Consider the following 69,720-nt stretch of genomic DNA (forward strand, 5'->3'; position numbering starts at 1 on the left):
GCAGCAGCAGCAGCAGCAATGAATATTTGTCAAACAACATAGATCCAAGACACCCCGTCCTCCTCCTCCCCCCCCCCCCCCCAGAAGCGAAGCAAAGCAAAGCAAAGCAAAGCCAAACCAAACCCTCCCCCCCATCCAACAAGCACCCAGAGCAGCCAAGCTTCGCCGTAAGGTACTTCTTCTTGGTTTTAAAAGAAAGAAGCAATCACTTTGAACACCGCTCAGCTCTGTCATTTCAGCTGCCGGAGAGACAGGGGGACACCATATTTCTGGGGTGGCTTTCTACATCTCCCCTACCTGCTGGCACTCTCTTTTTCTGACCTCCACTGACACCTGCTGCTGCTGCTGCTGCTGCATAAAAAGGGAGAGGTGCCCTGTCCTGCTGGCAAACGTGACACTTTGGCCCTTACCAGCATGGCTGCTTACCTGGCATTTGCATAAATATAGAAGCAAGCTAACACTGTCTGCTGCTCCATGGATAGAGATAGATAGATAGATAGATAGATAGATAGATAGATAGATAGATAGATAGATAGAGATTGTTTTTTGCACAGCTCAGCAGATAGTCTGCAATCTGTTGCTTTTAAATGCTGCTTTTTGTTACTTTGGAGCCTAGAAACTCTAGAACGTACTGTACACTCCCTTTGTGATATCATCACAGGGGGTTGTCTGGCTACAGAGACCCAGACATACCATGTAGAACTAGGGTGGGGAGGGGGTGAAATAAAAACCCCATATCATATCCTGCAAGCAAGGACCGTCCATTTTTTCAAATCCAGATTTGATTGTAAATGTGCTGTTTTTTTCATAAATATATATATACAGTACACCGTATTTGTTTCCCTATTTCCCAATCCACCTGTGAACTTATTCCTAAACGTCTGTGCAGGTACATCATTGTCATTTGTCCCTGTTTGAGATGTTGCTAGCTGGCTATTTATTGTACATGGTGCTCCTTTTTGCCAGCAGTTATTGACCATGCCCAAAGCCCAAGCAGTGGGAATAGCAGCAGCTTGTCTGAACAAACACCTGTTTCTGTTTTTTGTAACCATCCAAAAACAGGGGAGAGCGCGCACGCAGTCCCCCACTACCAGAAATTGTGCAGTCGAGTTTCCCGCATGTGGGGAAATCGCAGAGGTCAGCTAGCTCCAAGTGCAATGAGCTAGCCTCGCCCTGGGAGAGCCACCTGCTGGAGCATGGCTTAAAACTCCCCTGCCAGGTAAGTATGAGTTGCAATGGCGCGCTGGGGGCAACTAGCCCTGTCCCAGGACAACTGTCACCCTTGTGGAGAGAGCAGCTTGGTCATTGGTGCAGCAAGCAACACAGTACCTGAGGCCTAGTATCTGAGCCGCTGCAGCCAGCACCTGCAGCAAGGAGCAGCCTAGGCCATTCCATGCAAACATTTGTGCTGCAGCAGCAGCAGCAGCAGCAGCAGCAGCAGCAGCAGCAGCAGCAGCAATGAATATTTGTCAAACAACATAGATCCAAGACACCCCGTCCTCCTCCTCCCCCCCCCCCCCCAGAAGCGAAGCAAAGCAAAGCAAAGCAAAGCCAAACCAAACCCTCCCCCCCATCCAACAAGCACCCAGAGCAGCCAAGCTTCGCCGTAAGGTACTTCTTCTTGGTTTTAAAAGAAAGAAGCAATCACTTTGAACACCGCTCAGCTCTGTCATTTCAGCTGCCGGAGAGACAGGGGGACACCATATTTCTGGGGTGGCTTTCTACATCTCCCCTACCTGCTGGCACTCTCTTTTTCTGACCTCCACTGACACCTGCTGCTGCTGCTGCTGCTGCATAAAAAGGGAGAGGTGCCCTGTCCTGCTGGCAAACGTGACACTTTGGCCCTTACCAGCATGGCTGCTTACCTGGCATTTGCATAAATATAGAAGCAAGCTAACACTGTCTGCTGCTCCATGGATAGATAGATAGATAGATAGATAGATAGATAGATAGATAGATAGATAGATAGATAGAGATTGTTTTTTGCACAGCTCAGCAGATAGTCTGCAATCTGTTGCTTTTAAATGCTGCTTTTTGTTACTTTGGAGCCTAGAAACTCTAGAACGTACTGTACACTCCCTTTGTGATATCATCACAGGGGGTTGTCTGGCTACAGAGACCCAGACATACCATGTAGAACTAGGGTGGGGAGGGGGTGAAATAAAAACCCCATATCATATCCTGCAAGCAAGGACCGTCCATTTTTTCAAATCCAGATTTGATTGTAAATGTGCTGTTTTTTTCATAAATATATATATACAGTACACCGTATTTGTTTCCCTATTTCCCAATCCACCTGTGAACTTATTCCTAAACGTCTGTGCAGGTACATCATTGTCATTTGTCCCTGTTTGAGATGTTGCTAGCTGGCTATTTATTGTACATGGTGCTCCTTTTTGCCAGCAGTTATTGACCATGCCCAAAGCCCAAGCAGTGGGAATAGCAGCAGCTTGTCTGAACAAACACCTGTTTCTGTTTTTTGTAACCATCCAAAAACAGGGGAGAGCGCGCACGCAGTCCCCCACTACCAGAAATTGTGCAGTCGAGTTTCCCGCATGTGGGGAAATCGCAGAGGTCAGCTAGCTCCAAGTGCAATGAGCTAGCCTCGCCCTGGGAGAGCCACCTGCTGGAGCATGGCTTAAAACTCCCCTGCCAGGTAAGTATGAGTTGCAATGGCGCGCTGGGGGCAACTAGCCCTGTCCCAGGACAACTGTCACCCTTGTGGAGAGAGCAGCTTGGTCATTGGTGCAGCAAGCAACACAGTACCTGAGGCCTAGTATCTGAGCCGCTGCAGCCAGCACCTGCAGCAAGGAGCAGCCTAGGCCATTCCATGCAAACATTTGTGCTGCAGCAGCAGCAGCAGCAGCAGCAGCAGCAGCAGCAGCAGCAGCAGCAATGAATATTTGTCAAACAACATAGATCCAAGACACCCCGTCCTCCTCCTCCCCCCCCCCCCCCAGAAGCGAAGCAAAGCAAAGCAAAGCAAAGCCAAACCAAACCCTCCCCCCCATCCAACAAGCACCCAGAGCAGCCAAGCTTCGCCGTAAGGTACTTCTTCTTGGTTTTAAAAGAAAGAAGCAATCACTTTGAACACCGCTCAGCTCTGTCATTTCAGCTGCCGGAGAGACAGGGGGACACCATATTTCTGGGGTGGCTTTCTACATCTCCCCTACCTGCTGGCACTCTCTTTTTCTGACCTCCACTGACACCTGCTGCTGCTGCTGCTGCTGCATAAAAAGGGAGAGGTGCCCTGTCCTGCTGGCAAACGTGACACTTTGGCCCTTACCAGCATGGCTGCTTACCTGGCATTTGCATAAATATAGAAGCAAGCTAACACTGTCTGCTGCTCCATGGATAGAGATAGATAGATAGATAGATAGATAGATAGATAGATAGATAGATAGATAGATAGATAGATTGTTTTTTGCACAGCTCAGCAGATAGTCTGCAATCTGTTGCTTTTAAATGCTGCTTTTTGTTACTTTGGAGCCTAGAAACTCTAGAACGTACTGTACACTCCCTTTGTGATATCATCACAGGGGGTTGTCTGGCTACAGAGACCCAGACATACCATGTAGAACTAGGGTGGGGAGGGGGTGAAATAAAAACCCCATATCATATCCTGCAAGCAAGGACCGTCCATTTTTTCAAATCCAGATTTGATTGTAAATGTGCTGTTTTTTTCATAAATATATATATACAGTACACCGTATTTGTTTCCCTATTTCCCAATCCACCTGTGAACTTATTCCTAAACGTCTGTGCAGGTACATCATTGTCATTTGTCCCTGTTTGAGATGTTGCTAGCTGGCTATTTATTGTACATGGTGCTCCTTTTTGCCAGCAGTTATTGACCATGCCCAAAGCCCAAGCAGTGGGAATAGCAGCAGCTTGTCTGAACAAACACCTGTTTCTGTTTTTTGTAACCATCCAAAAACAGGGGAGAGCGCGCACGCAGTCCCCCACTACCAGAAATTGTGCAGTCGAGTTTCCCGCATGTGGGGAAATCGCAGAGGTCAGCTAGCTCCAAGTGCAATGAGCTAGCCTCGCCCTGGGAGAGCCACCTGCTGGAGCATGGCTTAAAACTCCCCTGCCAGGTAAGTATGAGTTGCAATGGCGCGCTGGGGGCAACTAGCCCTGTCCCAGGACAACTGTCACCCTTGTGGAGAGAGCAGCTTGGTCATTGGTGCAGCAAGCAACACAGTACCTGAGGCCTAGTATCTGAGCCGCTGCAGCCAGCACCTGCAGCAAGGAGCAGCCTAGGCCATTCCATGCAAACATTTGTGCTGCAGCAGCAGCAGCAGCAGCAGCAGCAGCAGCAGCAGCAGCAGCAGCAATGAATATTTGTCAAACAACATAGATCCAAGACACCCCGTCCTCCTCCTCCCCCCCCCCCCCCCAGAAGCGAAGCAAAGCAAAGCAAAGCAAAGCCAAACCAAACCCTCCCCCCCATCCAACAAGCACCCAGAGCAGCCAAGCTTCGCCGTAAGGTACTTCTTCTTGGTTTTAAAAGAAAGAAGCAATCACTTTGAACACCGCTCAGCTCTGTCATTTCAGCTGCCGGAGAGACAGGGGGACACCATATTTCTGGGGTGGCTTTCTACATCTCCCCTACCTGCTGGCACTCTCTTTTTCTGACCTCCACTGACACCTGCTGCTGCTGCTGCTGCTGCATAAAAAGGGAGAGGTGCCCTGTCCTGCTGGCAAACGTGACACTTTGGCCCTTACCAGCATGGCTGCTTACCTGGCATTTGCATAAATATAGAAGCAAGCTAACACTGTCTGCTGCTCCATGGATAGAGATAGATAGATAGATAGATAGATAGATAGATAGATAGATAGATAGATAGATAGAGATTGTTTTTTGCACAGCTCAGCAGATAGTCTGCAATCTGTTGCTTTTAAATGCTGCTTTTTGTTACTTTGGAGCCTAGAAACTCTAGAACGTACTGTACACTCCCTTTGTGATATCATCACAGGGGGTTGTCTGGCTACAGAGACCCAGACATACCATGTAGAACTAGGGTGGGGAGGGGGTGAAATAAAAACCCCATATCATATCCTGCAAGCAAGGACCGTCCATTTTTTCAAATCCAGATTTGATTGTAAATGTGCTGTTTTTTTCATAAATATATATATACAGTACACCGTATTTGTTTCCCTATTTCCCAATCCACCTGTGAACTTATTCCTAAACGTCTGTGCAGGTACATCATTGTCATTTGTCCCTGTTTGAGATGTTGCTAGCTGGCTATTTATTGTACATGGTGCTCCTTTTTGCCAGCAGTTATTGACCATGCCCAAAGCCCAAGCAGTGGGAATAGCAGCAGCTTGTCTGAACAAACACCTGTTTCTGTTTTTTGTAACCATCCAAAAACAGGGGAGAGCGCGCACGCAGTCCCCCACTACCAGAAATTGTGCAGTCGAGTTTCCCGCATGTGGGGAAATCGCAGAGGTCAGCTAGCTCCAAGTGCAATGAGCTAGCCTCGCCCTGGGAGAGCCACCTGCTGGAGCATGGCTTAAAACTCCCCTGCCAGGTAAGTATGAGTTGCAATGGCGCGCTGGGGGCAACTAGCCCTGTCCCAGGACAACTGTCACCCTTGTGGAGAGAGCAGCTTGGTCATTGGTGCAGCAAGCAACACAGTACCTGAGGCCTAGTATCTGAGCCGCTGCAGCCAGCACCTGCAGCAAGGAGCAGCCTAGGCCATTCCATGCAAACATTTGTGCTGCAGCAGCAGCAGCAGCAGCAGCAGCAGCAGCAGCAGCAGCAGCAGCAATGAATATTTGTCAAACAACATAGATCCAAGACACCCCGTCCTCCTCCTCCCCCCCCCCCCCCAGAAGCGAAGCAAAGCAAAGCAAAGCAAAGCCAAACCAAACCCTCCCCCCCATCCAACAAGCACCCAGAGCAGCCAAGCTTCGCCGTAAGGTACTTCTTCTTGGTTTTAAAAGAAAGAAGCAATCACTTTGAACACCGCTCAGCTCTGTCATTTCAGCTGCCGGAGAGACAGGGGGACACCATATTTCTGGGGTGGCTTTCTACATCTCCCCTACCTGCTGGCACTCTCTTTTTCTGACCTCCACTGACACCTGCTGCTGCTGCTGCTGCTGCATAAAAAGGGAGAGGTGCCCTGTCCTGCTGGCAAACGTGACACTTTGGCCCTTACCAGCATGGCTGCTTACCTGGCATTTGCATAAATATAGAAGCAAGCTAACACTGTCTGCTGCTCCATGGATAGAGATAGATAGATAGATAGATAGATAGATAGATAGATAGATAGATAGATAGATAGAGATAGATGATTTTTTGCACAGCTCAGCAGATAGTCTGCAATCTGTTGCTTTTAAATGCTGCTTTTTGTTACTTTGGAGCCTAGAAACTCTAGAACGTACTGTACACTCCCTTTGTGATATCATCACAGGGGGTTGTCTGGCTACAGAGACCCAGACATACCATGTAGAACTAGGGTGGGGAGGGGGTGAAATAAAAACCCCATATCATATCCTGCAAGCAAGGACCGTCCATTTTTTCAAATCCAGATTTGATTGTAAATGTGCTGTTTTTTTCATAAATATATATATACAGTACACCGTATTTGTTTCCCTATTTCCCAATCCACCTGTGAACTTATTCCTAAACGTCTGTGCAGGTACATCATTGTCATTTGTCCCTGTTTGAGATGTTGCTAGCTGGCTATTTATTGTACATGGTGCTCCTTTTTGCCAGCAGTTATTGACCATGCCCAAAGCCCAAGCAGTGGGAATAGCAGCAGCTTGTCTGAACAAACACCTGTTTCTGTTTTTTGTAACCATCCAAAAACAGGGGAGAGCGCGCACGCAGTCCCCCACTACCAGAAATTGTGCAGTCGAGTTTCCCGCATGTGGGGAAATCGCAGAGGTCAGCTAGCTCCAAGTGCAATGAGCTAGCCTCGCCCTGGGAGAGCCACCTGCTGGAGCATGGCTTAAAACTCCCCTGCCAGGTAAGTATGAGTTGCAATGGCGCGCTGGGGGCAACTAGCCCTGTCCCAGGACAACTGTCACCCTTGTGGAGAGAGCAGCTTGGTCATTGGTGCAGCAAGCAACACAGTACCTGAGGCCTAGTATCTGAGCCGCTGCAGCCAGCACCTGCAGCAAGGAGCAGCCTAGGCCATTCCATGCAAACATTTGTGCTGCAGCAGCAGCAGCAGCAGCAGCAGCAGCAGCAGCAGCAGCAATGAATATTTGTCAAACAACATAGATCCAAGACACCCCGTCCTCCTCCTCCCCCCCCCCCCCCAGAAGCGAAGCAAAGCAAAGCAAAGCAAAGCCAAACCAAACCCTCCCCCCCATCCAACAAGCACCCAGAGCAGCCAAGCTTCGCCGTAAGGTACTTCTTCTTGGTTTTAAAAGAAAGAAGCAATCACTTTGAACACCGCTCAGCTCTGTCATTTCAGCTGCCGGAGAGACAGGGGGACACCATATTTCTGGGGTGGCTTTCTACATCTCCCCTACCTGCTGGCACTCTCTTTTTCTGACCTCCACTGACACCTGCTGCTGCTGCTGCTGCTGCATAAAAAGGGAGAGGTGCCCTGTCCTGCTGGCAAACGTGACACTTTGGCCCTTACCAGCATGGCTGCTTACCTGGCATTTGCATAAATATAGAAGCAAGCTAACACTGTCTGCTGCTCCATGGATAGATAGATAGATAGATAGATAGATAGATAGATAGATAGATAGATAGATAGATAGAGATTGTTTTTTGCACAGCTCAGCAGATAGTCTGCAATCTGTTGCTTTTAAATGCTGCTTTTTGTTACTTTGGAGCCTAGAAACTCTAGAACGTACTGTACACTCCCTTTGTGATATCATCACAGGGGGTTGTCTGGCTACAGAGACCCAGACATACCATGTAGAACTAGGGTGGGGAGGGGGTGAAATAAAAACCCCATATCATATCCTGCAAGCAAGGACCGTCCATTTTTTCAAATCCAGATTTGATTGTAAATGTGCTGTTTTTTTCATAAATATATATATACAGTACACCGTATTTGTTTCCCTATTTCCCAATCCACCTGTGAACTTATTCCTAAACGTCTGTGCAGGTACATCATTGTCATTTGTCCCTGTTTGAGATGTTGCTAGCTGGCTATTTATTGTACATGGTGCTCCTTTTTGCCAGCAGTTATTGACCATGCCCAAAGCCCAAGCAGTGGGAATAGCAGCAGCTTGTCTGAACAAACACCTGTTTCTGTTTTTTGTAACCATCCAAAAACAGGGGAGAGCGCGCACGCAGTCCCCCACTACCAGAAATTGTGCAGTCGAGTTTCCCGCATGTGGGGAAATCGCAGAGGTCAGCTAGCTCCAAGTGCAATGAGCTAGCCTCGCCCTGGGAGAGCCACCTGCTGGAGCATGGCTTAAAACTCCCCTGCCAGGTAAGTATGAGTTGCAATGGCGCGCTGGGGGCAACTAGCCCTGTCCCAGGACAACTGTCACCCTTGTGGAGAGAGCAGCTTGGTCATTGGTGCAGCAAGCAACACAGTACCTGAGGCCTAGTATCTGAGCCGCTGCAGCCAGCACCTGCAGCAAGGAGCAGCCTAGGCCATTCCATGCAAACATTTGTGCTGCAGCAGCAGCAGCAGCAGCAGCAGCAGCAGCAGCAGCAGCAGCAGCAATGAATATTTGTCAAACAACATAGATCCAAGACACCCCGTCCTCCTCCTCCCCCCCCCCCCCCAGAAGCGAAGCAAAGCAAAGCAAAGCAAAGCCAAACCAAACCCTCCCCCCCATCCAACAAGCACCCAGAGCAGCCAAGCTTCGCCGTAAGGTACTTCTTCTTGGTTTTAAAAGAAAGAAGCAATCACTTTGAACACCGCTCAGCTCTGTCATTTCAGCTGCCGGAGAGACAGGGGGACACCATATTTCTGGGGTGGCTTTCTACATCTCCCCTACCTGCTGGCACTCTCTTTTTCTGACCTCCACTGACACCTGCTGCTGCTGCTGCTGCTGCATAAAAAGGGAGAGGTGCCCTGTCCTGCTGGCAAACGTGACACTTTGGCCCTTACCAGCATGGCTGCTTACCTGGCATTTGCATAAATATAGAAGCAAGCTAACACTGTCTGCTGCTCCATGGATAGATAGATAGATAGATAGATAGATAGATAGATAGATAGATAGATAGATAGATAGATAGATAGATGATTGTTTTTTGCACAGCTCAGCAGATAGTCTGCAATCTGTTGCTTTTAAATGCTGCTTTTTGTTACTTTGGAGCCTAGAAACTCTAGAACGTACTGTACACTCCCTTTGTGATATCATCACAGGGGGTTGTCTGGCTACAGAGACCCAGACATACCATGTAGAACTAGGGTGGGGAGGGGGTGAAATAAAAACCCCATATCATATCCTGCAAGCAAGGACCGTCCATTTTTTCAAATCCAGATTTGATTGTAAATGTGCTGTTTTTTTCATAAATATATATATACAGTACACCGTATTTGTTTCCCTATTTCCCAATCCACCTGTGAACTTATTCCTAAACGTCTGTGCAGGTACATCATTGTCATTTGTCCCTGTTTGAGATGTTGCTAGCTGGCTATTTATTGTACATGGTGCTCCTTTTTGCCAGCAGTTATTGACCATGCCCAAAGCCCAAGCAGTGGGAATAGCAGCAGCTTGTCTGAACAAACACCTGTTTCTGTTTTTTGTAACCATCCAAAAACAGGGGAGAGCGCGCACGCAGTCCCCCACTACCAGAAATTGTGCAGTCGAGTTTCCCGCATGTGGGGAAATCGCAGAGGTCAGCTAGCTCCAAGTGCAATGAGCTAGCCTCGCCCTGGGAGAGCCACCTGCTGGAGCATGGCTTAAAACTCCCCTGCCAGGTAAGTATGAGTTGCAATGGCGCGCTGGGGGCAACTAGCCCTGTCCCAGGACAACTGTCACCCTTGTGGAGAGAGCAGCTTGGTCATTGGTGCAGCAAGCAACACAGTACCTGAGGCCTAGTATCTGAGCCGCTGCAGCCAGCACCTGCAGCAAGGAGCAGCCTAGGCCATTCCATGCAAACATTTGTGCTGCAGCAGCAGCAGCAGCAGCAGCAGCAGCAGCAGCAGCAGCAGCAGCAATGAATATTTGTCAAACAACATAGATCCAAGACACCCCGTCCTCCTCCTCCCCCCCCCCCCCCAGAAGCGAAGCAAAGCAAAGCAAAGCAAAGCCAAACCAAACCCTCCCCCCCATCCAACAAGCACCCAGAGCAGCCAAGCTTCGCCGTAAGGTACTTCTTCTTGGTTTTAAAAGAAAGAAGCAATCACTTTGAACACCGCTCAGCTCTGTCATTTCAGCTGCCGGAGAGACAGGGGGACACCATATTTCTGGGGTGGCTTTCTACATCTCCCCTACCTGCTGGCACTCTCTTTTTCTGACCTCCACTGACACCTGCTGCTGCTGCTGCTGCTGCATAAAAAGGGAGAGGTGCCCTGTCCTGCTGGCAAACGTGACACTTTGGCCCTTACCAGCATGGCTGCTTACCTGGCATTTGCATAAATATAGAAGCAAGCTAACACTGTCTGCTGCTCCATGGATAGAGATAGATAGATAGATAGATAGATAGATAGATAGATAGATAGATAGATAGATAGATGATTGTTTTTTGCACAGCTCAGCAGATAGTCTGCAATCTGTTGCTTTTAAATGCTGCTTTTTGTTACTTTGGAGCCTAGAAACTCTAGAACGTACTGTACACTCCCTTTGTGATATCATCACAGGGGGTTGTCTGGCTACAGAGACCCAGACATACCATGTAGAACTAGGGTGGGGAGGGGGTGAAATAAAAACCCCATATCATATCCTGCAAGCAAGGACCGTCCATTTTTTCAAATCCAGATTTGATTGTAAATGTGCTGTTTTTTTCATAAATATATATATACAGTACACCGTATTTGTTTCCCTATTTCCCAATCCACCTGTGAACTTATTCCTAAACGTCTGTGCAGGTACATCATTGTCATTTGTCCCTGTTTGAGATGTTGCTAGCTGGCTATTTATTGTACATGGTGCTCCTTTTTGCCAGCAGTTATTGACCATGCCCAAAGCCCAAGCAGTGGGAATAGCAGCAGCTTGTCTGAACAAACACCTGTTTCTGTTTTTTGTAACCATCCAAAAACAGGGGAGAGCGCGCACGCAGTCCCCCACTACCAGAAATTGTGCAGTCGAGTTTCCCGCATGTGGGGAAATCGCAGAGGTCAGCTAGCTCCAAGTGCAATGAGCTAGCCTCGCCCTGGGAGAGCCACCTGCTGGAGCATGGCTTAAAACTCCCCTGCCAGGTAAGTATGAGTTGCAATGGCGCGCTGGGGGCAACTAGCCCTGTCCCAGGACAACTGTCACCCTTGTGGAGAGAGCAGCTTGGTCATTGGTGCAGCAAGCAACACAGTACCTGAGGCCTAGTATCTGAGCCGCTGCAGCCAGCACCTGCAGCAAGGAGCAGCCTAGGCCATTCCATGCAAACATTTGTGCTGCAGCAGCAGCAGCAGCAGCAGCAGCAGCAGCAGCAGCAGCAGCAGCAATGAATATTTGTCAAACAACATAGATCCAAGACACCCCGTCCTCCTCCTCCCCCCCCCCCCCCAGAAGCGAAGCAAAGCAAAGCAAAGCAAAGCCAAACCAAACCCTCCCCCCCATCCAACAAGCACCCAGAGCAGCCAAGCTTCGCCGTAAGGTACTTCTTCTTGGTTTTAAAAGAAAGAAGCAATCACTTTGAACACCGCTCAGCTCTGTCATTTCAGCTGCCGGAGAGACAGGGGGACACCATATTTCTGGGGTGGCTTTCTACATCTCCCCTACCTGCTGGCACTCTCTTTTTCTGACCTCCACTGACACCTGCTGCTGCTGCTGCTGCTGCATAAAAAGGGAGAGGTGCCCTGTCCTGCTGGCAAACGTGACACTTTGGCCCTTACCAGCATGGCTGCTTACCTGGCATTTGCATAAATATAGAAGCAAGCTAACACTGTCTGCTGCTCCATGGATAGAGATAGATAGATAGATAGATAGATAGATAGATAGATAGATAGATAGATAGATAGATGATTGTTTTTTGCACAGCTCAGCAGATAGTCTGCAATCTGTTGCTTTTAAATGCTGCTTTTTGTTACTTTGGAGCCTAGAAACTCTAGAACGTACTGTACACTCCCTTTGTGATATCATCACAGGGGGTTGTCTGGCTACAGAGACCCAGACATACCATGTAGAACTAGGGTGGGGAGGGGGTGAAATAAAAACCCCATATCATATCCTGCAAGCAAGGACCGTCCATTTTTTCAAATCCAGATTTGATTGTAAATGTGCTGTTTTTTTCATAAATATATATATACAGTACACCGTATTTGTTTCCCTATTTCCCAATCCACCTGTGAACTTATTCCTAAACGTCTGTGCAGGTACATCATTGTCATTTGTCCCTGTTTGAGATGTTGCTAGCTGGCTATTTATTGTACATGGTGCTCCTTTTTGCCAGCAGTTATTGACCATGCCCAAAGCCCAAGCAGTGGGAATAGCAGCAGCTTGTCTGAACAAACACCTGTTTCTGTTTTTTGTAACCATCCAAAAACAGGGGAGAGCGCGCACGCAGTCCCCCACTACCAGAAATTGTGCAGTCGAGTTTCCCGCATGTGGGGAAATCGCAGAGGTCAGCTAGCTCCAAGTGCAATGAGCTAGCCTCGCCCTGGGAGAGCCACCTGCTGGAGCATGGCTTAAAACTCCCCTGCCAGGTAAGTATGAGTTGCAATGGCGCGCTGGGGGCAACTAGCCCTGTCCCAGGACAACTGTCACCCTTGTGGAGAGAGCAGCTTGGTCATTGGTGCAGCAAGCAACACAGTACCTGAGGCCTAGTATCTGAGCCGCTGCAGCCAGCACCTGCAGCAAGGAGCAGCCTAGGCCATTCCATGCAAACATTTGTGCTGCAGCAGCAGCAGCAGCAGCAGCAGCAGCAGCAGCAGCAGCAGCAGCAATGAATATTTGTCAAACAACATAGATCCAAGACACCCCGTCCTCCTCCTCCCCCCCCCCCCCCAGAAGCGAAGCAAAGCAAAGCAAAGCAAAGCCAAACCAAACCCTCCCCCCCATCCAACAAGCACCCAGAGCAGCCAAGCTTCGCCGTAAGGTACTTCTTCTTGGTTTTAAAAGAAAGAAGCAATCACTTTGAACACCGCTCAGCTCTGTCATTTCAGCTGCCGGAGAGACAGGGGGACACCATATTTCTGGGGTGGCTTTCTACATCTCCCCTACCTGCTGGCACTCTCTTTTTCTGACCTCCACTGACACCTGCTGCTGCTGCTGCTGCTGCATAAAAAGGGAGAGGTGCCCTGTCCTGCTGGCAAACGTGACACTTTGGCCCTTACCAGCATGGCTGCTTACCTGGCATTTGCATAAATATAGAAGCAAGCTAACACTGTCTGCTGCTCCATGGATAGAGATAGATAGATAGATAGATAGATAGATAGATAGATAGATAGATAGATAGATAGATAGAATTGTTTTTTGCACAGCTCAGCAGATAGTCTGCAATCTGTTGCTTTTAAATGCTGCTTTTTGTTACTTTGGAGCCTAGAAACTCTAGAACGTACTGTACACTCCCTTTGTGATATCATCACAGGGGGTTGTCTGGCTACAGAGACCCAGACATACCATGTAGAACTAGGGTGGGGAGGGGGTGAAATAAAAACCCCATATCATATCCTGCAAGCAAGGACCGTCCATTTTTTCAAATCCAGATTTGATTGTAAATGTGCTGTTTTTTTCATAAATATATATATACAGTACACCGTATTTGTTTCCCTATTTCCCAATCCAAAACGTCTGTGCAGGTACATCATTGTCATTTGTCCCTGTTTGAGATGTTGCTAGCTGGCTATTTATTGTACATGGTGCTCCTTTTTGCCAGCAGTTATTGACCATGCCCAAAGCCCAAGCAGTGGGAATAGCAGCAGCTTGTCTGAACAAACACCTGTTTCTGTTTTTTGTAACCATCCAAAAACAGGGGAGAGCGCGCACGCAGTCCCCCACTACCAGAAATTGTGCAGTCGAGTTTCCCGCATGTGGGGAAATCGCAGAGGTCAGCTAGCTCCAAGTGCAATGAGCTAGCCTCGCCCTGGGAGAGCCACCTGCTGGAGCATGGCTTAAAACTCCCCTGCCAGGTAAGTATGAGTTGCAATGGCGCGCTGGGGGCAACTAGCCCTGTCCCAGGACAACTGTCACCCTTGTGGAGAGAGCAGCTTGGTCATTGGTGCAGCAAGCAACACAGTACCTGAGGCCTAGTATCTGAGCCGCTGCAGCCAGCACCTGCAGCAAGGAGCAGCCTAGGCCATTCCATGCAAACATTTGTGCTGCAGCAGCAGCAGCAGCAGCAGCAGCAGCAGCAGCAGCAGCAGCAGCAATGAATATTTGTCAAACAACATAGATCCAAGACACCCCGTCCTCCTCCTCCCCCCCCCCCCCCCAGAAGCGAAGCAAAGCAAAGCAAAGCAAAGCCAAACCAAACCCTCCCCCCCATCCAACAAGCACCCAGAGCAGCCAAGCTTCGCCGTAAGGTACTTCTTCTTGGTTTTAAAAGAAAGAAGCAATCACTTTGAACACCGCTCAGCTCTGTCATTTCAGCTGCCGGAGAGACAGGGGGACACCATATTTCTGGGGTGGCTTTCTACATCTCCCCTACCTGCTGGCACTCTCTTTTTCTGACCTCCACTGACACCTGCTGCTGCTGCTGCTGCTGCATAAAAAGGGAGAGGTGCCCTGTCCTGCTGGCAAACGTGACACTTTGGCCCTTACCAGCATGGCTGCTTACCTGGCATTTGCATAAATATAGAAGCAAGCTAACACTGTCTGCTGCTCCATGGATAGAGATAGATAGATAGATAGATAGATAGATAGATAGATAGATAGATAGATAGATAGATAGAGATTGTTTTTTGCACAGCTCAGCAGATAGTCTGCAATCTGTTGCTTTTAAATGCTGCTTTTTGTTACTTTGGAGCCTAGAAACTCTAGAACGTACTGTACACTCCCTTTGTGATATCATCACAGGGGGTTGTCTGGCTACAGAGACCCAGACATACCATGTAGAACTAGGGTGGGGAGGGGGTGAAATAAAAACCCCATATCATATCCTGCAAGCAAGGACCGTCCATTTTTTCAAATCCAGATTTGATTGTAAATGTGCTGTTTTTTTCATAAATATATATATACAGTACACCGTATTTGTTTCCCTATTTCCCAATCCACCTGTGAACTTATTCCTAAACGTCTGTGCAGGTACATCATTGTCATTTGTCCCTGTTTGAGATGTTGCTAGCTGGCTATTTATTGTACATGGTGCTCCTTTTTGCCAGCAGTTATTGACCATGCCCAAAGCCCAAGCAGTGGGAATAGCAGCAGCTTGTCTGAACAAACACCTGTTTCTGTTTTTTGTAACCATCCAAAAACAGGGGAGAGCGCGCACGCAGTCCCCCACTACCAGAAATTGTGCAGTCGAGTTTCCCGCATGTGGGGAAATCGCAGAGGTCAGCTAGCTCCAAGTGCAATGAGCTAGCCTCGCCCTGGGAGAGCCACCTGCTGGAGCATGGCTTAAAACTCCCCTGCCAGGTAAGTATGAGTTGCAATGGCGCGCTGGGGGCAACTAGCCCTGTCCCAGGACAACTGTCACCCTTGTGGAGAGAGCAGCTTGGTCATTGGTGCAGCAAGCAACACAGTACCTGAGGCCTAGTATCTGAGCCGCTGCAGCCAGCACCTGCAGCAAGGAGCAGCCTAGGCCATTCCATGCAAACATTTGTGCTGCAGCAGCAGCAGCAGCAGCAGCAGCAGCAGCAGCAGCAGCAGCAGCAGCAATGAATATTTGTCAAACAACATAGATCCAAGACACCCCGTCCTCCTCCTCCCCCCCCCCCCCCCAGAAGCGAAGCAAAGCAAAGCAAAGCAAAGCCAAACCAAACCCTCCCCCCCATCCAACAAGCACCCAGAGCAGCCAAGCTTCGCCGTAAGGTACTTCTTCTTGGTTTTAAAAGAAAGAAGCAATCACTTTGAACACCGCTCAGCTCTGTCATTTCAGCTGCCGGAGAGACAGGGGGACACCATATTTCTGGGGTGGCTTTCTACATCTCCCCTACCTGCTGGCACTCTCTTTTTCTGACCTCCACTGACACCTGCTGCTGCTGCTGCTGCTGCATAAAAAGGGAGAGGTGCCCTGTCCTGCTGGCAAACGTGACACTTTGGCCCTTACCAGCATGGCTGCTTACCTGGCATTTGCATAAATATAGAAGCAAGCTAACACTGTCTGCTGCTCCATGGATAGAGATAGATAGATAGATAGATAGATAGATAGATAGATAGATAGATAGATAGAGATTGTTTTTTGCACAGCTCAGCAGATAGTCTGCAATCTGTTGCTTTTAAATGCTGCTTTTTGTTACTTTGGAGCCTAGAAACTCTAGAACGTACTGTACACTCCCTTTGTGATATCATCACAGGGGGTTGTCTGGCTACAGAGACCCAGACATACCATGTAGAACTAGGGTGGGGAGGGGGTGAAATAAAAACCCCATATCATATCCTGCAAGCAAGGACCGTCCATTTTTTCAAATCCAGATTTGATTGTAAATGTGCTGTTTTTTTCATAAATATATATATACAGTACACCGTATTTGTTTCCCTATTTCCCAATCCACCTGTGAACTTATTCCTAAACGTCTGTGCAGGTACATCATTGTCATTTGTCCCTGTTTGAGATGTTGCTAGCTGGCTATTTATTGTACATGGTGCTCCTTTTTGCCAGCAGTTATTGACCATGCCCAAAGCCCAAGCAGTGGGAATAGCAGCAGCTTGTCTGAACAAACACCTGTTTCTGTTTTTTGTAACCATCCAAAAACAGGGGAGAGCGCGCACGCAGTCCCCCACTACCAGAAATTGTGCAGTCGAGTTTCCCGCATGTGGGGAAATCGCAGAGGTCAGCTAGCTCCAAGTGCAATGAGCTAGCCTCGCCCTGGGAGAGCCACCTGCTGGAGCATGGCTTAAAACTCCCCTGCCAGGTAAGTATGAGTTGCAATGGCGCGCTGGGGGCAACTAGCCCTGTCCCAGGACAACTGTCACCCTTGTGGAGAGAGCAGCTTGGTCATTGGTGCAGCAAGCAACACAGTACCTGAGGCCTAGTATCTGAGCCGCTGCAGCCAGCACCTGCAGCAAGGAGCAGCCTAGGCCATTCCATGCAAACATTTGTGCTGCAGCAGCAGCAGCAGCAGCAGCAGCAGCAGCAGCAGCAGCAGCAGCAATGAATATTTGTCAAACAACATAGATCCAAGACACCCCGTCCTCCTCCTCCCCCCCCCCCCCCCAGAAGCGAAGCAAAGCAAAGCAAAGCAAAGCCAAACCAAACCCTCCCCCCCATCCAACAAGCACCCAGAGCAGCCAAGCTTCGCCGTAAGGTACTTCTTCTTGGTTTTAAAAGAAAGAAGCAATCACTTTGAACACCGCTCAGCTCTGTCATTTCAGCTGCCGGAGAGACAGGGGGACACCATATTTCTGGGGTGGCTTTCTACATCTCCCCTACCTGCTGGCACTCTCTTTTTCTGACCTCCACTGACACCTGCTGCTGCTGCTGCTGCTGCATAAAAAGGGAGAGGTGCCCTGTCCTGCTGGCAAACGTGACACTTTGGCCCTTACCAGCATGGCTGCTTACCTGGCATTTGCATAAATATAGAAGCAAGCTAACACTGTCTGCTGCTCCATGGATAGAGATAGATAGATAGATAGATAGATAGATAGATAGATAGATAGATAGATAGAGATTGTTTTTTGCACAGCTCAGCAGATAGTCTGCAATCTGTTGCTTTTAAATGCTGCTTTTTGTTACTTTGGAGCCTAGAAACTCTAGAACGTACTGTACACTCCCTTTGTGATATCATCACAGGGGGTTGTCTGGCTACAGAGACCCAGACATACCATGTAGAACTAGGGTGGGGAGGGGGTGAAATAAAAACCCCATATCATATCCTGCAAGCAAGGACCGTCCATTTTTTCAAATCCAGATTTGATTGTAAATGTGCTGTTTTTTTCATAAATATATATATACAGTACACCGTATTTGTTTCCCTATTTCCCAATCCACCTGTGAACTTATTCCTAAACGTCTGTGCAGGTACATCATTGTCATTTGTCCCTGTTTGAGATGTTGCTAGCTGGCTATTTATTGTACATGGTGCTCCTTTTTGCCAGCAGTTATTGACCATGCCCAAAGCCCAAGCAGTGGGAATAGCAGCAGCTTGTCTGAACAAACACCTGTTTCTGTTTTTTGTAACCATCCAAAAACAGGGGAGAGCGCGCACGCAGTCCCCCACTACCAGAAATTGTGCAGTCGAGTTTCCCGCATGTGGGGAAATCGCAGAGGTCAGCTAGCTCCAAGTGCAATGAGCTAGCCTCGCCCTGGGAGAGCCACCTGCTGGAGCATGGCTTAAAACTCCCCTGCCAGGTAAGTATGAGTTGCAATGGCGCGCTGGGGGCAACTAGCCCTGTCCCAGGACAACTGTCACCCTTGTGGAGAGAGCAGCTTGGTCATTGGTGCAGCAAGCAACACAGTACCTGAGGCCTAGTATCTGAGCCGCTGCAGCCAGCACCTGCAGCAAGGAGCAGCCTAGGCCATTCCATGCAAACATTTGTGCTGCAGCAGCAGCAGCAGCAGCAGCAGCAGCAGCAGCAGCAGCAGCAATGAATATTTGTCAAACAACATAGATCCAAGACACCCCGTCCTCCTCCTCCCCCCCCCCCCCCCAGAAGCGAAGCAAAGCAAAGCAAAGCAAAGCCAAAGCAAACCCTCCCCCCCATCCAACAAGCACCCAGAGCAGCCAAGCTTCGCCGTAAGGTACTTCTTCTTGGTTTTAAAAGAAAGAAGCAATCACTTTGAACACCGCTCAGCTCTGTCATTTCAGCTGCCGGAGAGACAGGGGGACACCATATTTCTGGGGTGGCTTTCTACATCTCCCCTACCTGCTGGCACTCTCTTTTTCTGACCTCCACTGACACCTGCTGCTGCTGCTGCTGCTGCATAAAAAGGGAGAGGTGCCCTGTCCTGCTGGCAAACGTGACACTTTGGCCCTTACCAGCATGGCTGCTTACCTGGCATTTGCATAAATATAGAAGCAAGCTAACACTGTCTGCTGCTCCATGGATAGAGATAGATAGATAGATAGATAGATAGATAGATAGATAGATAGAGATTGTTTTTTGCACAGCTCAGCAGATAGTCTGCAATCTGTTGCTTTTAAATGCTGCTTTTTGTTACTTTGGAGCCTAGAAACTCTAGAACGTACTGTACACTCCCTTTGTGATATCATCACAGGGGGTTGTCTGGCTACAGAGACCCAGACATACCATGTAGAACTAGGGTGGGGAGGGGGTGAAATAAAAACCCCATATCATATCCTGCAAGCAAGGACCGTCCATTTTTTCAAATCCAGATTTGATTGTAAATGTGCTGTTTTTTTCATAAATATATATATACAGTACACCGTATTTGTTTCCCTATTTCCCAATCCACCTGTGAACTTATTCCTAAACGTCTGTGCAGGTACATCATTGTCATTTGTCCCTGTTTGAGATGTTGCTAGCTGGCTATTTATTGTACATGGTGCTCCTTTTTGCCAGCAGTTATTGACCATGCCCAAAGCCCAAGCAGTGGGAATAGCAGCAGCTTGTCTGAACAAACACCTGTTTCTGTTTTTTGTAACCATCCAAAAACAGGGGAGAGCGCGCACGCAGTCCCCCACTACCAGAAATTGTGCAGTCGAGTTTCCCGCATGTGGGGAAATCGCAGAGGTCAGCTAGCTCCAAGTGCAATGAGCTAGCCTCGCCCTGGGAGAGCCACCTGCTGGAGCATGGCTTAAAACTCCCCTGCCAGGTAAGTATGAGTTGCAATGGCGCGCTGGGGGCAACTAGCCCTGTCCCAGGACAACTGTCACCCTTGTGGAGAGAGCAGCTTGGTCATTGGTGCAGCAAGCAACACAGTACCTGAGGCCTAGTATCTGAGCCGCTGCAGCCAGCACCTGCAGCAAGGAGCAGCCTAGGCCATTCCATGCAAACATTTGTGCTGCAGCAGCAGCAGCAGCAGCAGCAGCAGCAGCAGCAGCAGCAATGAATATTTGTCAAACAACATAGATCCAAGACACCCCGTCCTCCTCCTCCCCCCCCCCCCCCCAGAAGCGAAGCAAAGCAAAGCAAAGCAAAGCCAAACCAAACCCTCCCCCCCATCCAACAAGCACCCAGAGCAGCCAAGCTTCGCCGTAAGGTACTTCTTCTTGGTTTTAAAAGAAAGAAGCAATCACTTTGAACACCGCTCAGCTCTGTCATTTCAGCTGCCGGAGAGACAGGGGGACACCATATTTCTGGGGTGGCTTTCTACATCTCCCCTACCTGCTGGCACTCTCTTTTTCTGACCTCCACTGACACCTGCTGCTGCTGCTGCTGCTGCATAAAAAGGGAGAGGTGCCCTGTCCTGCTGGCAAACGTGACACTTTGGCCCTTACCAGCATGGCTGCTTACCTGGCATTTGCATAAATATAGAAGCAAGCTAACACTGTCTGCTGCTCCATGGATAGAGATAGATAGATAGATAGATAGATAGATAGATAGATAGATAGATAGATAGATAGATAGAGATTGTTTTTTGCACAGCTCAGCAGATAGTCTGCAATCTGTTGCTTTTAAATGCTGCTTTTTGTTACTTTGGAGCCTAGAAACTCTAGAACGTACTGTACACTCCCTTTGTGATATCATCACAGGGGGTTGTCTGGCTACAGAGACCCAGACATACCATGTAGAACTAGGGTGGGGAGGGGGTGAAATAAAAACCCCATATCATATCCTGCAAGCAAGGACCGTCCATTTTTTCAAATCCAGATTTGATTGTAAATGTGCTGTTTTTTTCATAAATATATATATACAGTACACCGTATTTGTTTCCCTATTTCCCAATCCACCTGTGAACTTATTCCTAAACGTCTGTGCAGGTACATCATTGTCATTTGTCCCTGTTTGAGATGTTGCTAGCTGGCTATTTATTGTACATGGTGCTCCTTTTTGCCAGCAGTTATTGACCATGCCCAAAGCCCAAGCAGTGGGAATAGCAGCAGCTTGTCTGAACAAACACCTGTTTCTGTTTTTTGTAACCATCCAAAAACAGGGGAGAGCGCGCACGCAGTCCCCCACTACCAGAAATTGTGCAGTCGAGTTTCCCGCATGTGGGGAAATCGCAGAGGTCAGCTAGCTCCAAGTGCAATGAGCTAGCCTCGCCCTGGGAGAGCCACCTGCTGGAGCATGGCTTAAAACTCCCCTGCCAGGTAAGTATGAGTTGCAATGGCGCGCTGGGGGCAACTAGCCCTGTCCCAGGACAACTGTCACCCTTGTGGAGAGAGCAGCTTGGTCATTGGTGCAGCAAGCAACACAGTACCTGAGGCCTAGTATCTGAGCCGCTGCAGCCAGCACCTGCAGCAAGGAGCAGCCTAGGCCATTCCATGCAAACATTTGTGCTGCAGCAGCAGCAGCAGCAGCAGCAGCAGCAGCAGCAGCAGCAATGAATATTTGTCAAACAACATAGATCCAAGACACCCCGTCCTCCTCCTCCCCCCCCCCCCCCCAGAAGCGAAGCAAAGCAAAGCAAAGCAAAGCCAAACCAAACCCTCCCCCCCATCCAACAAGCACCCAGAGCAGCCAAGCTTCGCCGTAAGGTACTTCTTCTTGGTTTTAAAAGAAAGAAGCAATCACTTTGAACACCGCTCAGCTCTGTCATTTCAGCTGCCGGAGAGACAGGGGGACACCATATTTCTGGGGTGGCTTTCTACATCTCCCCTACCTGCTGGCACTCTCTTTTTCTGACCTCCACTGACACCTGCTGCTGCTGCTGCTGCTGCATAAAAAGGGAGAGGTGCCCTGTCCTGCTGGCAAACGTGACACTTTGGCCCTTACCAGCATGGCTGCTTACCTGGCATTTGCATAAATATAGAAGCAAGCTAACACTGTCTGCTGCTCCATGGATAGAGATAGATAGATAGATAGATAGATAGATAGATAGATAGATAGATAGATAGATAGAGATTGTTTTTTGCACAGCTCAGCAGATAGTCTGCAATCTGTTGCTTTTAAATGCTGCTTTTTGTTACTTTGGAGCCTAGAAACTCTAGAACGTACTGTACACTCCCTTTGTGATATCATCACAGGGGGTTGTCTGGCTACAGAGACCCAGACATACCATGTAGAACTAGGGTGGGGAGGGGGTGAAATAAAAACCCCATATCATATCCTGCAAGCAAGGACCGTCCATTTTTTCAAATCCAGATTTGATTGTAAATGTGCTGTTTTTTTCATAAATATATATATACAGTACACCGTATTTGTTTCCCTATTTCCCAATCCACCTGTGAACTTATTCCTAAACGTCTGTGCAGGTACATCATTGTCATTTGTCCCTGTTTGAGATGTTGCTAGCTGGCTATTTATTGTACATGGTGCTCCTTTTTGCCAGCAGTTATTGACCATGCCCAAAGCCCAAGCAGTGGGAATAGCAGCAGCTTGTCTGAACAAACACCTGTTTCTGTTTTTTGTAACCATCCAAAAACAGGGGAGAGCGCGCACGCAGTCCCCCACTACCAGAAATTGTGCAGTCGAGTTTCCCGCATGTGGGGAAATCGCAGAGGTCAGCTAGCTCCAAGTGCAATGAGCTAGCCTCGCCCTGGGAGAGCCACCTGCTGGAGCATGGCTTAAAACTCCCCTGCCAGGTAAGTATGAGTTGCAATGGCGCGCTGGGGGCAACTAGCCCTGTCCCAGGACAACTGTCACCCTTGTGGAGAGAGCAGCTTGGTCATTGGTGCAGCAAGCAACACAGTACCTGAGGCCTAGTATCTGAGCCGCTGCAGCCAGCACCTGCAGCAAGGAGCAGCCTAGGCCATTCCATGCAAACATTTGTGCTGCAGCAGCAGCAGCAGCAGCAGCAGCAGCAGCAGCAGCAGCAATGAATATTTGTCAAACAACATAGATCCAAGACACCCCGTCCTCCTCCTCCCCCCCCCCCCCCCCAGAAGCGAAGCAAAGCAAAGCAAAGCAAAGCCAAACCAAACCCTCCCCCCCATCCAACAAGCACCCAGAGCAGCCAAGCTTCGCCGTAAGGTACTTCTTCTTGGTTTTAAAAGAAAGAAGCAATCACTTTGAACACCGCTCAGCTCTGTCATTTCAGCTGCCGGAGAGACAGGGGGACACCATATTTCTGGGGTGGCTTTCTACATCTCCCCTACCTGCTGGCACTCTCTTTTTCTGACCTCCACTGACACCTGCTGCTGCTGCTGCTGCTGCTGCATAAAAAGGGAGAGGTGCCCTGTCCTGCTGGCAAACGTGACACTTTGGCCCTTACCAGCATGGCTGCTTACCTGGCATTTGCATAAATATAGAAGCAAGCTAACACTGTCTGCTGCTCCATGGATAGAGATAGATAGATAGATAGATAGATAGATAGATAGATAGATAGATAGATAGATAGATAGAGATTGTTTTTTGCACAGCTCAGCAGATAGTCTGCAATCTGTTGCTTTTAAATGCTGCTTTTTGTTACTTTGGAGCCTAGAAACTCTAGAACGTACTGTACACTCCCTTTGTGATATCATCACAGGGGGTTGTCTGGCTACAGAGACCCAGACATACCATGTAGAACTAGGGTGGGGAGGGGGTGAAATAAAAACCCCATATCATATCCTGCAAGCAAGGACCGTCCATTTTTTCAAATCCAGATTTGATTGTAAATGTGCTGTTTTTTTCATAAATATATATATACAGTACACCGTATTTGTTTCCCTATTTCCCAATCCACCTGTGAACTTATTCCTAAACGTCTGTGCAGGTACATCATTGTCATTTGTCCCTGTTTGAGATGTTGCTAGCTGGCTATTTATTGTACATGGTGCTCCTTTTTGCCAGCAGTTATTGACCATGCCCAAAGCCCAAGCAGTGGGAATAGCAGCAGCTTGTCTGAACAAACACCTGTTTCTGTTTTTTGTAACCATCCAAAAACAGGGGAGAGCGCGCACGCAGTCCCCCACTACCAGAAATTGTGCAGTCGAGTTTCCCGCATGTGGGGAAATCGCAGAGGTCAGCTAGCTCCAAGTGCAATGAGCTAGCCTCGCCCTGGGAGAGCCACCTGCTGGAGCATGGCTTAAAACTCCCCTGCCAGGTAAGTATGAGTTGCAATGGCGCGCTGGGGGCAACTAGCCCTGTCCCAGGACAACTGTCACCCTTGTGGAGAGAGCAGCTTGGTCATTGGTGCAGCAAGCAACACAGTACCTGAGGCCTAGTATCTGAGCCGCTGCAGCCAGCACCTGCAGCAAGGAGCAGCCTAGGCCATTCCATGCAAACATTTGTGCTGCAGCAGCAGCAGCAGCAGCAGCAGCAGCAGCAGCAGCAGCAGCAATGAATATTTGTCAAACAACATAGATCCAAGACACCCCGTCCTCCTCCTCCCCCCCCCCCCCCAGAAGCGAAGCAAAGCAAAGCAAAGCAAAGCAAAGCCAAACCAAACCCTCCCCCCCATCCAACAAGCACCCAGAGCAGCCAAGCTTCGCCGTAAGGTACTTCTTCTTGGTTTTAAAAGAAAGAAGCAATCACTTTGAACACCGCTCAGCTCTGTCATTTCAGCTGCCGGAGAGACAGGGGGACACCATATTTCTGGGGTGGCTTTCTACATCTCCCCTACCTGCTGGCACTCTCTTTTTCTGACCTCCACTGACACCTGCTGCTGCTGCTGCTGCTGCTGCATAAAAAGGGAGAGGTGCCCTGTCCTGCTGGCAAACGTGACACTTTGGCCCTTACCAGCATGGCTGCTTACCTGGCATTTGCATAAATATAGAAGCAAGCTAACACTGTCTGCTGCTCCATGGATAGAGATAGATAGATAGATAGATAGATAGATAGATAGATAGATAGATAGATAGATAGAGATTGTTTTTTGCACAGCTCAGCAGATAGTCTGCAATCTGTTGCTTTTAAATGCTGCTTTTTGTTACTTTGGAGCCTAGAAACTCTAGAACGTACTGTACACTCCCTTTGTGATATCATCACAGGGGGTTGTCTGGCTACAGAGACCCAGACATACCATGTAGAACTAGGGTGGGGAGGGGGTGAAATAAAAACCCCATATCATATCCTGCAAGCAAGGACCGTCCATTTTTTCAAATCCAGATTTGATTGTAAATGTGCTGTTTTTTTCATAAATATATATATACAGTACACCGTATTTGTTTCCCTATTTCCCAATCCACCTGTGAACTTATTCCTAAACGTCTGTGCAGGTACATCATTGTCATTTGTCCCTGTTTGAGATGTTGCTAGCTGGCTATTTATTGTACATGGTGCTCCTTTTTGCCAGCAGTTATTGACCATGCCCAAAGCCCAAGCAGTGGGAATAGCAGCAGCTTGTCTGAACAAACACCTGTTTCTGTTTTTTGTAACCATCCAAAAACAGGGGAGAGCGCGCACGCAGTCCCCCACTACCAGAAATTGTGCAGTCGAGTTTCCCGCATGTGGGGAAATCGCAGAGGTCAGCTAGCTCCAAGTGCAATGAGCTAGCCTCGCCCTGGGAGAGCCACCTGCTGGAGCATGGCTTAAAACTCCCCTGCCAGGTAAGTATGAGTTGCAATGGCGCGCTGGGGGCAACTAGCCCTGTCCCAGGACAACTGTCACCCTTGTGGAGAGAGCAGCTTGGTCATTGGTGCAGCAAGCAACACAGTACCTGAGGCCTAGTATCTGAGCCGCTGCAGCCAGCACCTGCAGCAAGGAGCAGCCTAGGCCATTCCATGCAAACATTTGTGCTGCAGCAGCAGCAGCAGCAGCAGCAGCAGCAGCAGCAGCAGCAGCAATGAATATTTGTCAAACAACATAGATCCAAGACACCCCGTCCTCCTCCTCCCCCCCCCCCCCCAGAAGCGAAGCAAAGCAAAGCAAAGCAAAGCCAAACCAAACCCTCCCCCCCATCCAACAAGCACCCAGAGCAGCCAAGCTTCGCCGTAAGGTACTTCTTCTTGGTTTTAAAAGAAAGAAGCAATCACTTTGAACACCGCTCAGCTCTGTCATTTCAGCTGCCGGAGAGACAGGGGGACACCATATTTCTGGGGTGGCTTTCTACATCTCCCCTACCTGCTGGCACTCTCTTTTTCTGACCTCCACTGACACCTGCTGCTGCTGCTGCTGCTGCATAAAAAGGGAGAGGTGCCCTGTCCTGCTGGCAAACGTGACACTTTGGCCCTTACCAGCATGGCTGCTTACCTGGCATTTGCATAAATATAGAAGCAAGCTAACACTGTCTGCTGCTCCATGGATAGAGATAGATAGATAGATAGATAGATAGATAGATAGATAGATAGATAGATAGATAGAGATTGTTTTTTGCACAGCTCAGCAGATAGTCTGCAATCTGTTGCTTTTAAATGCTGCTTTTTGTTACTTTGGAGCCTAGAAACTCTAGAACGTACTGTACACTCCCTTTGTGATATCATCACAGGGGGTTGTCTGGCTACAGAGACCCAGACATACCATGTAGAACTAGGGTGGGGAGGGGGTGAAATAAAAACCCCATATCATATCCTGCAAGCAAGGACCGTCCATTTTTTCAAATCCAGATTTGATTGTAAATGTGCTGTTTTTTTCATAAATATATATATACAGTACACCGTATTTGTTTCCCTATTTCCCAATCCACCTGTGAACTTATTCCTAAACGTCTGTGCAGGTACATCATTGTCATTTGTCCCTGTTTGAGATGTTGCTAGCTGGCTATTTATTGTACATGGTGCTCCTTTTTGCCAGCAGTTATTGACCATGCCCAAAGCCCAAGCAGTGGGAATAGCAGCAGCTTGTCTGAACAAACACCTGTTTCTGTTTTTTGTAACCATCCAAAAACAGGGGAGAGCGCGCACGCAGTCCCCCACTACCAGAAATTGTGCAGTCGAGTTTCCCGCATGTGGGGAAATCGCAGAGGTCAGCTAGCTCCAAGTGCAATGAGCTAGCCTCGCCCTGGGAGAGCCACCTGCTGGAGCATGGCTTAAAACTCCCCTGCCAGGTAAGTATGAGTTGCAATGGCGCGCTGGGGGCAACTAGCCCTGTCCCAGGACAACTGTCACCCTTGTGGAGAGAGCAGCTTGGTCATTGGTGCAGCAAGCAACACAGTACCTGAGGCCTAGTATCTGAGCCGCTGCAGCCAGCACCTGCAGCAAGGAGCAGCCTAGGCCATTCCATGCAAACATTTGTGCTGCAGCAGCAGCAGCAGCAGCAGCAGCAGCAGCAGCAGCAGCAGCAGCAGCAATGAATATTTGTCAAACAACATAGATCCAAGACACCCCGTCCTCCTCCTCCCCCCCCCCCCCCCAGAAGCGAAGCAAAGCAAAGCAAAGCAAAGCCAAACCAAACCCTCCCCCCCATCCAACAAGCACCCAGAGCAGCCAAGCTTCGCCGTAAGGTACTTCTTCTTAGTTTTAAAAGAAAGAAGCAATCACTTTGAACACCGCTCAGCTCTGTCATTTCAGCTGCCGGAGAGACAGGGGGACACCATATTTCTGGGGTGGCTTTCTACATCTCCCCTACCTGCTGGCACTCTCTTTTTCTGACCTCCACTGACACCTGCTGCTGCTGCTGCTGCTGCATAAAAAGGGAGAGGTGCCCTGTCCTGCTGGCAAACGTGACACTTTGGCCCTTACCAGCATGGCTGCTTACCTGGCATTTGCATAAATATAGAAGCAAGCTAACACTGTCTGCTGCTCCATGGATAGAGATAGATAGATAGATAGATAGATAGATAGATAGATAGATAGATAGAGATTGTTTTTTGCACAGCTCAGCAGATAGTCTGCAATCTGTTGCTTTTAAATGCTGCTTTTTGTTACTTTGGAGCCTAGAAACTCTAGAACGTACTGTACACTCCCTTTGTGATATCATCACAGGGGGTTGTCTGGCTACAGAGACCCAGACATACCATGTAGAACTAGGGTGGGGAGGGGGTGAAATAAAAACCCCATATCATATCCTGCAAGCAAGGACCGTCCATTTTTTCAAATCCAGATTTGATTGTAAATGTGCTGTTTTTTTCATAAATATATATATACAGTACACCGTATTTGTTTCCCTATTTCCCAATCCACCTGTGAACTTATTCCTAAACGTCTGTGCAGGTACATCATTGTCATTTGTCCCTGTTTGAGATGTTGCTAGCTGGCTATTTATTGTACATGGTGCTCCTTTTTGCCAGCAGTTATTGACCATGCCCAAAGCCCAAGCAGTGGGAATAGCAGCAGCTTGTCTGAACAAACACCTGTTTCTGTTTTTTGTAACCATCCAAAAACAGGGGAGAGCGCGCACGCAGTCCCCCACTACCAGAAATTGTGCAGTCGAGTTTCCCGCATGTGGGGAAATCGCAGAGGTCAGCTAGCTCCAAGTGCAATGAGCTAGCCTCGCCCTGGGAGAGCCACCTGCTGGAGCATGGCTTAAAACTCCCCTGCCAGGTAAGTATGAGTTGCAATGGCGCGCTGGGGGCAACTAGCCCTGTCCCAGGACAACTGTCACCCTTGTGGAGAGAGCAGCTTGGTCATTGGTGCAGCAAGCAACACAGTACCTGAGGCCTAGTATCTGAGCCGCTGCAGCCAGCACCTGCAGCAAGGAGCAGCCTAGGCCATTCCATGCAAACATTTGTGCTGCAGCAGCAGCAGCAGCAGCAGCAGCAGCAGCAGCAGCAGCAATGAATATTTGTCAAACAACATAGATCCAAGACACCCCGTCCTCCTCCTCCCCCCCCCCCCCCCAGAAGCGAAGCAAAGCAAAGCAAAGCAAAGCCAAACCAAACCCTCCCCCCCATCCAACAAGCACCCAGAGCAGCCAAGCTTCGCCGTAAGGTACTTCTTCTTGGTTTTAAAAGAAAGAAGCAATCACTTTGAACACCGCTCAGCTCTGTCATTTCAGCTGCCGGAGAGACAGGGGGACACCATATTTCTGGGGTGGCTTTCTACATCTCCCCTACCTGCTGGCACTCTCTTTTTCTGACCTCCACTGACACCTGCTGCTGCTGCTGCTGCTGCATAAAAAGGGAGAGGTGCCCTGTCCTGCTGGCAAACGTGACACTTTGGCCCTTACCAGCATGGCTGCTTACCTGGCATTTGCATAAATATAGAAGCAAGCTAACACTGTCTGCTGCTCCATGGATAGAGATAGATAGATAGATAGATAGATAGATAGATAGATAGATAGATAGATAGATAGATAGATAGAGATTGTTTTTTGCACAGCTCAGCAGATAGTCTGCAATCTGTTGCTTTTAAATGCTGCTTTTTGTTACTTTGGAGCCTAGAAACTCTAGAACGTACTGTACACTCCCTTTGTGATATCATCACAGGGGGTTGTCTGGCTACAGAGACCCAGACATACCATGTAGAACTAGGGTGGGGAGGGGGTGAAATAAAAACCCCATATCATATCCTGCAAGCAAGGACCGTCCATTTTTTCAAATCCAGATTTGATTGTAAATGTGCTGTTTTTTTCATAAATATATATATACAGTACACCGTATTTGTTTCCCTATTTCCCAATCCACCTGTGAACTTATTCCTAAACGTCTGTGCAGGTACATCATTGTCATTTGTCCCTGTTTGAGATGTTGCTAGCTGGCTATTTATTGTACATGGTGCTCCTTTTTGCCAGCAGTTATTGACCATGCCCAAAGCCCAAGCAGTGGGAATAGCAGCAGCTTGTCTGAACAAACACCTGTTTCTGTTTTTTGTAACCATCCAAAAACAGGGGAGAGCGCGCACGCAGTCCCCCACTACCAGAAATTGTGCAGTCGAGTTTCCCGCATGTGGGGAAATCGCAGAGGTCAGCTAGCTCCAAGTGCAATGAGCTAGCCTCGCCCTGGGAGAGCCACCTGCTGGAGCATGGCTTAAAACTCCCCTGCCAGGTAAGTATGAGTTGCAATGGCGCGCTGGGGGCAACTAGCCCTGTCCCAGGACAACTGTCACCCTTGTGGAGAGAGCAGCTTGGTCATTGGTGCAGCAAGCAACACAGTACCTGAGGCCTAGTATCTGAGCCGCTGCAGCCAGCACCTGCAGCAAGGAGCAGCCTAGGCCATTCCATGCAAACATTTGTGCTGCAGCAGCAGCAGCAGCAGCAGCAGCAGCAGCAGCAGCAGCAGCAATGAATATTTGTCAAACAACATAGATCCAAGACACCCCGTCCTCCTCCTCCCCCCCCCCCCCCCAGAAGCGAAGCAAAGCAAAGCAAAGCAAAGCCAAACCAAACCCTCCCCCCCATCCAACAAGCACCCAGAGCAGCCAAGCTTCGCCGTAAGGTACTTCTTCTTAGTTTTAAAAGAAAGAAGCAATCACTTTGAACACCGCTCAGCTCTGTCATTTCAGCTGCCGGAGAGACAGGGGGACACCATATTTCTGGGGTGGCTTTCTACATCTCCCCTACCTGCTGGCACTCTCTTTTTCTGACCTCCACTGACACCTGCTGCTGCTGCTGCTGCTGCATAAAAAGGGAGAGGTGCCCTGTCCTGCTGGCAAACGTGACACTTTGGCCCTTACCAGCATGGCTGCTTACCTGGCATTTGCATAAATATAGAAGCAAGCTAACACTGTCTGCTGCTCCATGGATAGAGATAGATAGATAGATAGATAGATAGATAGATAGATAGATAGATAGAGATTGTTTTTTGCACAGCTCAGCAGATAGTCTGCAATCTGTTGCTTTTAAATGCTGCTTTTTGTTACTTTGGAGCCTAGAAACTCTAGAACGTACTGTACACTCCCTTTGTGATATCATCACAGGGGGTTGTCTGGCTACAGAGACCCAGACATACCATGTAGAACTAGGGTGGGGAGGGGGTGAAATAAAAACCCCATATCATATCCTGCAAGCAAGGACCGTCCATTTTTTCAAATCCAGATTTGATTGTAAATGTGCTGTTTTTTTCATAAATATATATATACAGTACACCGTATTTGTTTCCCTATTTCCCAATCCACCTGTGAACTTATTCCTAAACGTCTGTGCAGGTACATCATTGTCATTTGTCCCTGTTTGAGATGTTGCTAGCTGGCTATTTATTGTACATGGTGCTCCTTTTTGCCAGCAGTTATTGACCATGCCCAAAGCCCAAGCAGTGGGAATAGCAGCAGCTTGTCTGAACAAACACCTGTTTCTGTTTTTTGTAACCATCCAAAAACAGGGGAGAGCGCGCACGCAGTCCCCCACTACCAGAAATTGTGCAGTCGAGTTTCCCGCATGTGGGGAAATCGCAGAGGTCAGCTAGCTCCAAGTGCAATGAGCTAGCCTCGCCCTGGGAGAGCCACCTGCTGGAGCATGGCTTAAAACTCCCCTGCCAGGTAAGTATGAGTTGCAATGGCGCGCTGGGGGCAACTAGCCCTGTCCCAGGACAACTGTCACCCTTGTGGAGAGAGCAGCTTGGTCATTGGTGCAGCAAGCAACACAGTACCTGAGGCCTAGTATCTGAGCCGCTGCAGCCAGCACCTGCAGCAAGGAGCAGCCTAGGCCATTCCATGCAAACATTTGTGCTGCAGCAGCAGCAGCAGCAGCAGCAGCAGCAGCAGCAGCAGCAATGAATATTTGTCAAACAACATAGATCCAAGACACCCCGTCCTCCTCCTCCCCCCCCCCCCCCCAGAAGCGAAGCAAAGCAAAGCAAAGCAAAGCCAAACCAAACCCTCCCCCCCATCCAACAAGCACCCAGAGCAGCCAAGCTTCGCCGTAAGGTACTTCTTCTTGGTTTTAAAAGAAAGAAGCAATCACTTTGAACACCGCTCAGCTCTGTCATTTCAGCTGCCGGAGAGACAGGGGGACACCATATTTCTGGGGTGGCTTTCTACATCTCCCCTACCTGCTGGCACTCTCTTTTTCTGACCTCCACTGACACCTGCTGCTGCTGCTGCTGCTGCATAAAAAGGGAGAGGTGCCCTGTCCTGCTGGCAAACGTGACACTTTGGCCCTTACCAGCATGGCTGCTTACCTGGCATTTGCATAAATATAGAAGCAAGCTAACACTGTCTGCTGCTCCATGGATAGAGATAGATAGATAGATAGATAGATAGATAGATAGATAGATAGATAGATAGATAGAGATTGTTTTTTGCACAGCTCAGCAGATAGTCTGCAATCTGTTGCTTTTAAATGCTGCTTTTTGTTACTTTGGAGCCTAGAAACTCTAGAACGTACTGTACACTCCCTTTGTGATATCATCACAGGGGGTTGTCTGGCTACAGAGACCCAGACATACCATGTAGAACTAGGGTGGGGAGGGGGTGAAATAAAAACCCCATATCATATCCTGCAAGCAAGGACCGTCCATTTTTTCAAATCCAGATTTGATTGTAAATGTGCTGTTTTTTTCATAAATATATATATACAGTACACCGTATTTGTTTCCCTATTTCCCAATCCACCTGTGAACTTATTCCTAAACGTCTGTGCAGGTACATCATTGTCATTTGTCCCTGTTTGAGATGTTGCTAGCTGGCTATTTATTGTACATGGTGCTCCTTTTTGCCAGCAGTTATTGACCATGCCCAAAGCCCAAGCAGTGGGAATAGCAGCAGCTTGTCTGAACAAACACCTGTTTCTGTTTTTTGTAACCATCCAAAAACAGGGGAGAGCGCGCACGCAGTCCCCCACTACCAGAAATTGTGCAGTCGAGTTTCCCGCATGTGGGGAAATCGCAGAGGTCAGCTAGCTCCAAGTGCAATGAGCTAGCCTCGCCCTGGGAGAGCCACCTGCTGGAGCATGGCTTAAAACTCCCCTGCCAGGTAAGTATGAGTTGCAATGGCGCGCTGGGGGCAACTAGCCCTGTCCCAGGACAACTGTCACCCTTGTGGAGAGAGCAGCTTGGTCATTGGTGCAGCAAGCAACACAGTACCTGAGGCCTAGTATCTGAGCCGCTGCAGCCAGCACCTGCAGCAAGGAGCAGCCTAGGCCATTCCATGCAAACATTTGTGCTGCAGCAGCAGCAGCAGCAGCAGCAGCAGCAGCAGCAGCAGCAGCAATGAATATTTGTCAAACAACATAGATCCAAGACACCCCGTCCTCCTCCTCCCCCCCCCCCCCCAGAAGCGAAGCAAAGCAAAGCAAAGCAAAGCAAAGCCAAACCAAACCCTCCCCCCCATCCAACAAGCACCCAGAGCAGCCAAGCTTCGCCGTAAGGTACTTCTTCTTGGTTTTAAAAGAAAGAAGCAATCACTTTGAACACCGCTCAGCTCTGTCATTTCAGCTGCCGGAGAGACAGGGGGACACCATATTTCTGGGGTGGCTTTCTACATCTCCCCTACCTGCTGGCACTCTCTTTTTCTGACCTCCACTGACACCTGCTGCTGCTGCTGCTGCTGCATAAAAAGGGAGAGGTGCCCTGTCCTGCTGGCAAACGTGACACTTTGGCCCTTACCAGCATGGCTGCTTACCTGGCATTTGCATAAATATAGAAGCAAGCTAACACTGTCTGCTGCTCCATGGATAGAGATAGATAGATAGATAGATAGATAGATAGATAGATAGATAGATAGATAGATAGATAGATAGAGATTGTTTTTTGCACAGCTCAGCAGATAGTCTGCAATCTGTTGCTTTTAAATGCTGCTTTTTGTTACTTTGGAGCCTAGAAACTCTAGAACGTACTGTACACTCCCTTTGTGATATCATCACAGGGGGTTGTCTGGCTACAGAGACCCAGACATACCATGTAGAACTAGGGTGGGGAGGGGGTGAAATAAAAACCCCATATCATATCCTGCAAGCAAGGACCGTCCATTTTTTCAAATCCAGATTTGATTGTAAATGTGCTGTTTTTTTCATAAATATATATATACAGTACACCGTATTTGTTTCCCTATTTCCCAATCCACCTGTGAACTTATTCCTAAACGTCTGTGCAGGTACATCATTGTCATTTGTCCCTGTTTGAGATGTTGCTAGCTGGCTATTTATTGTACATGGTGCTCCTTTTTGCCAGCAGTTATTGACCATGCCCAAAGCCCAAGCAGTGGGAATAGCAGCAGCTTGTCTGAACAAACACCTGTTTCTGTTTTTTGTAACCATCCAAAAACAGGGGAGAGCGCGCACGCAGTCCCCCACTACCAGAAATTGTGCAGTCGAGTTTCCCGCATGTGGGGAAATCGCAGAGGTCAGCTAGCTCCAAGTGCAATGAGCTAGCCTCGCCCTGGGAGAGCCACCTGCTGGAGCATGGCTTAAAACTCCCCTGCCAGGTAAGTATGAGTTGCAATGGCGCGCTGGGGGCAACTAGCCCTGTCCCAGGACAACTGTCACCCTTGTGGAGAGAGCAGCTTGGTCATTGGTGCAGCAAGCAACACAGTACCTGAGGCCTAGTATCTGAGCCGCTGCAGCCAGCACCTGCAGCAAGGAGCAGCCTAGGCCATTCCATGCAAACATTTGTGCTGCAGCAGCAGCAGCAGCAGCAGCAGCAGCAGCAGCAGCAGCAGCAATGAATATTTGTCAAACAACATAGATCCAAGACACCCCGTCCTCCTCCTCCCCCCCCCCCCCCCAGAAGCGAAGCAAAGCAAAGCAAAGCAAAGCCAAACCAAACCCTCCCCCCCATCCAACAAGCACCCAGAGCAGCCAAGCTTCGCCGTAAGGTACTTCTTCTTGGTTTTAAAAGAAAGAAGCAATCACTTTGAACACCGCTCAGCTCTGTCATTTCAGCTGCCGGAGAGACAGGGGGACACCATATTTCTGGGGTGGCTTTCTACATCTCCCCTACCTGCTGGCACTCTCTTTTTCTGACCTCCACTGACACCTGCTGCTGCTGCTGCTGCTGCATAAAAAGGGAGAGGTGCCCTGTCCTGCTGGCAAACGTGACACTTTGGCCCTTACCAGCATGGCTGCTTACCTGGCATTTGCATAAATATAGAAGCAAGCTAACACTGTCTGCTGCTCCATGGATAGAGATAGATAGATAGATAGATAGATAGATAGATAGATAGATAGATAGATAGAGATTGTTTTTTGCACAGCTCAGCAGATAGTCTGCAATCTGTTGCTTTTAAATGCTGCTTTTTGTTACTTTGGAGCCTAGAAACTCTAGAACGTACTGTACACTCCCTTTGTGATATCATCACAGGGGGTTGTCTGGCTACAGAGACCCAGACATACCATGTAGAACTAGGGTGGGGAGGGGGTGAAATAAAAACCCCATATCATATCCTGCAAGCAAGGACCGTCCATTTTTTCAAATCCAGATTTGATTGTAAATGTGCTGTTTTTTTCATAAATATATATATACAGTACACCGTATTTGTTTCCCTATTTCCCAATCCACCTGTGAACTTATTCCTAAACGTCTGTGCAGGTACATCATTGTCATTTGTCCCTGTTTGAGATGTTGCTAGCTGGCTATTTATTGTACATGGTGCTCCTTTTTGCCAGCAGTTATTGACCATGCCCAAAGCCCAAGCAGTGGGAATAGCAGCAGCTTGTCTGAACAAACACCTGTTTCTGTTTTTTGTAACCATCCAAAAACAGGGGAGAGCGCGCACGCAGTCCCCCACTACCAGAAATTGTGCAGTCGAGTTTCCCGCATGTGGGGAAATCGCAGAGGTCAGCTAGCTCCAAGTGCAATGAGCTAGCCTCGCCCTGGGAGAGCCACCTGCTGGAGCATGGCTTAAAACTCCCCTGCCAGGTAAGTATGAGTTGCAATGGCGCGCTGGGGGCAACTAGCCCTGTCCCAGGACAACTGTCACCCTTGTGGAGAGAGCAGCTTGGTCATTGGTGCAGCAAGCAACACAGTACCTGAGGCCTAGTATCTGAGCCGCTGCAGCCAGCACCTGCAGCAAGGAGCAGCCTAGGCCATTCCATGCAAACATTTGTGCTGCAGCAGCAGCAGCAGCAGCAGCAGCAGCAGCAGCAGCAGCAGCAATGAATATTTGTCAAACAACATAGATCCAAGACACCCCGTCCTCCTCCTCCCCCCCCCCCCCCCAGAAGCGAAGCAAAGCAAAGCAAAGCAAAGCCAAACCAAACCCTCCCCCCCATCCAACAAGCACCCAGAGCAGCCAAGCTTCGCCGTAAGGTACTTCTTCTTGGTTTTAAAAGAAAGAAGCAATCACTTTGAACACCGCTCAGCTCTGTCATTTCAGCTGCCGGAGAGACAGGGGGACACCATATTTCTGGGGTGGCTTTCTACATCTCCCCTACCTGCTGGCACTCTCTTTTTCTGACCTCCACTGACACCTGCTGCTGCTGCTGCTGCTGCATAAAAAGGGAGAGGTGCCCTGTCCTGCTGGCAAACGTGACACTTTGGCCCTTACCAGCATGGCTGCTTACCTGGCATTTGCATAAATATAGAAGCAAGCTAACACTGTCTGCTGCTCCATGGATAGAGATAGATAGATAGATAGATAGATAGATAGATAGATAGATAGATAGAGATTGTTTTTTGCACAGCTCAGCAGATAGTCTGCAATCTGTTGCTTTTAAATGCTGCTTTTTGTTACTTTGGAGCCTAGAAACTCTAGAACGTACTGTACACTCCCTTTGTGATATCATCACAGGGGGTTGTCTGGCTACAGAGACCCAGACATACCATGTAGAACTAGGGTGGGGAGGGGGTGAAATAAAAACCCCATATCATATCCTGCAAGCAAGGACCGTCCATTTTTTCAAATCCAGATTTGATTGTAAATGTGCTGTTTTTTTCATAAATATATATATACAGTACACCGTATTTGTTTCCCTATTTCCCAATCCACCTGTGAACTTATTCCTAAACGTCTGTGCAGGTACATCATTGTCATTTGTCCCTGTTTGAGATGTTGCTAGCTGGCTATTTATTGTACATGGTGCTCCTTTTTCCTTTTTGCCAGCAGTTATTGACCATGCCCAAAGCCCAAGCAGTGGGAATAGCAGCAGCTTGTCTGAACAAACACCTGTTTCTGTTTTTTGTAACCATCCAAAAACAGGGGAGAGCGCGCACGCAGTCCCCCACTACCAGAAATTGTGCAGTCGAGTTTCCCGCATGTGGGGAAATCGCAGAGGTCAGCTAGCTCCAAGTGCAATGAGCTAGCCTCGCCCTGGGAGAGCCACCTGCTGGAGCATGGCTTAAAACTCCCCTGCCAGGTAAGTATGAGTTGCAATGGCGCGCTGGGGGCAACTAGCCCTGTCCCAGGACAACTGTCACCCTTGTGGAGAGAGCAGCTTGGTCATTGGTGCAGCAAGCAACACAGTACCTGAGGCCTAGTATCTGAGCCGCTGCAGCCAGCACCTGCAGCAAGGAGCAGCCTAGGCCATTCCATGCAAACATTTGTGCTGCAGCAGCAGCAGCAGCAGCAGCAGCAGCAGCAGCAGCAGCAGCAGCAATGAATATTTGTCAAACAACATAGATCCAAGACACCCCGTCCTCCTCCTCCCCCCCCCCCCCCAGAAGCGAAGCAAAGCAAAGCAAAGCAAAGCCAAACCAAACCCTCCCCCCCATCCAACAAGCACCCAGAGCAGCCAAGCTTCGCCGTAAGGTACTTCTTCTTGGTTTTAAAAGAAAGAAGCAATCACTTTGAACACCGCTCAGCTCTGTCATTTCAGCTGCCGGAGAGACAGGGGGACACCATATTTCTGGGGTGGCTTTCTACATCTCCCCTACCTGCTGGCACTCTCTTTTTCTGACCTCCACTGACACCTGCTGCTGCTGCTGCTGCTGCATAAAAAGGGAGAGGTGCCCTGTCCTGCTGGCAAACGTGACACTTTGGCCCTTACCAGCATGGCTGCTTACCTGGCATTTGCATAAATATAGAAGCAAGCTAACACTGTCTGCTGCTCCATGGATAGAGATAGATAGATAGATAGATAGATAGATAGATAGATAGATAGATAGATAGATAGATAGAGATTGTTTTTTGCACAGCTCAGCAGATAGTCTGCAATCTGTTGCTTTTAAATGCTGCTTTTTGTTACTTTGGAGCCTAGAAACTCTAGAACGTACTGTACACTCCCTTTGTGATATCATCACAGGGGGTTGTCTGGCTACAGAGACCCAGACATACCATGTAGAACTAGGGTGGGGAGGGGGTGAAATAAAAACCCCATATCATATCCTGCAAGCAAGGACCGTCCATTTTTTCAAATCCAGATTTGATTGTAAATGTGCTGTTTTTTTCATAAATATATATATACAGTACACCGTATTTGTTTCCCTATTTCCCAATCCACCTGTGAACTTATTCCTAAACGTCTGTGCAGGTACATCATTGTCATTTGTCCCTGTTTGAGATGTTGCTAGCTGGCTATTTATTGTACATGGTGCTCCTTTTTGCCAGCAGTTATTGACCATGCCCAAAGCCCAAGCAGTGGGAATAGCAGCAGCTTGTCTGAACAAACACCTGTTTCTGTTTTTTGTAACCATCCAAAAACAGGGGAGAGCGCGCACGCAGTCCCCCACTACCAGAAATTGTGCAGTCGAGTTTCCCGCATGTGGGGAAATCGCAGAGGTCAGCTAGCTCCAAGTGCAATGAGCTAGCCTCGCCCTGGGAGAGCCACCTGCTGGAGCATGGCTTAAAACTCCCCTGCCAGGTAAGTATGAGTTGCAATGGCGCGCTGGGGGCAACTAGCCCTGTCCCAGGACAACTGTCACCCTTGTGGAGAGAGCAGCTTGGTCATTGGTGCAGCAAGCAACACAGTACCTGAGGCCTAGTATCTGAGCCGCTGCAGCCAGCACCTGCAGCAAGGAGCAGCCTAGGCCATTCCATGCAAACATTTGTGCTGCAGCAGCAGCAGCAGCAGCAGCAGCAGCAGCAGCAGCAGCAGCAGCAATGAATATTTGTCAAACAACATAGATCCAAGACACCCCGTCCTCCTCCTCCCCCCCCCCCCCCAGAAGCGAAGCAAAGCAAAGCAAAGCAAAGCCAAACCAAACCCTCCCCCCCATCCAACAAGCACCCAGAGCAGCCAAGCTTCGCCGTAAGGTACTTCTTCTTGGTTTTAAAAGAAAGAAGCAATCACTTTGAACACCGCTCAGCTCTGTCATTTCAGCTGCCGGAGAGACAGGGGGACACCATATTTCTGGGGTGGCTTTCTACATCTCCCCTACCTGCTGGCACTCTCTTTTTCTGACCTCCACTGACACCTGCTGCTGCTGCTGCTGCTGCATAAAAAGGGAGAGGTGCCCTGTCCTGCTGGCAAACGTGACACTTTGGCCCTTACCAGCATGGCTGCTTACCTGGCATTTGCATAAATATAGAAGCAAGCTAACACTGTCTGCTGCTCCATGGATAGAGATAGATAGATAGATAGATAGATAGATAGATAGATAGATAGATAGATAGATAGATAGAGATTGTTTTTTGCACAGCTCAGCAGATAGTCTGCAATCTGTTGCTTTTAAATGCTGCTTTTTGTTACTTTGGAGCCTAGAAACTCTAGAACGTACTGTACACTCCCTTTGTGATATCATCACAGGGGGTTGTCTGGCTACAGAGACCCAGACATACCATGTAGAACTAGGGTGGGGAGGGGGTGAAATAAAAACCCCATATCATATCCTGCAAGCAAGGACCGTCCATTTTTTCAAATCCAGATTTGATTGTAAATGTGCTGTTTTTTTCATAAATATATATATACAGTACACCGTATTTGTTTCCCTATTTCCCAATCCACCTGTGAACTTATTCCTAAACGTCTGTGCAGGTACATCATTGTCATTTGTCCCTGTTTGAGATGTTGCTAGCTGGCTATTTATTGTACATGGTGCTCCTTTTTGCCAGCAGTTATTGACCATGCCCAAAGCCCAAGCAGTGGGAATAGCAGCAGCTTGTCTGAACAAACACCTGTTTCTGTTTTTTGTAACCATCCAAAAACAGGGGAGAGCGCGCACGCAGTCCCCCACTACCAGAAATTGTGCAGTCGAGTTTCCCGCATGTGGGGAAATCGCAGAGGTCAGCTAGCTCCAAGTGCAATGAGCTAGCCTCGCCCTGGGAGAGCCACGGAGCATGGCTTAAAACTCCCCTGCCAGGTAAGTATGAGTTGCAATGGCGCGCTGGGGGCAACTAGCCCTGTCCCAGGACAACTGTCACCCTTGTGGAGAGAGCAGCTTGGTCATTGGTGCAGCAAGCAACACAGTACCTGAGGCCTAGTATCTGAGCCGCTGCAGCCAGCACCTGCAGCAAGGAGCAGCCTAGGCCATTCCATGCAAACATTTGTGCTGCAGCAGCAGCAGCAGCAGCAGCAGCAGCAGCAGCAGCAGCAATGAATATTTGTCAAACAACATAGATCCAAGACACCCCGTCCTCCTCCTCCCCCCCCCCCCCCAGAAGCGAAGCAAAGCAAAGCAAAGCAAAGCCAAACCAAACCCTCCCCCCCATCCAACAAGCACCCAGAGCAGCCAAGCTTCGCCGTAAGGTACTTCTTCTTGGTTTTAAAAGAAAGAAGCAATCACTTTGAACACCGCTCAGCTCTGTCATTTCAGCTGCCGGAGAGACAGGGGGACACCATATTTCTGGGGTGGCTTTCTACATCTCCCCTACCTGCTGGCACTCTCTTTTTCTGACCTCCACTGACACCTGCTGCTGCTGCTGCTGCTGCATAAAAAGGGAGAGGTGCCCTGTCCTGCTGGCAAACGTGACACTTTGGCCCTTACCAGCATGGCTGCTTACCTGGCATTTGCATAAATATAGAAGCAAGCTAACACTGTCTGCTGCTCCATGATAGATAGATAGATAGATAGATAGATAGATAGATAGATAGATAGATAGATAGATAGATAGATAGAGATTGTTTTTTGCACAGCTCAGCAGATAGTCTGCAATCTGTTGCTTTTAAATGCTGCTTTTTGTTACTTTGGAGCCTAGAAACTCTAGAACGTACTGTACACTCCCTTTGTGATATCATCACAGGGGGTTGTCTGGCTACAGAGACCCAGACATACCATGTAGAACTAGGGTGGGGAGGGGGTGAAATAAAAACCCCATATCATATCCTGCAAGCAAGGACCGTCCATTTTTTCAAATCCAGATTTGATTGTAAATGTGCTGTTTTTTTCATAAATATATATATACAGTACACCGTATTTGTTTCCCTATTTCCCAATCCACCTGTGAACTTATTCCTAAACGTCTGTGCAGGTACATCATTGTCATTTGTCCCTGTTTGAGATGTTGCTAGCTGGCTATTTATTGTACATGGTGCTCCTTTTTGCCAGCAGTTATTGACCATGCCCAAAGCCCAAGCAGTGGGAATAGCAGCAGCTTGTCTGAACAAACACCTGTTTCTGTTTTTTGTAACCATCCAAAAACAGGGGAGAGCGCGCACGCAGTCCCCCACTACCAGAAATTGTGCAGTCGAGTTTCCCGCATGTGGGGAAATCGCAGAGGTCAGCTAGCTCCAAGTGCAATGAGCTAGCCTCGCCCTGGGAGAGCCACCTGCTGGAGCATGGCTTAAAACTCCCCTGCCAGGTAAGTATGAGTTGCAATGGCGCGCTGGGGGCAACTAGCCCTGTCCCAGGACAACTGTCACCCTTGTGGAGAGAGCAGCTTGGTCATTGGTGCAGCAAGCAACACAGTACCTGAGGCCTAGTATCTGAGCCGCTGCAGCCAGCACCTGCAGCAAGGAGCAGCCTAGGCCATTCCATGCAAACATTTGTGCTGCAGCAGCAGCAGCAGCAGCAGCAGCAGCAGCAGCAGCAGCAGCAATGAATATTTGTCAAACAACATAGATCCAAGACACCCCGTCCTCCTCCTCCCCCCCCCCCCCAGAAGCGAAGCAAAGCAAAGCAAAGCAAAGCCAAACCAAACCCTCCCCCCCATCCAACAAGCACCCAGAGCAGCCAAGCTTCGCCGTAAGGTACTTCTTCTTGGTTTTAAAAGAAAGAAGCAATCACTTTGAACACCGCTCAGCTCTGTCATTTCAGCTGCCGGAGAGACAGGGGGACACCATATTTCTGGGGTGGCTTTCTACATCTCCCCTACCTGCTGGCACTCTCTTTTTCTGACCTCCACTGACACCTGCTGCTGCTGCTGCTGCTGCATAAAAAGGGAGAGGTGCCCTGTCCTGCTGGCAAACGTGACACTTTGGCCCTTACCAGCATGGCTGCTTACCTGGCATTTGCATAAATATAGAAGCAAGCTAACACTGTCTGCTGCTCCATGGATAGAGATAGATAGATAGATAGATAGATAGATAGATAGATAGATAGATAGATAGATAGATAGAGATTGTTTTTTGCACAGCTCAGCAGATAGTCTGCAATCTGTTGCTTTTAAATGCTGCTTTTTGTTACTTTGGAGCCTAGAAACTCTAGAACGTACTGTACACTCCCTTTGTGATATCATCACAGGGGGTTGTCTGGCTACAGAGACCCAGACATACCATGTAGAACTAGGGTGGGGAGGGGGTGAAATAAAAACCCCATATCATATCCTGCAAGCAAGGACCGTCCATTTTTTCAAATCCAGATTTGATTGTAAATGTGCTGTTTTTTTCATAAATATATATATACAGTACACCGTATTTGTTTCCCTATTTCCCAATCCACCTGTGAACTTATTCCTAAACGTCTGTGCAGGTACATCATTGTCATTTGTCCCTGTTTGAGATGTTGCTAGCTGGCTATTTATTGTACATGGTGCTCCTTTTTGCCAGCAGTTATTGACCATGCCCAAAGCCCAAGCAGTGGGAATAGCAGCAGCTTGTCTGAACAAACACCTGTTTCTGTTTTTTGTAACCATCCAAAAACAGGGGAGAGCGCGCACGCAGTCCCCCACTACCAGAAATTGTGCAGTCGAGTTTCCCGCATGTGGGGAAATCGCAGAGGTCAGCTAGCTCCAAGTGCAATGAGCTAGCCTCGCCCTGGGAGAGCCACCTGCTGGAGCATGGCTTAAAACTCCCCTGCCAGGTAAGTATGAGTTGCAATGGCGCGCTGGGGGCAACTAGCCCTGTCCCAGGACAACTGTCACCCTTGTGGAGAGAGCAGCTTGGTCATTGGTGCAGCAAGCAACACAGTACCTGAGGCCTAGTATCTGAGCCGCTGCAGCCAGCACCTGCAGCAAGGAGCAGCCTAGGCCATTCCATGCAAACATTTGTGCTGCAGCAGGGATAAGGATAGTATTATTACATAGCACTTACAGTGACGGCGGCGCTATACATATAGGGATAAGGATAGTATTACACAGCACTGAAAGTGACGGTGGAGCTGTACATACAGGGATAAGGATAGTATTATTACATAGCACTGACAGTGACAGCGGTGCTGTACACACAGGGATAAGGATAGTACACTGACAGTGACGGCGGCGCTGTACATACAGAGATGTACAGCGCCGCCATCACTGTCAATGCTATGTAATAATATCCTTATCCCTGTATGTACAGCGCCACCATTACTGTCACTGCTATGTAATAATACTATCCTTATCTCTGTATGTACAGCGCCGCCGTCACTGTCAGTGCTATGTAATAATAATATCCTTATCCCTGTATGTACAGCGCCGCCGTCACTGTCAGTGCTATGTAATAATACTATCCTTAACCCTGTATGTACAGCGCCGCCGTCACTGTCAGTGCTATGTAAAATTACTATCCTTATCCCTGTATGTACAGCGCCGCCATCACTGTCAATGCTATGTAAAACTATCCTTATCCCTGTATGTACAGCGCCGCCGTTACATAGCACTGGCAGTGACGGCGGCGCTGTACATACAGGGATAAGGATAGTATTATTACACAGCACTGACAGTGACGGCGGCGCTATACATATAGGGATAAGGATAGTATTACAAAGCACTGACAGTGACGGCGGCGCTGTACATACAGGGATAAGGATAGTATTATTACATAGCACTGACAGTGACGGCGGCGCTGTACATACAGGGATAAGTATAGTATTATTACATAGCACTGACAGTGACGGCGGCACTGTACATACAGGGATAAGGATAGTATTACATAGCACTGACAGTGACGGCGGCGCTGTACACACAGGGATAAGGATATAATTATTACATAGCACTGACAGTGACGGCGGCGCTGTACATACTCAGATAAGGATAGTATTACATAGCACTGACAGTGACGGCGGCGCTGTACATACAGGGATAAAGATATTATTATTACATAGCACTGACAGTGACGGCGGCGCTGTACATACAGGGATATGGATAGTATTATTACACAGCAGTGATAGTGACGGCGGCGCTGTACATACAGGGATAAGGATAGTATTATTATATAGCAGTGACAGTGACGGCGGCGCTGTACATACAGGGATAAGGATAGTATTACATAGCACTGACAGTGATGGCGGCGCTGTACATACAGGGATAAGGATAGTATTATTACATAGCACTGACAGTGATGGCGGCGCTGTACATACAGGGATAAGGATAGTATTATTACATAGCACTGACAGTGATGGCGGCGCTGTACATACAGGGATAAGGATAGTATTATTACATAGCACTGACAGTGACGGCGGCGCTGTTTATACAGGGATAAGAATAGTATTATTACATAGCACTGACAGTGACGGCGGCGCTGTACATATAGGGATAAGGATAGTATTATTACATAGCACTTACAGTGACGGCGGAGCTGTACATAAAGGGATAAGGATAGTATTATTACATAGCACTGACAGTAACAGCGGCACTTTACATACAGGGATAAGGATAGAATTATTACATAGCACTGACAGTGACAGCGGTGCTGTACACACAGGGATAAGGATAGTACACTGACAGTGACGGCGGCGCTGTACATACAGAGATAAGGATAGTATTATTACATAGCACTGACAGTGACGGCAGCGCTATACATACAGGGATAAGGATAATATTATTACATAGCACTGACAGTGACGGCGGCGCTGTACATACAGGGATAAGGATAGTATTATTACACAGCACTGACAGTGACGGCGGCGCTATACATATAGGGATAAGGATAGTATTACACAGCACTGACAGTGACGGCGGAGCTGTACATACAGGGATAAGGATAGTATTATTACATCGCACTGACAGTGACGGCGGCGCTGTACACACAGGGATAAGGATAGTATTACATAGCACTGACAGTGACGCGGCGCTGTACATACAGTGATAAGGATAGTATTACATAGCACTGACAGTGACGGCGGAGCTGTACATAAAGGTATAAGGATAGTATTATTACATAGCACTGACAGTAACAGCGGCACTTTACATACAGGGATAAGGATAGAATTATTACATAGCACTGACAGTGACAGCGGTGCTGTACACACAGGGATAAGGATAGTACACTGACAGTGACGGCGGCGCTGTACATACAGAGATAAGGATAGTATTATTACATAGCACTGACAGTGACGGCGGCGCTGTACATACAGGGATAAGGATAATATTATTACATAGCACTGACAGTGACGGCGGCGCTGTACATACAGGGATAAGGATAGTATTATTACACAGCACTGACAGTGACGGCGGCGCTATACATATAGGGATAAGGATAGTATTACACAGCACTGACAGTGACGGCGGAGCTGTACATACAGGGATAAGGATAGTATTATTACATCGCACTGACAGTGACGGCGGCGCTGTACACACAGGGATAAGGATAGTATTACATAGCACTGACAGTGACGCGGCGCTGTACATACAGTGATAAGGATAGTATTACATAGCACTGACAGTGACGGCGGTGCTGTACATACAGGGATAAGGATAGTATTACACAGCACTGACAGTGACGGCGTCGCTGTACATACAGGGATAAGGATAATTTTACATAGCACTGACAGTGACGGCGGCGCTGTACATACATAAGGATATTATTATTATTACATAGCACTGACAGTAATGGCGGCGCTGTACATACAGGGATATGGATAGTATTATTACATAGCAGTGACAGTAATGGCGGTGCTGTATATACATGGATAAGGATGGTATTATTACATAGCAGTTACAGTGACGGCGGCGCTGTACATACAGGGATAAGGATAGTATTATTACATAGCACTGACAGTGACGGCGGCGCTGTACATACAGGGATAAGTATAGTATTATTACATAGCACTGTCAGTGCTGTCTTATGTATCCTATCCTTATCCCTGTATGTACAGCGCCGCCGTCACTGTCAGTGCTAACATTAGCTATCCTTATCCCTGTATGTACAGCGCCGCCGTCACTGTCAGTGCTATGTAATACTATCCTTATCCATGTATGTACAGCGCCGCTGTCACTGTCAGTGCTATGTAATACTATCCTTATCCCTGTGTGTACAGCGCCGCCGTCACTATCAGTGCTATGTAATAATACTATCCTTATCCCTGTGTGTACAGCACCGCCGTCACTGTCAGTGCTATGTAATAATACTATCCTTATCCCTGTATGTACAGCGCCGCCATCACTGTCAGTGCTATGTAATAATACTATCCTTATCCCTGTATGTACAGCGCCGCCATCACTGTCAGTGCGATGTAATAATACTATCCGTATCCCTGTATGTACAGCGCCGCCGTTACTGTCAGTGCTATGTAATAATACTATCCTTATTCCTGTATGTACAGCGCCACCGTCACTGTCAGTGCTATGTAATACTACCCTTATCCCTGTATGTACAGCGCCGCCGTCACTGTAAGTGCTATGTAATAATACTATCCTTATCCCTGTATGTACAGCGCCGCCGTCACTGTCACTGCTATATAATAATACTATCCTTATCCCTGTATGTACAGCGCCACCGTCACTGTCACTGCTATGTATTAATACTATCCATATCCCTGCATTTACAGCGCCGCCGTCACTGTCAGTGCTATGTAATATTAATATCCTTATCCCTGTATGTACAGCGCCACCGTCACTGTCAGTGCTATGTAATACTATCCTTATCCGAATATGTACACCGCCGCCGTCACTGTCAGTGCTGTGTAATACTATCCTTATCCCTGTATATAAAGCGCCGCTGTCTTTGTCAGTGCTATATAACGGCGGCGCTGTACATACAGGGATAAGGATAGTATTATTACATAGCAGTGACAGTGACGGCGGCGCTGTACATACAGGGATAAGGATAGTATTATTACATAGCAGTGACAGTGACGGCGGCGCTGTACATACAGGGATAAGGATAGTATTATTACATAGCACTGACAGTGACGGCGGCGCTGTACATACAGGGATAAGGATAGTATTATTACATAGCAGTGACAGTGACGGCGGTGCTGTACATACAGGGATAAGGATAGTATTATTACATAGCACTGACAGTGACGTCGGCGCTGTACATACAGGTATAAGGATAGTATTATTACATAGCAGTGACAGTGACGGCGGCGCTGTACATACAGGGATAAGGATAGTATTATTACATAGCAGTGACAGTGACGGCGGCGCTGTACATACAGGGATAAGGATAGTATTATTACATAGCACTAACAGTGACGGCGGCGCTGTACATACAGGGATAAGGATAGTATTATTACATAGCAGTGACAGTGACGGCGGCGCTGTACATACAGGGATAAGGATAGTATTATTACATAGCACTGACAGTGACGTCGGCGCTGTACATACAGGTATAAGGATAGTATTATTACATAGCAGTGACAGTGACGGCGGCGCTGTACATACAGGGATAAGGATAGTATTATTACATAGCAGTGACAGTGACGGCGGCGCTGTACATACAGGGATAAGGATAGTATTATTACATAGCACTAACAGTGACGGCGGCGCTGTACATACAGGGATAAGGATATTATTATTACATAGCACTGACAGTGACGGCGGCGCTGTACATACAGGGATATGGATAGTATTATTACATAGCAGTGACAGTGACGGCGGCGCTGTACATACAGAGATAAGGATAGTATTATTACATAGCAGTCACAGTGACGGCGGCGCTGTACATACAGGGATAAGGATAGTATTACATAGCATTGACAATGATGGCGGCGTTGTACATACAGGGTACGCCGCCGTCACTGTCAGTGCTGTGTAATAATACTATCCTTATCCCTGTATGTACAACGCCGCCGTCACTGTCAGTGCTATGTAATAATACTTTCCTTATCCCTGTATGTACAGCGCCGCCGTCACTGTCAGTGCTATGTAATAATACTATCCTTATCCCTGTATGTACAGCCTTGCCGTCACTGTAAGTGCTATGTAATACTATCCTTATCCCTGTATGTACAGCGCCGCCATCACTGTCAATGCTATGTAATAATATCCTTATCCCTGTATGTACAGCGCCGCCATTACTGTCACTGCTATGTAATAATACTATCCTTATCTCTGTATGTACAGCGCCGCCGTCACTGTCACTGCTATGTAATAATACTATCCATATCCCTGTATGTACAGCGCCGCCGTCACTGTCAGTGCTATGTAATAATAATATCCTTATCCCTGTATGTACAGCGCCGCCGTCACTGTCAGTGCTATGTAATAATACTATCCTTAACCCTGTATGTACAGCGCCGCCGTCACTGTCAGTGCTATGTAATATTACTATCCTTATCCCTGTATGTACAGCGCCGCCATCACTGTCAATGCTATGTAATACTATCCTTATCCCTGTATGTACAGCGCCGCCGTCACTGTCACTGCTATGTAATAATACTATCCTTATCTCTGTATGTACAGCGCCGCCGTCACTGTCACTGCTATGTAATAATACTATCCATATCCCTGTATGTACAGCGCCGCCGTTACATAGCACTGGCAGTGACGGCGGCGCTGTACATACAGGGATAAGGATAGTATTATTACACAGCACTGACAGTGACGGCGGCGCTATACATATAGGGATAAGGATAGTATTACAAAGCACTGACAGTGACGGCGGCGCTGTACATACAGGGATAAGGATAGTATTATTACATAGCACTGACAGTGACGGCGGCGCTGTACATACAGGGATAAGTATAGTATTATTACATAGCACTGACAGTGACGGCGGCACTGTACATACAGGGATAAGGATAGTATTACATAGCACTGACAGTGACGGCGGCGCTGTACACACAGGGATAAGGATATAATTATTACATAGCACTGACAGTGACGGCGGCGCTGTACATACTCAGATAAGGATAGTATTACATAGCACTGACAGTGACGGAGGCGCTGTACATACAGGGATAAAGATATTATTATTACATAGCACTGACAGTGACGGCGGCGCTGTACATACAGGGATATGGATAGTATTATTACACAGCAGTGATAGTGACGGCGGCGCAGTACATACAGGGATAAGGATAGTATTATTATATAGCAGTGACAGTGACGGCGGCGCTGTACATACAGGGATAAGGATAGTATTACATAGCACTGACAATGATGGCGGCGCTGTACATACAGGGATAAGGATAGTATTATTACATAGCACTGACAGTGATGGCGGCGCTGTACATACAGGGATAAGGATAGTATTATTACATAGCACTGACAGTGACGGCGGCGCTGTTTATACAGGGATAAGAATAGTATTATTACATAGCACTGACAGTGACGGCGGCGCTGTACACACAGGGATAAGGATAGTATTATTACATAGCACTTACAGTGATTGCGGCGCTATACATATAGGGATAAGGATAGTATTACACAGCACTGACAGTGACGGCGGAGCTGTACATACAGGGATAAGGATAGTATTATTACATAGCACTGATAGTAACAGCGGCACTTTACATACAGGGATAAGGATAGAATTATTACATAGCACTGACAGTGACAGCGGTGCTGTACACACAGGGATAAGGATAGTACACTGACAGTGACGGCGGCGCTGTACATACAGAGATAAGGATAGTATTATTACATAGCACTGACAGTGACGGCGGCGCTGTACATACAGGGATAAGGATAATATTATTACATAGCACTGACAGTGACGGCGGCGCTGTACATACAGGGATAAGGATAGTATTATTACACAGCACTGACAGTGACGGCGGCGCTATACATATAGGGTTAAGGATAGTATTACACAGCACTGACAGTGACGGCGGAGCTGTACATACAGGGATAAGGATAGTATTATTACATCGCACTGACAGTGACGGCGGAGCTGTACACACAGGGATAAGGATAGTATTACATAGCACTGACAGTGACGCGGCGCTGTACATACAGTGATAAGGATAGTATTACATAGCACTGACAGTGACGGCGGCGCTGTACATACAGGGATAAGGATAGTATTACACAGCACTGACAGTGACGGCGTCGCTGTACATACAGGGATAAGGATAATTTTACATAGCACTGACAGTGACGGCGGCGCTGTACATACATAAGGATATTATTATTATTACATAGCACTGACAGTGATGGCGGCGCTGTATATACAGGGATATTGATAGTATTATTACATAGCAGTGACAGTAATGGCGGCGCTGTACATACAGGGATAAGGATGGTATTATTACATAGCAGTTACAGTGACGGCGGCGCTGTACATACAGGGATAAGGATAGTATTATTACATAGCACTGACAGTGACGGCGGCGCTGTACATACAGGGATAAGTATAGTATTATTACATAGCACTGTCAGTGCTGTCTTATGTATCCTATCCTTATCCCTGTATGTACAGCGCCGCCGTCACTGTCAGTGCTAGCATTAGCTATCCTTATCCCTGTATGTACAGCGCCGCCGTCACTGTCAGTGCTATGTAATACTATCCTTATCCATGTATGTACAGCGCCGCTGTCACTGTCAGTGCTATGTAATACTATCCTTATCCCTGTGTGTACAGCGCCGCCATCACTATCAGTGCTATGTAATAATACTATCCTTATCCCTGTGTGTACAGCACCGCCGTCACTGTCAGTGCTATGTAATATTACTATCCTTATCCCTGTATGTACAGCGCCGCCGTCACTGTCAGTGCTATGTAATAATACTATCCTTATCCCTGTATGTACAGCGCCGCCATCACTGTCAGTGCTATGTAATAATACTATCCTTATCCCTGTATGTACAGCGCCGCCATCACTGTCAGTGCGATGTAATAATACTATCCGTATCCCTGTATGTACAGCGCCGCCGTTACTGTCAGTGCTATGTAATAATACTATCCTTATTCCTGTATGTACAGCGCCACCGTCACTGTCAGTGCTATGTAATACTACCCTTATCCCTGTATGTACAGCGCCGCCGTCACTGTAAGTGCTATGTAATAATACTATCCTTATCCCTGTATGTACAGCGCCGCCGTCACTTTCAGTGCTATGTAATAATACTATCCTTATCCCTGTATGTACAGCGCGGCCGTCACTGTCAGTGCTATATAATAATACTATCCTTATCTCTGTATGTACAGCGCCACCGTCACTGTCAGTGCTATGTAATAATACTATCCTTATCCCTGTATGTACAGCGCCGCCATCACTGTCAATGCTATGTAATAATATCCTTATCCCTGTATGTACAGCGCCACCGTTACTGTCACTGCTATGTAATAATACTATCCTTATCTCTGTATGTACAGCGCCGCCGTCACTGTCACTGCTATGTAATAATACTATCCATATCCCTGTATGTACAGCGCTGCCGTCACTGTCAGTGCTATGTAATAATAATATCCTTATCCCTGTATGTACAGCGCCGCCGTCACTGTCAGTGCTATGTAATAATACTATCCTTATCCCTGTATGTACAGCGCCGCCGTCACTGTCAGTGCTATGTAATATTACTATCCTTATCCCTGTATGTACAGCGCCGCCATCACTGTCAATGCTATGTAATACTATCCTTATCCCTGTATGTACAGCGCCACCGTCACTGTCACTGCTATGTAATAATACTATCCTTATCTCTGTATGTACAGCGCCGCCGTTACTGTCACTGCTATGTAATAATACTATCCATATCCCTGTATGTACAGCGCCGCCGTTACATAGCACTGGCAGTGACAGCGGCGCTGTACATACAGGGATTAGGATAGTATTATTACACAGCACTGACAGTGACGGCGGCGCTGTACATACAGGGGGCGCTGTACATACAGGGATAAGGATAATATTATTACATAGCACTGACAGTGAAGGTGGCGCTGTACATACAGGGATAAGAATAGTATTACACAGCACTGACAGTGACGGCGTCGCTGTACATACAGGGATAAGGATAATTTTACATAGCACTGACAGTGACGGCGGCGCTGTACATACAGAGATAAGGATAGTATTATTACATAGCACTGACAGTGACGGCGGCGCTGTACATACAGGGATAAGGATAATATTATTACATAGCACTGACAGTGACGGCGGCGCTGTACATACAGGGATAAGGATAGTATTATTACACAGCACTGACAGTGACGGCGGCGCTATACATATAGGGATAAGGATAGTATTACACAGCACTGACAGTGACGGCGGAGCTGTACATACAGGGATAAGGATAGTATTATTACATCGCACTGACAGTGACGGCGGAGCTGTACACACAGGGATAAGGATAGTATTACATAGCACTGACAGTGACGCGGCGCTGTACATACAGTGATAAGGATAGTATTACATAGCACTGACAGTGACGGCGGCGCTGTACATACAGGGATAAGGATAGTATTACACAGCACTGACAGTGACGGCGTCGCTGTACATACAGGGATAAGGATAATTTTACATAGCACTGACAGTGACGGCGGCGCTGTACATACATAAGGATATTATTATTATTACATAGCACTGACAGTGATGGCGGCGCTGTATATACAGGGATATTGATAGTATTATTACATAGCAGTGACAGTAATGGCGGCGCTGTACATACAGGGATAAGGATGGTATTATTACATAGCAGTTACAGTGACGGCGGCGCTGTACATACAGGGATAAGGATAGTATTATTACATAGCACTGACAGTGACGGCGGCGCTGTACATACAGGGATAAGTATAGTATTATTACATAGCACTGTCAGTGCTGTCTTATGTATCCTATCCTTATCCCTGTATGTACAGCGCCGCCGTCACTGTCAGTGCTAGCATTAGCTATCCTTATCCCTGTATGTACAGCGCCGCCGTCACTGTCAGTGCTATGTAATACTATCCTTATCCATGTATGTACAGCGCCGCTGTCACTGTCAGTGCTATGTAATACTATCCTTATCCCTGTGTGTACAGCGCCGCCATCACTATCAGTGCTATGTAATAATACTATCCTTATCCCTGTGTGTACAGCACCGCCGTCACTGTCAGTGCTATGTAATATTACTATCCTTATCCCTGTATGTACAGCGCCGCCGTCACTGTCAGTGCTATGTAATAATACTATCCTTATCCCTGTATGTACAGCGCCGCCATCACTGTCAGTGCTATGTAATAATACTATCCTTATCCCTGTATGTACAGCGCCGCCATCACTGTCAGTGCGATGTAATAATACTATCCGTATCCCTGTATGTACAGCGCCGCCGTTACTGTCAGTGCTATGTAATAATACTATCCTTATTCCTGTATGTACAGCGCCACCGTCACTGTCAGTGCTATGTAATACTACCCTTATCCCTGTATGTACAGCGCCGCCGTCACTGTAAGTGCTATGTAATAATACTATCCTTATCCCTGTATGTACAGCGCCGCCGTCACTTTCAGTGCTATGTAATAATACTATCCTTATCCCTGTATGTACAGCGCGGCCGTCACTGTCAGTGCTATATAATAATACTATCCTTATCTCTGTATGTACAGCGCCACCGTCACTGTCAGTGCTATGTAATAATACTATCCTTATCCCTGTATGTACAGCGCCGCCATCACTGTCAATGCTATGTAATAATATCCTTATCCCTGTATGTACAGCGCCACCGTTACTGTCACTGCTATGTAATAATACTATCCTTATCTCTGTATGTACAGCGCCGCCGTCACTGTCACTGCTATGTAATAATACTATCCATATCCCTGTATGTACAGCGCTGCCGTCACTGTCAGTGCTATGTAATAATAATATCCTTATCCCTGTATGTACAGCGCCGCCGTCACTGTCAGTGCTATGTAATAATACTATCCTTATCCCTGTATGTACAGCGCCGCCGTCACTGTCAGTGCTATGTAATATTACTATCCTTATCCCTGTATGTACAGCGCCGCCATCACTGTCAATGCTATGTAATACTATCCTTATCCCTGTATGTACAGCGCCACCGTCACTGTCACTGCTATGTAATAATACTATCCTTATCTCTGTATGTACAGCGCCGCCGTTACTGTCACTGCTATGTAATAATACTATCCATATCCCTGTATGTACAGCGCCGCCGTTACATAGCACTGGCAGTGACAGCGGCGCTGTACATACAGGGATTAGGATAGTATTATTACACAGCACTGACAGTGACGGCGGCGCTGTACATACAGGGGGCGCTGTACATACAGGGATAAGGATAATATTATTACATAGCACTGACAGTGAAGGTGGCGCTGTACATACAGGGATAAGAATAGTATTACACAGCACTGACAGTGACGGCGTCGCTGTACATACAGGGATAAGGATAATTTTACATAGCACTGACAGTGACGGCGGCGCTGTACATACATAAGGATATTATTATTATTACATAGCACTGACAGTGATGTACATACAGGGATATGGATAGTATTATTACATAGCAGTGACAGTAATGGCGGCGCTGTACATACAGGGATAAGGATAGTATTATTACATAGCAGTTACAGTGACGGCGGCGATGTACATACAGGGATAAGGATAGTATTACATAGCACTGACAGTGACAGCGGCGCTGTACATACAGGGATAAGCGCCGCCGTCACTGTCAGTGCTGTCTTATGTATCCTATCCTTATCCCTGTATGTACAGCGCCGCCGTCACTGTCAGTGCGAGCATTAGCTATCCTTATCCCTGTATGTACTGCGCCGCTGTCACTGTCAGTACTGTGCAATAATACTATTATTATCCCTGTATGTACAGCGCCGCCGTCACTGTCAGTGCTATGTAATACTATCCTTATCCATGTATGTACAGCGCCGCTGTCACTGTCAGTGCTATGTAATACTATCCTTATCCCTGTGTGTACAGCGCCGCCGTCACTATCAGTGCTATGTAATAATACTATCCTTATCCCTGTGTGTACAGCGCCGCCGTCACTGTCAGTGCTATGTAATATTACTATCCTTATCCCTGTATGTACAGCGCCGCCGTTACTGTCAGTGCTATGTAATAATACTATCCTTATCCCTGTATGTTCAGCGCCGCCATCACTGTCAGTGTTATGTAATAATACTATCCTTATCCCTGTATGTACAGCGCCGCCATCACTGTCAGTGCGATGTAATAATACTATCCGTATCCCTGTATGTACAGCGCCGCCGTTACTGTCAGTGCTATGTAATAATACTATCCTTATTCCTGTATGTACAGCGCCACCGTCACTGTCAGTGCTATGTAATACTACCCTTATCCCTGTATGTACAGCGCCGCCGTCACTGTAAGTGCTATGTAATAATACTATCCTTATCCCTGTATGTACAGCGCCGCCGTCACTTTCAGTGCTATGTAATAATACTATCCTTATCCCTGTATGTACAGCGCGGCCGTCACTGTCAGTGCTATATAATAATACTATCCTTATCTCTGTATGTACAGCGCAGCCATCACTGTCAGTGCTATGTAATAATACTATCCTTATCCCTGTATGTACAGCGCCGCCATCACTGTCAGTGCTATGTAATACTATCCTTATCCCTGTATGTACAGCGCCGCCGTCACTGTCAGTGCTGTGCAATACTATCCTTATCCCTGTATTTACAGCGCCGCCGTCACTGTCAGTGCTATAATACTATTATCCTTATCCCTGTATGTGCAGCGCCACCGTCACTGTCACTGCTATGTAATAATACTATCCCTATCCCTGTATGTACAGCGCCGCCGTCACTGCCATTGCTATGTAATAATACTATACTTATCCCTGTATGTACAGCGCCGCCGTCACTGTCAGTGCTGACAGTGACGGCGGCGCTGTACATACAGGTATAAGGATAGTATTATTACATAGCAGTGACAGTGACGGCGGCGCTGTAGATACAGAGATAAGGATAGTATTACATAGCACTGACAGTGACGGCGGCGCCCTGTAAAGGGCAAGTCTGTGGCAATAACAGGGGTGGAGAAAAGTACTTTCTACCCACTGACAGTGACGGCGGCGCTGTACACACAGGAATAAGGATAGTATTACATAGCACTGACAGTGACACGGCGCTGTACATACAGGGATAAGGATAGTATTACATAGCACTGACAGTGACGGCGGCGCTGTACACACAGGAATAAGGATAGTATTACATAGCACTGACAGTGACACGGCGCTGAACATACAGGGATAAGGATAGTATTACATAGCAGTGACAGTGACGGCGGCGCTGAAGATACAGGGATAAGGAAAGTATTACATAGCACTGACAGTGACGGCGGCGCCCTGTAAAGGGCAAGTCTGTGGCAATAACAGGGGTGGAGAAAAGTACTTTCTACCCACTGACAGTGATGGCGGCGCTGTACACACAGGAATAAGGATAGTATTACATAGCACTGACAGTGACACGGCGCTGTACATACAGGGATAAGGATAGTATTACATAGCACTGACAGTGATGGTGGCGCTGTACATACAGGAATAAGGATAGGATTATTACATAGCACTGACAGTGATGGCGGCGCTGTACATACAGGGATAAGGATAGTATTATTACATGGCACTGACAGTGACGGCGGCGCTGTACATACAGGGATAAGGATATTAATATAACATTGCACTGACAGTGACGGCGGCGCTGTACACACAGGGATAAGGATAGTATTATTACATAGCACTGATAGTGACGGCGGCGCTGTACATACAGGTATAAGGATAGTATTATTACATAGCAGTGACAGTGACGGCGGCGCTGTAGATACAGAGATAAGGATAGTATTACATAGCACTGACAGTGACGGCGGCGCCCTGTAAAGGGCAAGTCTGTGGCAATAACAGGGGTGGAGAAAAGTACTTTCTACCCACTGACAGTGACGGCGGCGCTGTACACACAGGAATAAGGATAGTATTACATAGCACTGACAGTGACACGGCGCTGTACATACAGGGATAAGGATAGTATTACATAGCACTGACAGTGACGGCGGCGCTGTACACACAGGAATAAGGATAGTATTACATAGCACTGACAGTGACACGGCGCTGTACATACAGGGATAAGGATAGTATTACATAGCAGTGACAGTGACGGCGGCGCTGAAGATACAGGGATAAGGAAAGTATTACATAGCACTGACAGTGACGGCGGCGCCCTGTAAAGGGCAAGTCTGTGGCAATAACAGGGGTGGAGAAAAGTACTTTCTACCCACTGACAGTGATGGCGGCGCTGTACACACAGGAATAAGGATAGTATTACATAGCACTGACAGTGACACGGCGCTGTACATACAGGGATAAGGATAGTATTACATAGCACTGACAGTGATGGTGGCGCTGTACATACAGGAATAAGGATAGGATTATTACATAGCACTGACAGTGATGGCGGCGCTGTACATACAGGGATAAGGATAGTATTATTACATGGCACTGACAGTGACGGCGGCGCTGTACATACAGGGATAAGGATATTAATATAACATTGCACTGACAGTGACGGCGGCGCTGTACACACAGGGATAAGGATAGTATTATTACATAGCACTGATAGTGACGGCGGCGCTGTACACACAGGGATAAGGATAGTATTATTACATAGCACTGACAGTGAAGGTGGCGCTGTACATACAGGGATAAGCATAGTATTATTACATAGCACTGACAGTGACGGCGGCGCTGTACACACAGGGATAAGGATAGTATTACATAGCACTGACAGTGACGCGGCGCTGTACATACAGTAATAAGGATAGTATTACATAGCACTGACAGTGACGGCGGCGCTGTACATACAGGGATAAGGATAGTATTACACAGCACTGACAGTGACGGCGACGCTGTACATACAGGGATAAGGATAGTATTACATAGCACTGACAGTGACGGCGGCGCTGTACATACATAAGTATATTATTATTATTACATAGCACTGACAGTGACGGCGGCGCTGTACATACAGGGATATGGATAGTATTATTACATAGCAGTGACAGTGACGGCGGCGCTGTACATACAGTGATAAGGAAAGTATTATTACATAGCAGTTACAGTGACGGCGGCGCTGTACATACAGGGATAAGGATAGTATTACATAGCACTGACAGTGACGGCGGCGCTGTACATACAGGGATAAGCGAGGCCGTCACTGTCAGTGCTGTCTTAGATATCCTATCCTTATCCCTGTATGTACAGCGCCGCCGTCACTGTCAGTGCTAGCATTAGCTATCCTTATCCCTGTATGTACAGCTCCGCTGTCACTGTCAGTGCTGTGCAATAATACTATTCTTATCCCTGTATGTACAGCGCCGCCGTCACTGTCAGTGCTATGTAATACTATCTTTATCCCTGTATGTACAGCGCCGCTGTCACTGTCAGTGCTATGTAATACTATCCTAATCCCTGTATGTACAGCACCGCCGTCACTGTCACTGCTGTGTAATAATACTATCCTTAACCCTGTGTGTACAGCGCCGCCGTCACTATCAGTGCTATGTAATAATACTATCCTTATCCCTGTGTGTAAAGCTCCGCCGTCACTGTCAGTGCTATGTAATAATACTATCCTTATCCCTGTATGTACAGCGCCGCCGTCACTGTCAGTGCTATGTAATAATACTATCCTTATCCCTGTATGTACAGCGCCGCCGTCACTGTCAGTGCTGTGTAATACTATCCTTATCCCTGTATGTACAGTGCCGCCGTCACTGTCAGTGTTATATAATAATACTATCCTTATCCCTGTATGTCAGCGCCGCCGTCACTGTCAGTGCTGTGTAATAATACTATTCTTATCCCTGTATGTACAGCGCCGCCGTCACTGTCAGTGCTATGTAATACTATCCTTATCCCTGTATGTACAGCGCCGCCGTCACTGTCAGTGCTATGTAATAAACTATCCTTATCCCTGAATGTACAGCGCCGCCGTCACTGTCAGTGCTGTGTAATACTATCCTTACCACTGTATGTACAGCACCACCGTCACTGTCAGTGCTATGTAATAATACTATTCTTATCCCTGTATGTACAGCGCCACCGTCACTGTCAGTGCTATGTAATAATTCTATCCTTATCCCTGTATGTACAGCGCCGCCGTCACTGTCATAAGTCGAATTTCAGCATTTTTGTGTGACCGGGAAAAATGGGTAGAAAGTACTTTTTCTCTCTTCCTGTTTTCACTTATCCCTGTATGTACAGCGCCGCCATCACTGTCAGTGCTATGTAATACTATCCTTATCCCTGTATGTACAGCGCCGTCGTCACTGTCAGTGCTGTGCAATACTATCCTTATCCCTATATGTACAGCGCCGCCGTCACAGTCAGTGCTATAATACTACTATCCTTATCCCTGTATGTGCAGCGCCACCGTCACTGTCACTGCTATGTAATAATACTATCCCTATCCCTGTATGTACAGCACCGCCGTCACTGCCATTGCTATGTAATAATACTATCCTTATCCCTGTATGTACAGCGCCGCCGTCACTGTCAGTGCTATGTAATAATACTATCCTTATACCTGTATGTACAGCGCCGCCATCACTGTCAGTGCGATGTAATAATACTATCCTTATCCCTGTATGTACAGCGCCGCCGTCACTGTCAGTGCTGTGTAATACTATCCTTATCCCTGTATGTACAGCACCGCCGTCACTGTCAGTGCTATGTAATACTATCCTTATCCCTGTATGTACAGCGCCGCGTCACTGTCAGTGCTATGTAATACTATCCTTATCCCTGTGTGTACAACGCCGCCGTCACTGTCATTGCTATGTAATAATACTATCCTTATCCCTGTATGTACAGCGCCGCCATCACTGTCAGTGCTATGTAATAATACTATCCTTATCCCTGTATGTACAGTGCCGCCGTCACTGTCAGTGCTATGTAATAATACTATACTTATCCCTGTATGTACAGCGCCGCCGTCACTGTCAGTGCTATGTAATAATAATATCTTTATCCCTGTATGTACAGCGCCGCCGTCACTGTCAGTGCTATGTAATACTATCCTTATCCCTGTATGTACAGCGCCGCCGTCACTGTCAGTGCTATGAAATACTATCCTTATCCCTGTATGTACAGCAACGCCGTCACTGGCAGTTCTATGTAATACTATCCTTATCCCTGTATGTACAGCGCCGCCGTCACTGTGACTGCTATGTAATAATACTATCCTTATCCCTGTATGTACCGCACCGCTGTCACTGTCAGTGCTGTGTAATAATACTATCCTTATCCCTGTGTGTACAGCGCCGCCGTCACTGTCACTGCTATGTAATAATACTATACTTATCCCTGTATGTACAGCGACGCCGTCACTGTCAGTGCAATGTAATATTAATATCCTTATCCCTGTATGAACAGCGCCGCCGTCACGGTCAGTGCTACGTAATACTATCCTTATCTCTGTATGTACAATTACGGCGGTGTTGTACATACAGGGATAAGAATAGTATTATTGCATACCACTGACAGTGACCGCGGCGCTGTACATACAGGGATAAGGATAGTTTTATTACATAGCACTGACAGTGACGGTTGCGCTGTACATACAGGGATAAGTATAGTATTATTACATACCACTGACAGTGACGGCGGCGCTGTACATACAGAGATAAGGATAGTATTATTGCATAGCAGTGACAGTGACGGCAGCACTGTACATACAGGGATAAGGATAGTATTATTACATAGCAGTGACAGTGACGGTGGCGCTGTAGATACAGGGATAAGGATAGTATTACATAGCACTGACAGTGACGGCGGCGCCCTGTAAAGGGCAAGTCTGTGGCAATAACAGGGGTGGAGAAAAGTACTTTCTACCCACTGACAGTGATGGCGGTTCTGTACATACAGGGATAAGGATAGTATTATTACATAGCACTGACAGTGACGGCGGCGCTGTATATACAGGGATAAGCGCCGCCGTCACTGTCAGTACTGTCTTATATATCCTATCCTTAACCCTGTATGTACAGCGCCGCCATCACTGTCAGTGCTGTGCAATAATACTATTCTTATCCCTGTATGTACAGCCCCGCCGTCACTGTCAGTGCTATGTAATACTATCCTTATCCCTGTATGTAAAGCGCCGCCGTCACTGTCACTGCTATGTAATAATACTATCCTATCCCTGTATGTACAGCGCCGCTGTCACTGTCAGTGCTGTGTAATAATACTATACTTATCCCTGTATGTACAGCGTCGCCGTCACTGTCAGTGCTATGTAATAATACTATTCTTATCCCTGTATGTACAGCGCCGCTGTCACTGTCAGTGCTGTGTAATAATACTATCCTTATCCCTGTATGTACAGCGCCGCTGTCACTGTCAGTGCTGTGTAATAATACTATTCTTATCCCTGTATGTACAGCCCCGCCGTCACTGTCAGTGCTATGTAATACAATCCTTATCCCTGTATGTAAAGCGCCGCCGTCACTGTCACTGCTATGTAATAATACTATCCTATCACTTTATGTACAGCGCCGCCGTCACTGTCAGTGCTATGTAATAATACTATTCTTATCCCTGTATGTACAACGCCGCCGTCACTGTCAGTGCTGTGTGATAATACTATCCTTATCCCTGTATGTACAGCGCCGCCGTCACTGTCACTGCTATGTAATAATACTATCCTATCCCTGTATGTACAGCGCCGCTGTCACTGTCAGTGCTGTGTAATAATACTATCCTTATCCCTGTATGTACAGCGCCGCCGTCACTGTCAGTGGTATGTAATAATACTATCCTTATCCCTGTATGTACAGCGCCGCCGTCACTGTCAGTGCTATGTAATAATACTATCCTTATCCCTGTATGTACAGCGCCGCCGTTACTGTCAGTGCTATGTAATAATACTATCCTTATCCCTGTATGTACAGCGCCGCCGTCACTGTCAGTGCTATGTAATACTATCCTTATCCCTGTATGTACAGCACCGCCGTCACTGTCAGTTCTATGTAATACTATCCTTATCCCTGTATGTACAGCGCCGCCGTCACTGTTACTGCTATGTAATAATACTATCCTTATCCCTGTATGTACAGCGCCGCCGTCACAGTCAGTGCTATGCAATAATAATATCCTTATGCCTGTATGTACAACGCCGCCGTCACTGTCAGTGCTATGTAATACTATCCTTATCCCTGTATGTACAGGCGGCCGTCACTGTCAGTGCTGTGTAATACTATCCTTATCCCTGTATGTACAGCACCGCCGTCACTGTCAGTGCTATGTAATACTATGTAATACTATCCTTATCCCTGTATGTACAGGGCCGCCGTCACTGTCAGTTCTATGTAATACTATCCTTATCCCTGTATGTACAGCGCCGCCGTCACTGTCACTGCTATGTAATAATACTATAACTTATCCCTGTATGTACGGCGCTGCCGTCACTGTCAGTGCTATGTAATAATAATATCCTTATCCCTGTATGTACAGCGCCGCCGTCACTGTCAGTGCTATGTAATACTATCCTTATCCCTGTATGTACAGCGCCGCCGTCACTGTCAGTGCTATGTAATAATAATATCCTTATCCCTGTATGTACAGCGCCGCCGTCACTGTCAGTGCTATGTAATACTATCCTTATCCCTGTATGTACAGCGCCGCCGTCACTGTCAGTGCTGTGTAATACTATCCTGATCCCTGTATGTACAGCGCCACCGTCACTGTCAGTGCTATGTAATACTATCCTTATCCCTGTATGTACAGCGCCGCGTCACTGTCAGTGCTATGTAATAATACATACATTAACCCCTGACTATGCTTAGGTTAAGTTTCAGAGCCTGGTTACCCCCTCTCGGAACCACAGACTTAGAAATCGCCAGCTCATATACAGTGCATAAAATATATTTAAATATATACCCTTATACACCATTTTAATAAAAATTATCACAAAATTCTTCTACTGCTGCGACACACTTTATTCGAGCAAATACCCAGTATGTACCTGGCAGATACCTGGAATGCGCCGCTCCTCACCTCTGACAAGCTTTGTTGCATTTGCCTTCCCAGCCTGGGTTCATGCCTGGCTGATGGGCGGCTGATCTGTTAAATGATAATGATTAGGATTTAATAGGCTGCAATGCTTCGCGTGTCTACCAGATGGCATAAATTCCTGAATTGAAATGCAGTATATATATATACTGTGCAGTATTGAAGCCAGCGGGAATAAAATGCTTCAATCCCTGCCTGGAAATAACTCAATGCACTCGGGCAGAAAACAGTCACAAACCTCAATACACCCGGGTATACCCGAATTCGTGGGACTAGCCGAGCTCGAATAAAGTGTGTCGCCAGTGTAAGTCCCTCGGAAAGAGTGAAAGATGCGCACGTTCATTTTCAGAGCTCCTAGACCTTCCTATAAGAAGTTAGCCAAAAAGTAGCTTCGAAAAACGCTTAGGTTAAGTTTGAGAGTTGCTTCTAATGTACCAAAGCTGGACTTAGACATAATTTCACTCTCACAACATTATGTCTGGTTGGAGACAGTCCGAACCACAATTACCGGGTCCATGGTTCTGGGCGTATACTGGGGGGACGGGAACGACTCCCATTAACCCCTGACTATACCGGGGATACGCTTATCACAATGCCTTTCTGGTCTGTGCTGAAGCAGGGCATTCTGGCAGCCAAGTGGCTTGACCTTTATTAGTGAGCCTGGTTACCCCCTCTCGGAACCACAGACTTAGAAATCGCCAGCTCATATACAGTGCATAAAATATATTTATATATATACCATTATAAACCATTTTAATAAAAAATATCACAAAATTCTTCTAAGTCCCTCGTGAAGAGTGAAAGACGCGCACGTTCATTTTCAGAGCTTCTAGACATTCCTATAAGAAGTTAGCCAAATAGTAGCTTCGAAAAACGCTTAGGTTAATTTTGAGAGTGGCTTCTAATGTACCAAAGCTGGACTTAGACATAATTTCACTCTCACAACATTATGTCTGGTTGGAGACAGTCCGAACCACAAGTACCGGGTCCATGGTTCTGGGCGTATACTGGGGGGACGAGAACGACTCCCATTAACCCCTGACTATACCGGGGATACGCTTATCACAATGCCTTTCTGGTCTGTGCTGAAGCAGGGCATTCTGGCAGCCAAGTGGCTTGACCTTTATTAGTGAGCCTGGTTACCCCCTCTCGGAACCACAGACTTAGAAATCGCCAGCTCATATACAGTGCATAAAATATATTTATATATATACCATTATACACCATTTTAATAAAAAATATCACAAAATTCTTCTAAGTCCCTCGTGAAGAGTGAAAGACGCGCACGTTCATTTTCAGAGCTCCTAGACATTCCTATAAGAAGTTAGCCAAATAGTAGCTTCGAAAAACGCTTAGGTTAATTTTGAGAGTGGCTTCTAATGTACCAAAGCTGGACTTAGACATAATTTCACTCTCACAACATTATGGCTGGTTGGAGACAGTCCGAACCACAAGTACCGGGTCCATGGTTCTGGGCGTATACTGGGGGGACGGGGACGACTCCCATTAACCCCTGACTATACCGGGGATACGCTTATCACAATGCCTTTCTTGTCTGTGCTGAAGCAGGGCATTCTGGCAGCCAAGTGGCTTGACCTTTATTAGTGAGCCTGGTTACCCCCTCTCGGAACCACAGACTTAGAAATCGCCAGCTCATATACAGTGCATAAAATATATTTAAATATATACCCTTATACACCATTTTAATAAAAATTATCACAAAATTCTTCTAAGTCCCTTGGAAAGAGTGAAAGATGCGCACGTTCATTTTCAGAGCTCCTAAACCTTCCTATAAGAAGTTAGCCAAAAAGTAGCTTCGAAAAAAGCTTAGGTTAAGTTTGAGAGTTGCTTCTAATGTACCAAAGCTGGACTTAGACATAATTTCACTCTCACAACATTATGGCTGGTTGGAGACAGTCCGAACCACAAGTACCGGGTCCATGGTTCTGGGCGTATACTGGGGGGACGGGAACGACTCCCATTAACCCCTGACTATACCGGGGATACGCTTATCACAATGCCTTTCTGGTCTGTGCTGAAGCAGGGCATTCTTGCAGCCAAGTGGCTTGACCTTTATTAGTGAGCCTGGTTACCCCCTCTCGGAACCACAGACTTAAAAATCGCCAGCTCATATACAGTGCATAAAATATATTTAAATATATACCCTTATACACCATTTTAATAAAAAATATCACAAAATTCTTCTACAGTAAGTCCCTCGGGAAGAGCGAAAGATGCGCACGTTCATTTTCAGAGCTCCTATACCTTCCTATAAGAAGTTAGCCAAAAAGTAGCTTCGAAAAACGCTTAGGTTAAGTTTGAGAGTTGCTTCTAATGTACGAAAGCTGGACTTAGACATAATTTCACTCTCACAACATTATGGCTGGTTGGAGACAGTCCGAACCACAAGTACCGGGTCCATGGTTCTGGGCGTATACTGGGGGGACGGGGACGACTCCCATTAACCCGTGACTATACCGGGGATACGCTTATCACAATGCCTTTCTGGTCTGTGCTGAAGCAGGGCATTCTGGCAGCCAAGTGGCTTGACCTTTATTAGTGAGCCTGGTTACCCCCTCTCGGAACCACAGACTTAGAAATCGCCAGCTCATATACAGTGCATAAAATATATTTATATATATACCCTTATACACCATTTTAATAAAAAATATCACAAAATTCTTCAAAGTCCCTCGTGAAGAGTGAAAGACGCGCACGTTCATTTTCAGAGCTCCTAGACATTCCTATAAGAAGTTAGCCAAAAAGTAGCTTCGAAAAACGCTTAGGTTAAGTTTGAGAGTTGCTTCTAATGTACCAAAGCTGGACTTAGACATAATTTCACTCTCACAACATTATGGCTGGTTGGAGACAGTCCGAACCACAAGTACCGGGTCCATGGTTCTGGGCGTATACTGGGGGGACGGGATCGACTCCCATTAACCCCTGACTATACCGGGGATACGCTTATCACAATGCCTTTCTGGTCTGCGCTGAAGCAGGGCATTCTGGCAGCCAAGTGGCTTGACCTTTATTAGTGAGCCTGGTTACCCCCTCTCGGAACCACAGACTTAGAAATCGCCAGCTCATATACAGTGCATAAAATATATTTAAATATATACCCTTATACACCATTTTAATAAAAAATATCACAAAATTCTTCTATAGTAAGTCCCTCGGGAAGAGCGAAAGATGCGCACGTTCATTTTCAGAGCTCCTATACCTTCCTATAAGAAGTTAGCCAAAAAGTAGCTTCGAAAAACGCTTAGGTTAAGTTTGAGAGTTGCTTCTAATGTACGAAAGCTGGACTTAGACATAATTTCACTCTCACAACATTATGGCTGGTTGGAGACAGTCCGAACCACAAGTACCGGGTCCATGGTTCTGGGCGTATACTGGGGGGACGGGGACGACTCCCATTAACCCGTGACTATACCGGGGATACGCTTATCACAATGCCTTTCTGGTCTGTGCTGAAGCAGGGCATTCTGGCAGCCAAGTGGCTTGACCTTTATTAGTGAGCCTGGTTACCCCCTCTCGGAACCACAGACTTAGAAATCGCCAGCTCATATACAGTGCATAAAATATATTTATATATATACCCTTATACACCATTTTAATAAAAAATATCACAAAATTCTTCAAAGTCCCTCGTGAAGAGTGAAAGACGCGCACGTTCATTTTCAGAGCTCCTAGACATTCCTATAAGAAGTTAGCCAAAAAGTAGCTTCGAAAAACGCTTAGGTTAAGTTTGAGAGTTGCTTCTAATGTACCAAAGCTGGACTTCGACATAATTTCACTCTCACAACATTATGGCTGGTTGGAGACAGTCCGAACCACAAGTACCGGGTCCATGGTTCTGGGCGTATACTGGGGGGACGGGATCGACTCCCATTAACCCCTGACTATACCGGGGATACGCTTATCCCAATGCCTTTCTGGTCTGCGCTGAAGCAGGGCATTCTGGCAGCCAAGTGGCTTGACCTTTATTAGTGAGCCTGGTTACCCCCTCTCGGAACCACAGACTTAGAAATCGCCAGCTCATATACAGTGCATAAAATATATTTAAATATATACCCTTATACACCATTTTAATAAAAAATATCACAAAATTCTTCTATAGTAAGTCCCTCGGGAAGAGCGAAAGATGCGCACGTTCATTTTCAGAGCTCCTATACCTTCCTATAAGAAGTTAGCCAAAAAGTAGCTTCGAAAAACGCTTAGGTTAAGTTTGAGAGTTGCTTCTAATGTACGAAAGCTGGACTTAGACATAATTTCACTCTCACAACATTATGGCTGGTTGGAGACAGTCCGAACCACAAGTACCGGGTCCATGGTTCTGGGCGTATACTGGGGGGACGGGGACGACTCCCATTAACCCGTGACTATACCGGGGATACGCTTATCACAATGCCTTTCTGGTCTGTGCTGAAGCAGGGCATTCTGGCAGCCAAGTGGCTTGACCTTTATTAGTGAGCCTGGTTACCCCCTCTCGGAACCACAGACTTAGAAATCGCCAGCTCATATACAGTGCATAAAATATATTTATATATATACCCTTATACACCATTTTAATAAAAAATATCACAAAATTCTTCAAAGTCCCTCGTGAAGAGTGAAAGACGCGCACGTTCATTTTCAGAGCTCCTAGACATTCCTATAAGAAGTTAGCCAAAAAGTAGCTTCGAAAAACGCTTAGGTTAAGTTTGAGAGTTGCTTCTAATGTACCAAAGCTGGACTTAGACATAATTTCACTCTCACAACATTATGGCTGGTTGGAGACAGTCCGAACCACAAGTACCGGGTCCATGGTTCTGGGCGTATACTGGGGGGACGGGATCGACTCCCATTAACCCCTGACTATACCGGGGATACGCTTATCCCAATGCCTTTCTGGTCTGCGCTGAAGCAGGGCATTCTGGCAGCCAAGTGGCTTGACCTTTATTAGTGAGCCTGGTTACCCCCTCTCGGAACCACAGACTTAGAAATCGCCAGCTCATATACAGTGCATAAAATATATTTAAATATATACCCTTATACACCATTTTAATAAAAAATATCACAAAATTCTTCTAAGTCCCTCGGGAAGAGCAAAAGATGCGCACGTTCATTTTCAGAGCTCCTATACCTTCCTATAAGAAGTTAGCCAAAAAGTAGCTTCGAAAAACGCTTAGGTTAATTTTGAGAGTTGCTTCTAATGTACCAAAGCTGGACTTCGACATAATTTCACTCTCACAACATTATGGCTGGTTGGAGACAGTCCGAACCACAAGTACCGGGTCCATGGTTCTGGGCGTATACTGGGGGGACGGGGACGACTCCCATTAACCCGTGACTATACCGGGGATACGCTTATCACAATGCCTTTCTGGTCTGTGCTGAAGCAGGGCATTCTGGCAGCCAAGTGGCTTGACCTTTATTAGTGAGCCTGGTTACCCCCTCTCGGAACCACAGACTTAGAAATCGCCAGCTCATATACAGTGCATAAAATATATTTATATATATACCCTTATACACCATTTTAATAAAAAATATCACAAAATTCTTCAAAGTCCCTCGTGAAGAGTGAAAGACGCGCACGTTCATTTTCAGAGCTCCTAGACATTCCTATAAGAAGTTAGCCAAAAAGTAGCTTCGAAAAACGCTTAGGTTAAGTTTGAGAGTTGCTTCTAATGTACCAAAGCTGGACTTAGACATAATTTCACTCTCACAACATTATGGCTGGTTGGAGACAGTCCGAACCACAAGTACCGGGTCCATGGTTCTGGGCGTATACTGGGGGGACGGGATCGACTCCCATTAACCCCTGACTATACCGGGGATACGCTTATCCCAATGCCTTTCTGGTCTGCGCTGAAGCAGGGCATTCTGGCAGCCAAGTGGCTTGACCTTTATTAGTGAGCCTGGTTACCCCCTCTCGGAACCACAGACTTAGAAATCGCCAGCTCATATACAGTGCATAAAATATATTTAAATATATACCCTTATACACCATTTTAATAAAAAATATCACAAAATTCTTCTAAGTCCCTCGGGAAGAGCAAAAGATGCGCACGTTCATTTTCAGAGCTCCTATACCTTCCTATAAGAAGTTAGCCAAAAAGTAGCTTCGAAAAACGCTTAGGTTAATTTTGAGAGTTGCTTCTAATGTACCAAAGCTGGACTTAGACATAATTTCACTCTCACAACATTATGGCTGGTTGGAGACAGTCCAAACCACAAGTACCGGGTCCATGGTTCTGGGCGTATACTGGGGGAACGGGGACGACTCCCATTAACCCCTGACTATACCGGGGATACGCTTATCACAATGCCTTTCTGGTCTGTGCTGAAGCAGGGCATTCTGGCAGCCAAGTGGCTTGACCTTTATTAGTGAGCCTGGTTACCCCCTCTCGGAACCACAGACTTAGAAATCGCCAGCTCATATACAGTGCATAAAATATATTTAAATATATACCCTTATACACCATTTTAATAAAAAATATCACAAAATTCTTCTATAGTAAGTCCCTCGGGAAGAGCGAAAGATGCGCAC

The 69,720-nt window shown here is 47.2% G+C and overlaps 30 non-coding genes across 30 annotated transcripts; all 30 read right to left on the bottom strand.

Annotated features, from left to right (window-relative positions):
• Positions 1-1,059: 1,059 nt before the first annotated feature.
• On the bottom strand, positions 1,060-1,227 carry LOC142486346 (U1 spliceosomal RNA). The gene has a single exon (XR_012798912.1). It is a non-coding gene; the product is annotated as a U1 spliceosomal RNA (small nuclear RNA).
• A 1,269-nt stretch (positions 1,228-2,496) lies between these two features.
• Positions 2,497-2,664, bottom strand: LOC142486357 (U1 spliceosomal RNA). The gene has a single exon (XR_012798923.1). It is a non-coding gene; the product is annotated as a U1 spliceosomal RNA (small nuclear RNA).
• A 1,273-nt stretch (positions 2,665-3,937) lies between these two features.
• Positions 3,938-4,105, bottom strand: LOC142486368 (U1 spliceosomal RNA). Its single transcript, XR_012798934.1, has one exon. It is a non-coding gene; the product is annotated as a U1 spliceosomal RNA (small nuclear RNA).
• Positions 4,106-5,377: 1,272 nt separating this feature from the next.
• Positions 5,378-5,545, bottom strand: LOC142486375 (U1 spliceosomal RNA). The gene has a single exon (XR_012798940.1). It is a non-coding gene; the product is annotated as a U1 spliceosomal RNA (small nuclear RNA).
• Positions 5,546-6,820: 1,275 nt separating this feature from the next.
• Positions 6,821-6,988, bottom strand: LOC142486376 (U1 spliceosomal RNA). Its single transcript, XR_012798941.1, has one exon. It is a non-coding gene; the product is annotated as a U1 spliceosomal RNA (small nuclear RNA).
• A 1,263-nt stretch (positions 6,989-8,251) lies between these two features.
• On the bottom strand, positions 8,252-8,419 carry LOC142486347 (U1 spliceosomal RNA). The gene has a single exon (XR_012798913.1). It is a non-coding gene; the product is annotated as a U1 spliceosomal RNA (small nuclear RNA).
• A 1,278-nt stretch (positions 8,420-9,697) lies between these two features.
• LOC142486348 (U1 spliceosomal RNA) lies at positions 9,698-9,865 on the bottom strand. The gene has a single exon (XR_012798914.1). It is a non-coding gene; the product is annotated as a U1 spliceosomal RNA (small nuclear RNA).
• Positions 9,866-11,137: 1,272 nt separating this feature from the next.
• Positions 11,138-11,305, bottom strand: LOC142486349 (U1 spliceosomal RNA). Its single transcript, XR_012798915.1, has one exon. It is a non-coding gene; the product is annotated as a U1 spliceosomal RNA (small nuclear RNA).
• Positions 11,306-12,577: 1,272 nt separating this feature from the next.
• LOC142486350 (U1 spliceosomal RNA) lies at positions 12,578-12,745 on the bottom strand. Its single transcript, XR_012798916.1, has one exon. It is a non-coding gene; the product is annotated as a U1 spliceosomal RNA (small nuclear RNA).
• A 1,257-nt stretch (positions 12,746-14,002) lies between these two features.
• Positions 14,003-14,170, bottom strand: LOC142486351 (U1 spliceosomal RNA). Its single transcript, XR_012798917.1, has one exon. It is a non-coding gene; the product is annotated as a U1 spliceosomal RNA (small nuclear RNA).
• Positions 14,171-15,446: 1,276 nt separating this feature from the next.
• LOC142486352 (U1 spliceosomal RNA) lies at positions 15,447-15,614 on the bottom strand. The gene has a single exon (XR_012798918.1). It is a non-coding gene; the product is annotated as a U1 spliceosomal RNA (small nuclear RNA).
• A 1,271-nt stretch (positions 15,615-16,885) lies between these two features.
• Positions 16,886-17,053, bottom strand: LOC142486353 (U1 spliceosomal RNA). Its single transcript, XR_012798919.1, has one exon. It is a non-coding gene; the product is annotated as a U1 spliceosomal RNA (small nuclear RNA).
• Positions 17,054-18,321: 1,268 nt separating this feature from the next.
• On the bottom strand, positions 18,322-18,489 carry LOC142486354 (U1 spliceosomal RNA). Its single transcript, XR_012798920.1, has one exon. It is a non-coding gene; the product is annotated as a U1 spliceosomal RNA (small nuclear RNA).
• Positions 18,490-19,746: 1,257 nt separating this feature from the next.
• Positions 19,747-19,914, bottom strand: LOC142486355 (U1 spliceosomal RNA). Its single transcript, XR_012798921.1, has one exon. It is a non-coding gene; the product is annotated as a U1 spliceosomal RNA (small nuclear RNA).
• Positions 19,915-21,184: 1,270 nt separating this feature from the next.
• Positions 21,185-21,352, bottom strand: LOC142486356 (U1 spliceosomal RNA). The gene has a single exon (XR_012798922.1). It is a non-coding gene; the product is annotated as a U1 spliceosomal RNA (small nuclear RNA).
• A 1,266-nt stretch (positions 21,353-22,618) lies between these two features.
• On the bottom strand, positions 22,619-22,786 carry LOC142486358 (U1 spliceosomal RNA). Its single transcript, XR_012798924.1, has one exon. It is a non-coding gene; the product is annotated as a U1 spliceosomal RNA (small nuclear RNA).
• A 1,274-nt stretch (positions 22,787-24,060) lies between these two features.
• LOC142486359 (U1 spliceosomal RNA) lies at positions 24,061-24,228 on the bottom strand. Its single transcript, XR_012798925.1, has one exon. It is a non-coding gene; the product is annotated as a U1 spliceosomal RNA (small nuclear RNA).
• Positions 24,229-25,504: 1,276 nt separating this feature from the next.
• LOC142486360 (U1 spliceosomal RNA) lies at positions 25,505-25,672 on the bottom strand. The gene has a single exon (XR_012798926.1). It is a non-coding gene; the product is annotated as a U1 spliceosomal RNA (small nuclear RNA).
• A 1,268-nt stretch (positions 25,673-26,940) lies between these two features.
• LOC142486361 (U1 spliceosomal RNA) lies at positions 26,941-27,108 on the bottom strand. The gene has a single exon (XR_012798927.1). It is a non-coding gene; the product is annotated as a U1 spliceosomal RNA (small nuclear RNA).
• Positions 27,109-28,375: 1,267 nt separating this feature from the next.
• On the bottom strand, positions 28,376-28,543 carry LOC142486362 (U1 spliceosomal RNA). The gene has a single exon (XR_012798928.1). It is a non-coding gene; the product is annotated as a U1 spliceosomal RNA (small nuclear RNA).
• Positions 28,544-29,817: 1,274 nt separating this feature from the next.
• Positions 29,818-29,985, bottom strand: LOC142486363 (U1 spliceosomal RNA). The gene has a single exon (XR_012798929.1). It is a non-coding gene; the product is annotated as a U1 spliceosomal RNA (small nuclear RNA).
• Positions 29,986-31,246: 1,261 nt separating this feature from the next.
• On the bottom strand, positions 31,247-31,414 carry LOC142486364 (U1 spliceosomal RNA). Its single transcript, XR_012798930.1, has one exon. It is a non-coding gene; the product is annotated as a U1 spliceosomal RNA (small nuclear RNA).
• A 1,266-nt stretch (positions 31,415-32,680) lies between these two features.
• Positions 32,681-32,848, bottom strand: LOC142486365 (U1 spliceosomal RNA). Its single transcript, XR_012798931.1, has one exon. It is a non-coding gene; the product is annotated as a U1 spliceosomal RNA (small nuclear RNA).
• A 1,281-nt stretch (positions 32,849-34,129) lies between these two features.
• Positions 34,130-34,297, bottom strand: LOC142486366 (U1 spliceosomal RNA). Its single transcript, XR_012798932.1, has one exon. It is a non-coding gene; the product is annotated as a U1 spliceosomal RNA (small nuclear RNA).
• A 1,265-nt stretch (positions 34,298-35,562) lies between these two features.
• LOC142486367 (U1 spliceosomal RNA) lies at positions 35,563-35,730 on the bottom strand. Its single transcript, XR_012798933.1, has one exon. It is a non-coding gene; the product is annotated as a U1 spliceosomal RNA (small nuclear RNA).
• Positions 35,731-36,998: 1,268 nt separating this feature from the next.
• LOC142486369 (U1 spliceosomal RNA) lies at positions 36,999-37,166 on the bottom strand. The gene has a single exon (XR_012798935.1). It is a non-coding gene; the product is annotated as a U1 spliceosomal RNA (small nuclear RNA).
• A 1,275-nt stretch (positions 37,167-38,441) lies between these two features.
• Positions 38,442-38,609, bottom strand: LOC142486370 (U1 spliceosomal RNA). The gene has a single exon (XR_012798936.1). It is a non-coding gene; the product is annotated as a U1 spliceosomal RNA (small nuclear RNA).
• Positions 38,610-39,884: 1,275 nt separating this feature from the next.
• Positions 39,885-40,047, bottom strand: LOC142486374 (U1 spliceosomal RNA). The gene has a single exon (XR_012798939.1). It is a non-coding gene; the product is annotated as a U1 spliceosomal RNA (small nuclear RNA).
• Positions 40,048-41,317: 1,270 nt separating this feature from the next.
• LOC142486371 (U1 spliceosomal RNA) lies at positions 41,318-41,485 on the bottom strand. The gene has a single exon (XR_012798937.1). It is a non-coding gene; the product is annotated as a U1 spliceosomal RNA (small nuclear RNA).
• A 1,271-nt stretch (positions 41,486-42,756) lies between these two features.
• On the bottom strand, positions 42,757-42,924 carry LOC142486372 (U1 spliceosomal RNA). Its single transcript, XR_012798938.1, has one exon. It is a non-coding gene; the product is annotated as a U1 spliceosomal RNA (small nuclear RNA).
• Between the last annotated feature and the right edge of the window lie 26,796 nt (positions 42,925-69,720).

This window comes from Ascaphus truei, unplaced genomic scaffold (genome assembly GCF_040206685.1).
Source record: "Ascaphus truei isolate aAscTru1 unplaced genomic scaffold, aAscTru1.hap1 HAP1_SCAFFOLD_83, whole genome shotgun sequence".
NCBI lineage: Eukaryota > Metazoa > Chordata > Amphibia > Anura > Ascaphidae > Ascaphus > Ascaphus truei.